Here is a 72,089-nt window from a genome sequence, read left to right on the forward strand (position 1 = left end):
CCCTTAAGATTCTAAAGGGCATTTCTGAAGCTCAGAGTTGGTGTTTCCAGCCTTCGGCGACTTGGCAGTAACTCTAAAGATGGTAAAAGAGGTGGATCGTCATTGGAGCCGAGGTGGCCGGGTGGCTCAGCAGAGCAGACAGCTAGCAGCCTGAGATGACACCTACTTCCCACTCAAAGAGGCCACGCCCCTTAAGTTATGCCTAACTTTAAGCTCAATTAGAATTCAAATAGGTGAGTTTCACAAAAAAATATTAAGCCCCAAACAGTTGTCATGAACGGCTGTATTAGCTATGAAGAAATCCATTTTTGGTACCAGGCTGTAAACATGGTTATTTCTGCTTCACAGTTGTTCATTTTAACATTGAGGTCTATGGGGGTTGACTTGATTGGAGTCTCAAGTGGCCATCTGAGGTACTGCAGTTTGTGACACTTCTATGGTTGCTTCATTTCTCAGCTCCGGAAGTTGCTGGTTGGGGGTGACATATTACAACAAGTGTACACGTTGCCATCGTTACGTTGTCATCGTTACGTTGTCATCGTTACGTTGTCATCGTTACATTGTCATCGTTACATTGTTACTTTACTTTATTGCGGTTATGTTGTTACTGTTACCTTGTTACAGTTAAGTTGTTACGGTTACGTTGTAACATTATGTTGTCATGTTATGTTGTTATCCTACTTTGTTACGTTACATTGTTAGATTAGGTTGTTATCGCACGTTGTTATCTCACGTTGTTATGTTATTTAAAAACAAACCATATTTTTTCTAACCGTAACTTTTCTTGCCTAACCCTAACCAGTTGTTTCAAAATGTTAACCACTGTTAACCATTGGCGTTTCTGAAGCGTTTTACGATGCTGCCATGCAATGTGGTTTTTGGTTCAGAAACGAGATAGACAGGTTGCGGAAACTTACAATGCCGACATCTTTTTTAGCAACTTGTTTGAGAACACACTGTAAAATGTATCAAGAGAACTCTCTCATGGGCATTTCCCAGCAGTTAGCACATCCTGCTACATTCTGCTGTTCATCAGAGACGAGGAGAGGAGAAGAGAGGAGACAGAAGAGTGGTCATGTGGAAAGGAAGCTGGAGTGATATGTCAGCTGTAAAGGTCACCAGGAACTGCTCCAGTATTTCATCAGCCGTCACTCATCCAGTGAAGAGACTATGTACTCTTCACTGACTGATTGTTCACTGACTGTGAAGATACACGACAAAAACCTTAAGCTCTCTGAATCTGAGAAAATACCACAAAGAGGATCGAGAGTTCCTGTTCCTGGAAACAACACACCTGTTGCAGGAGGGTTTGGATTGATATGTGAACTGAAACTGAAATAGTAAGAAAGCAAAACACTACTTAAAGGCTGCATGTGTTATGATGAATGTCATAAACATTTCAAATCTGAGCAAATGAAACTCCAGATTGAATTTTGCTCTACAGGTTTCTCCACCTTTTTTAACAAAACTCCTGCTCATTCTGATCACCTTTTGTTTAAAAAGAAAATACATTTTGGACTAGATGTATTTCGGATTGATAATTACCTGATAATGTGTGTAATTTTTCACCCCAATCCCAGTAATAATTACAGCTGGTCTTTCTTCATATTTTAACGTGTTGTTGCTAGCGGCTCTGCTAAGCTGTTCCACGACACAGCAGATCTTTGAGCTAAGTGCTAATGTCCACAATGACAATGCTAACACATTTATTTAGGTTCAATACTTACCATGTTCACCGTCTTAGTTTAGCACTGTTTGCATGCTAACATTAGCTAATAAGCGCTAAACACAAAGTACAGCTGAGGGCTGATGGGAATGTCATTAGTTTTGGTAAATATTTGGCCATAAAAGTATTAGCCAAACCTGCCTGAGTTTTTAGAATCCTGTCCGAGGGAATTCATTGAATAGTTGTTGAGGTATTTGCCATGTTGCCACGTTGCTAGCGTGTATGAATTGTAACGATATTTAACACGTTTACCTGCCTTTATAAAGGAGCAGTGTGTAGGATTTAGTGCCATCTAATGGTGAGGACGCAGATTGCAGCCAACTGAATTCCCTTCCTGCTCACTCCTCACTTTAATCAACTACGGTGGCCGTCACTGCCCCTTTAACAAGGAATAAACATTATTGTGGCTGTATTTCAATTGAAGAATTCCTCACTCTACTTGTCACTGATATTGTGTTGAAGAGTAATAAACCCATGAGCAGTCTGTATTCTGCCCTCATGATCTCAGAGTGACTCATTCTGTGTCTGGAGCACCTGCAGATCACCGTCCCGGAAACCACATCTGAAAACCAAACCAGGATAACAACTGTTTTTGTACAAATCCGGAGTCGCACGCACGGCTTTACAAAAGCAGCTGTTGTCATAGAGAAGCAAAACCACAACACAAAAGTACATAAGTGTGTGTATTGTACACAGGTGTAAAAGACTTGTTAGCATTATCTCGGTGTGAGACAAGTTGTCATTACTCAGATTATGGGCTTCCTGTTTAAAGACCAGAACGCTGATTTTCTGTTTACCCAAATGGTCTGCAGTAAACCAATCATGTAGGTACACTACATGCTTCTAGGTAATTAAGTTTTTATTGTGTTATAGAAGAAGTCCTGTCAGAAGCTGCTGGTGCACTTTTAAAAGACATTTCAATATTTCATTCCCAAAAATGTGTTTGTTTTAGAGTTACTTGTGCTACTTGTATATGTTAAAAAAACCTCTTTCTCTTTGCCTACTCCACTTCTTAGGAAACTACTGTTTCTCCCCAACTCCCGGAGCAGGTTTGGGCGGTTCTCTTGTTTACCTTTTCCCCCTCTGGCTCCGCCCCTCTGCTCTGCCACTTCCTGATCACCTTGGCCTGTTGGAGGTGAGCCGGTTCTGAGCTCACACAGTCGGCAGTCTTTCCTCACTCCGCTCAGGGTCGTAAAAAAACATTCCCCCAGGACCGGCGGTCGGATACAGTTTCTCCTCGTGAAGACCGGCAGCCAATGGTCAGCCTCCGTGACTGCGGACAAAGTCCTCTCTCCTGAGTCATTTAACTCTCCTCTGCCTCCCCCGCCCTCCCCCACTCCCACCTCCACCCCCCCACCTCCTCTGTGAATGGTTTAACGTTACACCCTCTCTGCGAGGCTTTACCTGTCCAGGTGAACTGCTCAGCTGAAAGGGAACGTCGCTTATGAAGACATGTAAGTAAACTTTCACCTCTTCTCAAAGTTGACTTTTAAATCAGAAGGGTGGTTGTTACCTTTAATGCTCCAGTCGTAAAAACTCCTGTCAGTAGTTACAAAACACTTGCTGGTTTGTGTTGTTTGCATGATATTTCATTGGCGTTGGAGTGTAAAACACAGCCTGTAATGACGTTATACGTGTGGATTTAATCTCACATAGTGTTCGGTACGGTCTGTGCTCGTCCAGTCGGCCATTCTGATATTAGAGACACCTCACGGAGCTTCACATCTGCCTGCAGCTGTTCTCCCAGGCCGAGGTGTCAGGTCTGGCTCAGACCGGAGAACCCAGAGAGGGACCGGCATGCACAAAACAAATGAGGTCCTCATGTAGAGGTCATTGAAAAGGGGGGGGGGGCAGGAACCTCATCCAGTATGTTCATTCAGAAAGAAACGAGAGGTACTAGATTTAAAAAGAAATACACAAACTATTTTTAGATTGTCGTCATTTAATCAATTATCAAAATAGAGAAGTTTGTTATGAGTTATTCCCGATCGATTTACACTGTTTTTTATTTGTGTCGTTATAAAATAGAGATCTGCAGAAAGTGAAAAGAAAAAATTAGCTTCCTGGAATTTTTGGCGACATGTCTGAACACAACAGACTATGCTGACACACACACACACACACACACACACACACACACACACACACACACACACACACACACACACACACACACACTCTCTTTCTGCCTCATGTTTGTTTGTGCTCAGGCTCTGTGTTTATTGAGCTGCTCGGAACAGACGCCACTCTATTTTTATTTTTATTTTAATTATGATGAAGAGAGGCGTTCAAGAGCAACCTCTCCTTCAGATCTCCCCAAATAGTGTGAGCGTGGACCCTGTGGGTTGTTTTTCTTTGTACGACTCTCAGAGCAGTTTGTAGTCCTGACAATGTAAGACCACGCCTGCTGGAACTACAATAACCAGATGTGTGAATTTCAGTTCGTTGCAGAATATGAAAGAAAACCTGCAATGATTACCAAACTAGTTGGTCAGAAGGAGGCTGTTAGCATTTTCTCCAGTGTGCTCACATTTGGCTGACTGGGCCTTTTGCTCCGAGGGCGTGTTTGTTTGATTGATACAGATATGATTTTTGTGTGTGTGTGTGTGTGTGTGTGTGTGTGTGTGTGTGTGTGTGTGTGTGTAAAAGGAGTGTATATGTACACAGCAACACTCCAGTCCAGCTTGGACAGACGAGAGTGCCGACGCAGACACATTCGCCTCCTCGGCGACGGGGTCGTTTTTTAACGCTCTGTCATTAGTAAAAAAAAATAAAAAAGGAGCTGACTCGGCACAGCTTTGTGTCATTATTAACTCGTCCAGTCGTCCCAGATCACAGGAGAGTAAAGTGAGAGTGGATCCACGGCCTTATTTAAATATAGTGTGCGATGTGTGAGGAGGAAGGTGGAGGCCGTCTTACGACAAACTCAAATAATAAAAGGAAACTCTTTTATCTGGATTTACGATCACAGCTTTTTCTTTCACTTTGTGATCAAAGGTGAGACAGAAACTCTGAACCTCACACGTGTCCTGCTCGGTGTAATGCACTGCAGGTGCAGCAGGACTGTCACTTCAGGTTCAGATTAGGACGGATGCTCTGGAGGCGCGGGAGTGTCCTCCGTGTGAAAGTCTCCATGCGTGGGTGTGTGGAGGCCGCATGTCTCCGCATGTAGCTGCATGCTGCTGGATCCAGTCAGGCGTGTCGACCATTTTGTTTCCGTTGTGATCTTTTTACTGTATTTTTTTTTATTAAGTTATTGCCTCGTTATCTTTTTCTCCTTTAAATACCAAAGTTTCCCCCAGAGAGAAAAAGAGAACAACCTTAAAGGAGATGATGTTATCTGTTCAGAACAGGAATTTAGAGGGAGAATATCAAACCGCCTTCATTTTTCATTTTCTTTAACTTTGAATCACTTTATTTTTTATTTTCTGCTCCTGCTGGCAGATATTTTCTCTCTCTCTCTCTCTCTCTCTCTTTTTATTACTCTTCTGTATATCTTCCTGTGCAGCGGTGAAAGATCAGGGCCAGACGCAGCAGCAGGTGCCGCCCCGCCAGTCTGTGATGAATCAGCCGCCGTTGCCGCGAGCTCTCAGTGGGAAAGTTGTAAAGACGGCTCAGCCTCGTCTCAGTCTTCTCCCCCAAACACTCGGGGCTGAGACGGCTGTCACAACTCGCCGCGCGCCGTCCTCGCTCTGCTGAAGAAAGAAAGAAACCAGTGCAGCCTGTTTGTTTTCACAACTCTGCAGGTTACTCGGCAGATTTGTTTGCACTTGTACGTGCACGGTCAAAGGTGTCTGCATTTTCATATTGGGGCGAACATCAAAGTGTGTTGCGTAGTTGTTTTTTGCACATTTTTCTATCTGTAGCCTCGTTTTTCCACTACAATATAAAAGACCTGCGCCTCTATGGAAACAACACAATCATGTCTAGAAATAGAGAGAACTTCATTTTTTTTATTTTGTGCAGAAAAACACTGTTTTTTACAGAATCTGTTTAAAGCAAACGCCTTATTTGGAGCAAGATCTTAAATGAGACATGTATTGTGATAAAATATCCCAATATTTAGCTCTGTTTCGGCTGCTTTTTATGAAGGAAGCGTTTGTCAGGGACCATCGTAAAGATGAAAATCTGAAGATAATGACCGTTTTTACAGCTTTCGGCTAAGATTAACTGTGTCTTTTTGGCAATTGTTTGAAGAAAACATGCTTTTCAATTTCTGTTTTGGTGCTCAGAGGCAACAGAGCTATCACTTGGAGTGCATTCATATTACTCCCTGTTTGTTTTCGTTGTGTTTTTTTTTTGTTTTTTTTAGCAAGATCTAGTGTCTCATTAAGCAGCCAATAACCGACAGCGGGTCCATTGTGGAGCGCCAACGAGACGGCTGTTGCCAAGGTGACGTGTGTCTGACTGAGCCCATCTGCTCGTGTCCATGTGCTCGAGGAGCCTTCCCGTCGTGGACATGACGTGTTCGCTGGCACGCTCGCAGAGTCGATGTAAACCTGCAAAAAAACAACAATAACAACAACAACAACAACAAAAAAAACCCAGTTTGAAATCATGTCACATCCCACAGCCGTGATGTGTGTTTGTGAGGCAGCACAGCGAGCGCTGGGAGACTTATCTGTGTCTATCCGTCGCTACACTCCAGTAATACTGATGTCGCTGCATCTAGAGGAGAAATCTCTGTAGTTCGATATCTCTTCTCTGAGCCTGCAGAGGAAACAAAAAAACATAAAAGTTAGCAGGACTGCTGCTCTCATCATGTGCTGCTGTTTTGTGTGAGTGAAAGAAAGAGAAGCTCTGCTCATGAATATTTTCACACTCTGTTTACTTGACATGAAAAGTGCTGTCTACCTTTACTGTAGTATACCAGAGCATGAAACAAAGGATATAGGAGAACCCTTTTTGGTTCTTTGTAGAATCTGGGTTCTTTTCTTGGGGGGGCTTTTTATTTTCTTTATTATAGTGCAGCTTGGAGATTGACAGGACACTGTCTAGAGAGAGAAGGGGTGACCTCCAGTCTGAAAAATGAAGTCTATGCTAAAGTGCCTTTAAGCTGCATTCTCTCTCCTGTCCATCAGGGGGCGACTCCTCTGGTTGTATAGAAGTCTATGAGAAAATGACTCTACTTCTCTCTTGATTTATTCCCTCAGTAAACATTGTAAACATGAGTTTATGGTCTCAATCTCTAGTTTCAAGTCTTCTTCAATACAGCATGATGTTCATTTAGTAAATGATGCTCCATTTAGAGTCAAACAGACCATAAAGCAGGGGATGCTTTGGGATGGGCTTACTGTGATTGACAGGTCGACACCATAATAGCGATATGGTTCAGTGGTTGTAAAATAACAAGATGGTGACAACCTAGATTCATAGATAGAACTAAATATACTTGGTAAGAATTGGCAGTGTTTTGACACTGTAGTATTAATACTTTTACTCAAGTAAAGGATGCGGTACTTCCTCCTCTGCTGCTTCTCTTACACGACGTTCTTCTTCCTCACTTAGTTCCCCTCAGATCTCTGCTGCTCATGACCTCCTCACTGGATCCAGCCAGCTGCTCCGAGTCCAGATGAGTATCCAGGAGGAGAGTTCACAACCCCAAGGCACCGGGGCGATGGCCGGGGCGTCGGCTCCGCCCTTTTCCCCCTCAGACTACGGACTCATGTCTCCGCCCCCGGACCTGTGCGCCACGTGCGGCCACCTGCACATGCTGGAGGAGAACCACGAGTACATCTACAAGGACGAGGTGGACGACGACCTGGTGTGCCACATCTGCCTGCAGGCGCTCATCAGGCCTCTGGACACGCCCTGCGGACACACCTACTGCCAGGAGTGCCTCACCAGCTTCCTGCTGGAGAGCGACTTCTGCCCCGTGTGCCGCGCACCCCTCATGCTGCAGAGCTGCAGGAAGCCCAGCCTGCTGGTGCACAAGCTGCTGGACAAGCTGACCGTGGCCTGCCCCTTCACCGAGCACTGCGACCAGATGCTGGCCCGAGGAGATCTGGAGGACCACATCAAGAGCAGGTAGGACGGAGGAAGCAGGACACACTCGTAGACACAGTTTGTACCCCTCAGAATATACTGGACCTTAACTAGGGATGGGTATGGTTATCAATACTAGTACTCTTTTTCAAAAGTAGTTTTCAGTTTGGTTCCTTATCGATACTTTTTTGGGTTCTTTTTGATTATATTCTGAGAAAAAAAGACAATTAATTAGAAAAGAATGTAAACAAATTGTCTTTCTTGAGCAGCAATACAAGAAGTTCCAAAATCTTGAGAATACATTTGCGACTAAACAGTTAGCTCAGTGATTATCTTCCTTTGATCGCTAACGTTCCCTGCAGTGTACGAGGATGGACGGCTGATCTCCAAACAGTAGAACACTGATCATTACTGCAGACTGATGTTCTGCTTGTTGTCCAGATGTTGAGATAAACTGCTGCTGTTTCCTCCCTTAACTTGTGAGGGTTTTATTGAGTTTGAGAGAGTTCTCAGAGTCTACTGGAGGAACATGTGGAACCACTTTGGATCTTTGAGTTCTCTCTGCCATGATGTGAGCCATGAACTGATTCCTATTAAGAACCGAGCTTCTGGAGGCATCCCTTCCTATAACTGTATTACCAATAAAGAAAGTCAGATATAATCAGTGCATACTTCCTATTTGATTAGCATTTCTCTCCCATTTACACTTGCTTTCTGGTGAAAACAGCGATGAGCTGCAGTAAACACACTCCAGGTTTCCCGCTCTCCTCAGCCCGTCGTCATTAACCCACAGCTCTGCTCCCAGAGGAGAGGGCTCTTCCTCCAAAGCAGGCTTTCATCTGAAGTAGATGCCCTGCTCCTCTGTTTATATATCATTAAAGACAGAGCTTTGGGTTCTCTGCGTCTGGATCCGTTTTCATTAACGCTCATTAACACTCCCCTAAACCCAAAGGCCTCTGGGATAATTAATCTCCCCAAACATCACACACACACACACACAAGTGTTTCCGATTCATTTGCACTTTATAAAACTCTAAAAGAAGTGGTGCTCTCTTTTTCTGCCCCTTCCACCACCCACATGCACCCACATGTCTCTCCTCCTCTTCTCTTCTACCTCATTCCTTCCATCGTCTTTTCTCCTTCATGTAGTGTGAGTGTCATGATGAGGTGTGGAGCTCTGAGGCCAACTCCCAGAAGGCTTCGGCTGCTCTCAGTAGTTAGAAGGTGTGATGTGTGGAGGTGAGAGGCCGAGTCCAGAGGGACGAGTCTGCTCATTGTGTGGGAGGAAGTGAAGAGAAAGAGATTGGAGCAGCCTTTTGAACATGTCTGTTCTCTTCACTTCTTTTGCTATGGTCCAGTGATTGTGACTGAACTTGTTTGATAGAGCTTGTTATTGTTGTTGTTCTAGGAATTGTAGAGTTTTAACGTGCAGATTTGTTTGACCTGTCAAATACAGAAGCTTGTTCGGTGGCCCTCGGTGTCTGATACCACGTACCGAGGGGCCCTTTAGCTTCTGTATGAGACGCATCGCTTCCATCTGCCTCATTAGTAGACCGTACAAACATCTGACTGTATAAAGAGCAAGAAAGTCCAAAAACACTGGGATGAATGGTTGGCAATTCGAACTAAGACAGGACTTTCACTCAGGAGACCTCTGTTCATGTCCTGTGTGAAACAAGGTCCACGTTCACTTATTTACCATAGTTTTGTTACGTAACTTACAAACCAAACTAACACCAAGGTAACAAACATACATGTTTTTACCCCACAACCTTTTCCAAAGCCTAAGTTTTGTTTCCTAATCCTAACCAAAGTAGTTGTTTTTCCGTCTTAAAACAAAGTAGTTGCTGGCGCTGTGTGTGGGGGTGCCGGCTCAGACATCTCTGTGTTCAGAGACGTGTGCAGGCAAGAAATCCCTGCTGTTTGGGTGTGGCATTAAATCCAAGAACGTTTTTGGCCCAGAAAGGAGCGACTGTCAGTTTCTTTGACTGCAGAGGTTTTGATGTCACTTGGAATTGTGTTATCGCGGTTGATACCTTTTTAAAGATATCAAGTACCGATAGCTAGCCCTACTAACCAAACCACCGCAACATACACATTGTTTTTGGAGCATGTGATTTTAAAAGGCTTTCTGATGTGATACCTTATCTGTGCACACACACGTATACTCACCGATACCCGACCAAGCTGTATCGAAAGCATTTCTGATACTATTATGGAAACAATTCTGTCTACAAAACAGTAGGACGTATCTGGGCTGTACTTCCTGGTAAAAGACATATTTCCATTTTAAATATGATGATAATAAATGACATCATCTCCTCTCTATGTCGACGTACAGCTTTGGTGAAGCTCTGGTCCCTGATTACATCTCTCTCTCTGTGGGTGTCACGCTGCCCATGATGCCTCTGGCTCGGACCCCAGAACCTGGCAGAGAGTCAGGAGTTGTAATGACTGAGACAGCCACGCCATCTGCTCAGAGCTGATTTCATACTCATGTAATCATCCCTGACCTTTATTGGCCTTTGGTTGGAGGCGTTGTCATTCTGGTCACAACCAGCGCAATCAAGAGCTCAAACCTCAACACATCTGATGGGCAGTGGTCCTGGTCTGCTCTGGTCCTCCACAAACCTGTAGCTACATGAGCTGGAGCTTCTGCTCTGAGTGCCTCTCGCTCTCATTTACCCAGAGCTCCATGTGTGTGTTTTACTGAAGTTCTGCCTTTTTTCTGCCTGCTCGTTTTTTGGGGTATGAAAATTTATTATTTTTCAAAGCTTGTGAGAATATCAGGAAAACAAAATGAGAGTTTCTGGCAGTTTCTTGTGTGTGTGTGTGTGTGTGTGTGTGTGTGTGTGTGTGTGTGTGTGTGTGTGTGTGTGTGTGTGTGTGTGTGTGTGTGTGTGTGTGTGTGTGTGTGTGTGTGTGACCTTGCTGCAAACTTCCCAGCTGTGGGATTAATAAAGGAAAATCTTATCTTTCCTTATTTTATCTTCCAAGCCGATCGCGCTTTGTGTTGATTTAAACATGACTCATGAGTACCTGTTGTTCTCTCTCCCTCCCGTCTTGTAATCTAGTTTCGTTGTAGGCTTTTGGCTATTTAGACATTTAAATATGTCTGAAATTACACATTTATGCCTATTTGTTTGCTGTGGTTATGACTTGCGTAGGCTAAGTTTGAAGCCTCTGGTACCACGGTTTCACTGCCGCTCTTATTTGCTTATTAGGACCGTCGTGTATTCGAGGTATCAATTCCAAAGCATCAAACAGTGTCCTCTTCTTTAGTCTCTAGGACATGAATGTACACAACGACTGGTCCCGCGGTCGCTTGATTGTCACCAAAACAACAAGATATCCTGCAGGCTTTGAAAATACCTCTTTGACTTCACATCAGAACAAAGTATCGGCTGAGTGTGTGTGTGTGTGTGTGTGTGTGTGTGTGTGTGTGTGTGTGTGTGTGTGTGTGTGTGTGTGTGTGTGTGTCTGAGACGACGGTGTTTTTCCGTGAGTCGATGTGTGAGTGTATGAAACGACTCCTGTGGGGGGGGTTAGAACCGGTTTCTGTTCACAAACTGCATCCTGTCACAATCCAATTACATTTCCATTTCCTGCGTGCCCTGTGGTCTTGTCGCCGTGTGCTCGCCGTTTAAGTACCGCGGGACAACTTATGCATGCATTAACGCACAACACACACACACACACACACACACACACACACACACACACACACACACACACACATACAGAGCAGATTCAGCCTGAAATATTCAGTCAGGACAGGGTATTTACAGCAGCTTAGTTTCTTTCTGGAGGGTAGCAGACAGCTGAGCGCTATGGAAATGGGATAACGGTGGGAAAAAAGGAAAATCTAGGAAAGGAAAGAGTGGGAGGAGAAGTAGCAGGATATTAAGTAAAATAAATAAAATTGACACGACTCTACTGAGAATAAAACGCCCGACATAAATATAACTGGAAAGGGATGAAAATGAGATTATCTGCAGTATATTCCACATTCAAAGTTCCGCCGTCTCTTTGTGTTTGCTTCAGAAAAGAGACAGACAGAAAGAAAACAGGAAGGGAGAAATCCAGTTCACAACTCAAAAATCCTCTTAAACGCATCCTGCTTTTTGTATTCAGCACCTTCAAGTGAACGGCGGTGACAGTCCGTCGACACACACCTCTCACACACTCACCTCACAGCCGTCAGAGCCTCCATGACCCCCGCCATGAACTATTGGATCAGGTGGTGGTGATGGATGGGGTGACGGTGTGTTCACGTAGATACCAACGTTGTTTTATCAACCGTGACGGAAATGAAAACTAACGTAGCTGCTTTGTTTCGGGTTGTCGAATCCCAGATTTTGTTAACGCCGACATGTCTTGGTTCACTACAGAAGTATGAACCCAAAATATCACAGACTTTGCTTTGATTTAATTGCAATAAACAGATGAAAAGGATGCTGAAATAAGTTCATATAGATGTATATTTGTAAAAAGTCTGAATTTATGCTTTTGTTAGGTCTTTAAGCAAGATAAAAAAAAAGCAAACAACTTTTAAAAATGCTTGTTTTCTGAATGGAGTTTGGTTTAATCAGGGCTATGCTATGCTAACATCATAGCTGCTACATTAACGCTCATAACAACCTCATATAGGTGTAGATACAGTAGTGGCTTTATTGTTCGTACCTTAAACAGTCTGTTGTGTATAGGAGGCTTTACATACATGTATTAAACATGCAGTACAGAGAGCAGATTGACCAGGAATCTCAACGAATTTCTCGCTCAAGCTAAAATATTTCAATTTATATGCAAATGATTAAAGAAAATCCATGTTTTCTCATTGTTTCACTCAGCGTGAATTCCTATTTATTTTGGTATTCGCATTGATTTTGTATTTTGATCACGCTGCTCGTATGCAAGTTCCCTTTGTACCTGGTGTTTGTTATTGATCGTCACCAGTCCTCCTTTATCTCTCCCTCTCTCTTTGTATATATATATTTAGAAATGTAATGATTGTATGAATGAATGAATTACTGAGTGAATGAAATGCTCACTTGGACGGATCTTCTCTAAAGAATTATACCAAATCTTCTTATTTCTCCCCCTCGTCTCTTTCATGTCACTCACAACAACAATCCTCCATCACTGCAGAGAATATTGATTTGTGTGTTTTGGTCACGCTCTTTTTCTTTCCCACACACACATGTAGGCAGATTCTTTTGAGCGATCGGACCAATCTGCTGCACGGGGAGCAGTCCATCGTTAGAGAGGAGGGGTGAGGGCTCGGAGGCAACAACCCCCCCACCCCTTCCTCTCTATCCTCCCCCTCTATGGACCAACATATGTGCAGGAGGGTGGGGGTGAATGCAGAGGTTGTACACGTGTGTGTGTCTGAGTGTGTGTGTGTGTGTGTGTGTCTGAGTGTGTGTGTGTGAGCCAATCAGAGCAGCACCAGGTACCTTCCCACCACCCACCCCCCCCTTTCCAGTCCCTGTTTGGTCTGCTCCATCCCCCCCCTCAGTGGTTTCTGCTGCAGTATAAGTCACAGCCTGCGCCGCTCTCTCTGACACACACACACACACACACACACACACACACACAGCACGCACACACCGACGGAGACGGACATGCACACAAACGAGCGCAAATCCTCTTACAACTAGCCAGTGCCCGGAGCAGATTAAAGGGCTGCACATCTCAAATTGTATTCCAAATGTGCCACCTTTGCACGGGTCCTCCTTCCTCCTCCTCTTCTCCTTCTTCTTGCACTTCCTCCTCTTCCTCCTGTCACAACAGGACTTCTGCTTTGCACCTGCTTCTTCCGCCACCGCCGCTGCTTCTTCTTCCTCCTCCCGCTCCGCTCCGTCTTCAACCTCTGGCAACCGGCCCGTTTGCCTCTGCAGCTGAGATGAGCGGGCAGCCGGCCTGAGGAAGAGGAGGAGGAGGAGGAAACGAGAGGTACAGAGAAGGAGAAAGAAAGAGAGAGAGAGAGAGAGAGAGTGTGGGGAAACAGAGGGAAAGAAAAGAGGTGGCAAGTGAAGGATTGATTCTGAGCTGAGATCTGAAGGAAGGCAGGCGAGGAGAGCAGAAGGGGGTGGGTGGGGGGGGGCGGGGCTGGGGAGGGGGTCAGCACGGCCAGGTTGGGAGGATTGGAGGTGGAGGTGGTGGTGGGGGAGGAGGAGGAGGAGGAGGGGGAACAGAAGAGGAGAGCGGCGGTGCAGAGAGCGGCGGTGACCATGAAGGCTCTGCTGCTGCTGGTGCTGCCCTGGCTCAGCCCGGCCAACTACACCGACAATCTGGGCAACCTGCACATCCTCTACTCTGAGCTGTGAGTACGACACCCACCCTCCACCCTCCACCCTCCACCCACCCTGCATCCCATTCCTGTTTTATCACAAGCATCCCTCCTCCCCCCCTCCTCCCTCCCCCCCTCCGTCACCGGTCCATGCAGCTGTTTACGTGCATGTCCTCTCTCGTCGGCCATCTGTTGTTTGTGCAGCACGGCTAATGTTTACATCTCCATCATCACTTTGAAGCGTCGCCTCTGACCTGTGAGAATCATCCCAGAGTTGCCTCGTAATGCCTTGCTCATTGGTTGTTGTGTCACTGGGATGCTGCCCAGGACAGTTTGGATGCTACAGCACTGCAGCTCTCTCTCTCTCTCTCTCTCTCTCTCTTGAGCTGCATGTGCTGTATTGATCTGAGCCACAGTTTTACTCTTTACACACCGTCTGTGTGTGTGTGTGTGTGTGTGTGTGTGTGTGTGTGTGTGTGTGTGTGTGTGTGTGTGTGTGTGTGTGTGTGTGTGTGTGTGTGTGTGTGTGTGTGTGTGTGTGTGTGAGAGTCCCGTTGTAACCACGCTGTGTTTTGTTTGTGGAGCAGACTTTCACCTCAGCATTAAATATTCATAGCTGGCTGCTCGACGGCTGCCAGTCCCATCTGTTGGATCCTTTCTATGGTCACATACTCTCTGAGACATCACCTCTAACAACACACCCGTCGGTTCCTCCGCCGCTTCCTCTTCATCGGTATTTTGTCAGCGGTTACATCACCGTTAGCGCACAGATGCTCGACACTTTGGGTGGTGTTGTTTGACTTTTGACACCATGGAAACAAACCTCTCATGGTTGTGTGTCAACATTAGAGCTGCAAACTACGGATCATCATCATCATCATCACCTTTCTGTCGACTTTTTTTGCAATTTGAAATCAATTAAAAGATAAACTGTGAAAAGTCATCAATCTGAAATGAACTGAACTCAAGGCAACATCATTGTTTTGCTTGTTTTGCCCGACCAACACTCCAAAATGCTAATATATTCAGTTTATAGTGATTTAAAACAGATTAAAGCGGCAAATTCTCACTTTTTTTTAGAAATAATTTACTGATCAACAAAACGGCACACAAAAGATCATCCATTTACATTTTCTTTTAATTTAATTTACCACATTAAAACACAAATAACAGACATAAGAGAAGATTTAAAACAAACAAAGCACATTGCATCAGCCCAAGCATTTCCAATCTGCGTCACAAAAAAGTGCTCAAACAATCCTCAATCCTGTTGTAAAAACTTTGCGTGATTGTAAAACTATAAGTTGAAAGTGTCTCTGTAGCATCCAAAAACTTTCCTTCTTGGGATGTCGTAAGTTACTTCTCCACGTGATTCAGGAATCAGTAGAGGAAATAGAAAAGGAGACAGTTTGGGTTTTATGGCCTTTATAGAGAAAAATGTACAAATGTTCCGTCCTACAGTTTTAAAAAGAAACTTTCTCATAAGAACAGCTGTGATGTGCAGAAACCCGAATCAGAGTGGAACTGTAACGCAGCGTGATACATCCGATCTCTGTAACTGTACGTCACGTCTTTGTTCTTCCCGCTCCACATCGGCCCTCGGAGCCTCTTTTGTGTGGGAGTTAATGTCGACTGCACCGAGCAGCTCCGTGTGAAGCCGGGGCTCTCTGATCCCCCTCCGAGCTCAGGGTGCCACATCGCCTCTCCTACCAGTCTTGACGGAAACGTCCCATTATGCATGCATGAATACATGGAACAATGGAGCGCCGCGCAAATCCCCCCCCCCCGTTTCATTGTGCGGCTGCCTCCACTGAGCCGGGCTTTAGCTCCGAGAGCCCATGTCAGACAGCAGTGGATACCAGAGAGAGGAGAGGGAGGACATGGAATCCTTAGGTCTGGTGCTATACACTGGGCAGAATGGGAGGAGGGTGGAAGAGTTTGAGCAGTTCAGAGAAGAGGAGATGAGAGGAGATGAGAGGAGATGAGAGGAGATGAGAGGAGACAGGAGGGGAGAAGGTCACTTCCTGCTCCTGCCTCCCATCTGCTCCTACATACGGCGATGCACTCCCAGTTATGTGGGTCATCCCGAGCAGAATCAGTGAGGACGTTTCTGAGCTTGTGACAGTGAGTTTTATTTATTTCTATTTTTTTTTTGCTTTTGCTGATTATGACATGACAGGCGGAGGAAAACCAGGAGGGGACGCGGTGTTTTTCTGCCCGGCTGGAGAGCGGTGGCACGCCATTTGTCTTTATCCACTCTGTTGACAGGAGCAGCCTCCGGCGTTACCACCGCCTCGGCTCCCCCCCCCACCTCCTCCTCCCTCTCCATTGTATTCCTGATTTCTTCCACTTTAATGTGATTACTACAGCGGGTTTACACGGAAAGAAAACGAGAGCGGCTGCAATCCGTCTTGCTTGTGGAGGCTTGTATACGGACGTTATTGGCTGTATGAAGGCTGTACATGGGTGAATGTCTCTCTGTGGTGTAACACCTAATGTGGTTACTGCAGTTCTACTCCTGTCAGCACCGACCGATAAAAAGAGCAGCACACACACACACACAGGAGAGATGGTGATTGTGAGTGTGAACATACACCTACACACACGATGACGCAATGACGTTTGAATATTCGTTATAAAAACGATTGGAATACGTATTTTGGGGGCATTATTTCCACGACACTGTGTCGTAACTGGACGCAAACGATGTTCCTGTTTATTCCTTTCCCTCGCTTAGAAGCGCAGCAATGGACGAGGAAGTTATGGTGAAGTACTCTCTATGATTTGGGGATTGATTTCTCTGGTTTGGTAGAGATCGCCTGAAAGTTTCCTACTTGCTGTTGGGCATGTTTTACGTGTGTTTTCTGTTTTAAAAGTACCAAACGTTGGAAGGTAGCAAGTACTACTCCCCCTTCTTTGAAAGGCCGGGTTGGTAATCTACCTTCAAAACATCAGGTTTTCGTTAGATCTTGACATCAATCAAAGAATCAAATGCTCTGACAAAAAAAAAAGAAGTATTTGCGGCTGTTCTTTCGACCTAGATGTAATGACGGGCTGCCGGAGCGTATCCTGCCCGTGTGCTCACTGCTCAACACTGAGTCTTCCACCAGCTTCTATCCTAACAGAGTGCTTACGGTAGCCATGTTGGTCGTTTACATTCATAGTGATCATTTTGGGGGAGTGGTTTCGGAGGGAGACCTGAAAAAGCGGGATGTCAGTGTTGATGTCTTGGAGACTTTCTGTCCAGATTTAGAGCATATAGGAGCTAGTGCTGCTAACAACTTTCATTGAAAAAGAGTCATCAAGTTTACCAACCATAGCTTTTAAGTGGACACGCATCCATTTTATTGTTTGTTTACATGATGTAACTTAAAGCGGTTTGTACTGTACCAAGATAGGGTATTTATTTTTACATGGTCTTAAAAATCTACATTTGAGTAAATATTATTTCAGCCGAATCAAATGCAAATGTCGTTTCTTTATACTGCATTTAATTCTTGACTTCTTTCTTTGTTCCCTTTACTTATTTTAGTGAGTTTACAGTTAATAACATCCCTCCTTGGTTGTTCTATTAAAACTCATTGACTTCCTGCTTCTTCTCAGTGTACTTAGTTTCTCTGGTGTTTTGGATATTAATGCAACAAACACCAAATAGAGCACAAACGTCTTCCAGCGTGCTCGGAGCTTGCTGTCGGGACACAGCATCTCTCTGTTATTGAATCATTCCTCTTTCACTTTGAATAATGTAATATTTTTATTTGTAGAATATTCCCCTCAGGATAACAGTGCAGCGCTGTTAAGCATCAATGATGAATCCGTGTTCATCTTTGGAGCGGAGATATCTTAAACGCTGTGATTAGCTTAGCTTCCTTCCTTTCAGTCTTCATCTCGGAGGTGTTTGATCAACGAGAGCCGCACTCGCTCCCGGAGCTCCAGACATCTTTTGGGCATGGACGCATTCCAACAGGATTACAACCGTCCAAAAACACGAGTCATCTGTTTACGTCTCAAGAAGGAGGCAGCCCACCACTCCCTGCCCTCTTCAGCCTCGTGGCGGTTTCTAGCGTGAGGGCCGGCTTCGCTAATTAGACTTTTTGTTTGGATTAAATATTAATCCCCGTTCTGTGGCGAGGCCGCTCTCCCTCTCTCATCGTATCTAGCCTGACAGAAATAACGGGAAGGAAGGAAGGAAGGAAGCAGAGATACAGATCAGCCTCCTTCCTACCCTCCTGAACACATCTCTCTAAACGGAGATAACATTAAATCAGCTTAATTATTTCTCTGCATGGGATTTACAATACGGAGCAAACCGCCATGGGAGCATTTCATATGCATGGGAAATCTACAAACCACACATTCAAAGCGAGGAATCGTGGGGCGAGGACGCATGTAGAGGACAAACACCGAGGTCGTCCACAAACGAACGAACAAACAAACAAACTCACAAAATGAAACAAATCTGCGTGAAAACACACTCGACAAAATGCACACTGTGCTATGGTTGAAGAGCACTCACGTGTGAATACACAGTGAATAAATGCAGTGATGAATTATGGATGCGTTCTTTATTCAGGATGAGAAGTGAGTAGCAGGTCGATGTGTTTACTTCTGCAGAGCCGTCGTCTTTGTTCAGGCAGAATCACCAGCGGGGTAAACATGCGTCACGCAGAGAGGCTTTTAAAACAGGGTTGAGTTTTATAAGATTTTTTTTTTTATCTTTTATCTGAATCATTTTACATAAAGTGTCCTTCTTCCTGAGCCACATCACAGAAGTTGCATCAGGGCTCAACAGTAACTTCTAAAAGTGGGCATCAGCTTGTGGTTGCCGAAATTGAAAATATGGTTGCCATTTTAATAATTGCAGCAGATAATGCAGTTAAACATGAAATATGACATGTTTACATGCCATGTTTATGTTGTAGATGCTTTGCAGTATGATTTTCCGTCCAGCTAAAAGATGTCGGGATACTTTTCCTCCCAGGATAAAATAGCGTTTTTAATTTTCCTTCAGGTTCATCTGGTTCTTTGTCAGTTGAATAAATTTGCACACTAGTTTGTAATGTTGATGTGTTAGACAAACCTTTCCACCCAGCAGTCAAACAACTCTAAAAACACTCAAATATATGTCTGTGCACACACGAGAAAACGCACAAAATGCTGAGCTCGAGGCTTCAAAACGTCAGTCCACAAACAAGACGACTGCTTCCACTTCTTCTATACAGTCTTTGGCACTTAGTGTGCAATATTTGAATATATGTGTAATGCAAAAAATATAAAAAAATATATATATATGTTGTCGCTAATGGCAACCAAAGGCCAAGAATTGGTTGCCAATTTCTAAAAATGGTTGCAAACGGCCACCTGGTAACCTTTACTGTTACTGGTGACTATAAACGCCTGCCTCGGGCTGCTGTTTGGGCTTCTTTACATGTTAAACATGGAATATCTCCTCCGGCCTCCTGAATGCAGCAGCTGATCTGTAGGAGGAGGATCCATACGGGCCGCCTGCAGAGTGAAACTGACAGCAGAGACTTAATCTGTCACGTGATCGCTGCCCTCTGCTCTGGGGTTTGTTTTCATACTGACCAGTGCTGGTTGTGTTTCCACAGTCGGTTGTACCGCAGCACGTGGAGGAAGAGAAAAACCAGGACTCCGCCAAGAGCTAGTGAGAAATATATAGACTATCAAGGTGCCAAGAGCAGCGTGGGGCAGCAGCCTGGTGGGGATTCTGTCATCAGATAGTGTGGAGGAGATACAGTTAGGAGATGTCTACTCTGAGAATGAAGTGTTTCACTGCAGGGCTCTTCTTCTGCGTCCACTACACAAGCGAGATCGCCCTCCTTGTTGAAACCAGATCCTGACACATGAATGTCCTTCCAGCCCGATCATGAGGTCAGGGCCCCGCTGATCATCCTACGCATCGATTGGTTGAAATCCATGACTCAGAGGTTTGGGCCGATACTAGACTGGACTTGACACAGCGCTCGTAAAAAAAGAAACACACACACACACACACACACACACACACACACAGATGCATCGAGGGCGACCCAACCGGTCGGACCGGCGCTGGCTGAACGGGAGCATAAAGGAAACAAACACAAAGGCTGATGGGATTTATGAGTCATGGGTTCACTTTTGCTTTCTGCACGCGTTTCCAACGGCTGGTTATGAAGTCACACCCAGCTAAACCTCGCCTCCCACTTCAAATGAGAAAAATGTGTCTTTAGAAACGAGCCTCGGCCAACATGTCGTCCCACAGCGGAGGACCCTCCACCCTCCCCCTCCACCCTCCCTCCACCCTCCACCTTCTCCCCCAGCAGATGGGATTACCCCTCGCAGCAGGCGGATCCAATCAACACACCAGTGCATCCTCTGATTAACACTCCTCTAGTTCATCATTAACTGGATTACTCTGTCTGTCTTTAAGTCTCTCTCTCTCTCTCTCTCTCTCTTTGTATCTATCATTCTGTCCATTCCTTCCAAATCAAACTTTATACTTTATGCGTTTGGCATTTGGCCTAATTATGTGATAAAGGAGTAATTGATATACTAATCTAATCAAGTAAAAATGTTTAATCCAAAGCTTTATTCCCATTAATTAAATTGTGTGTGTGTGTGTGTGTGTGTGTGTGTGTGTGTGTGTGTGTGTGTGTGTGTGTGTGTGTGTGTGTGTGTGTGTGTGTGTGTGTGTGTTTGGGCCTCAGGTGCTTCCCCACAGCGCCGTATGTTTGTTTACTCCACTCAGTCTGGTGGAAGGGGAGCTCGGTGTGAGTGCGTTTGCCAAAAGCGCTTATGGAGCGACTTGTCAGGAGCTTCATCGCCCGAATCAGCCGGATGAGAAGTCGAGTGAAGCCAGAGTCTATAAAACATTTTTGGCTGTTTTCTTAACATTGTTTATCTTTGCTACAGAATGAGCATGATGGGACATTTTGTTAGAGGAGAGGAGAGAGTGAGATCCTGGCTTTTGTATTCATTTTCCTTTTTATTTTATGACCGGAAATGACGGTTGGTGTTTATTCTTTTTCACCGTCTGGTTTCATCTTTCGGACCATTTTCTCCAGGCGACACTAAACCCTGAGTTAGACCTAACTAAAACCAGGTGCGTAAGTACAGTGGTAATACTAATTAACATGACAATCATGCTTATATTAACCAAAAACACAATATATTCCTAAACCTAACCACATGTTTTGTTGCCTAAAAACAAAAACGTGTTGCTCTGCATTTAAAAAAAGAATTCTAAAACCTTTATCATGAGCAGCTGTATGTGTGTCTAATCATTAGTCGTCCAAAAATACACTCACACATGTCACATGCTGTCACTTTGAAGCTTCTCAGTGTCTCTGTCACAAAAGGGAGCCTCCCTTATCTCACATACACACACACACACACACACACACACACACACACACACACACACACACACACACACACACACACGCACACACACACACACACACACATTCCTCCCTGAGTAGAAACCTGCCTCTTGGCTCACATTGTAACCAGGGAATCGTTTTCTCACGGTTTCTTGAATGTCAGGTGTCTCATTAGAGGAGCGTTGAAAAAGTTGGTGTCAGAACTTGTCAGAAGCGGCATATTTATCAGCCTGCTGCTGCTCTCAGACTACTAAAGATGCAGGAAGAAGAGCTCAACTCGGGAAAGTTAGGAAAGCTGTGGGTCACATAAAGGTCAGCCGGCTGAGCAAACAATACTTTATATTTCAAACCCTTTGCGTGAAGTGAAAATAAAGCACCGAGACACATCCTGGTTTTTTTTTTTTTGTGTGTGTGTCGCTCCCTGAACTGGAGTCGTCACCTCGGCGGGGATAATGTGCGCTGTACGTGCGGTGTTGCCCGACACGATTGCCCGTGGCCGTCAGGGAGCGGAGGGAGTATTTGGGTTAGGGAGGATAATCCACTCACCCCTAAAGAGGATTGGAGAATCCCACAGGATTTGATGAGTTGTGAGCTGGTGTTTATTTCACATCACAAGAACAGGGCTGTTTGTGTCACAGCCAGCAGGGCCTCGGCACGACCCATCCTGTCACCTAGAGGATGGAGGAGGAGGAGGTAGAGGAGTATAAGGGGGGAGGGGGGGGAGGATGAGTGCTGAGGATGTTTGTGGCGTCTTCGCTCCTTATCTCGCCACAGATCCCGGGCTTTAGAGAGATGATGATGATGATGTGATAACGGAGGCCGTGAGGACCCGAGACACGGATACTGCAGCGCTAATGAGCGTCCTCTGAGCTCGGTGATCAATCCACCGGAGAAAGAAAAACCCAATGTCGTATGAGAAAGAGAAGTTACGTGACTATACACACAAGGGTGTTTGTTTACAAGAGGAAAAACAAGAAGAAAGTATGGAGAGTGTATATGTGTGAGGACGTCTTTGCGGGGCGAACCTCCCTCGATGCGGCGCTCGTCTCAGGTTTAATTGGCTCTCTTACCTCGGCTGTAGAGCTGCAGGACCACCCTGGTGAGGCAGACAAGGGGGTCTCTGTCACGCTCCCCCTGGTTTTAACCTCAGACAGCACAGACTGAGGCCTCAACATCAAAACTCAAGACATTCAAACCTTTAAGCAGCAGAGACACAGCTTCGTTTTTCGAGGCGACTCTTAACCCCTCTGGGGGAAAGAGATTTAATTAACAGGAGACAAAGCCTTTAATAAACCAGAGGCACTCTAAACAATAGCTGTGTAAAGATGGCCTCTGTGTTTCTGAGGACTTCAACACTGTGACAGCTCTATATATATATTCCTGTCTGAGCTCTGATATCACAGTTTTAGAAACGAACCCCTTAAGATCTTCCTAACTCAAATTCAGTGAGTAGTGTGCATTCATTAATACTTGGACATACATTTTCTGCTCTGATGTGGGTGGTCTGTTAGGTTTAGTTAACTCAATGAACCTGTATTCGGTGGTATTTGCCCATCTCCACTGACAGACCTGTGGTTTTCTACTTTCCACTAGTCGAGCTGAAACAGGGAAACGTTGTCTTCAGTTCCATGTAGTCAGCTTAGACCAGAAGTCCTTCACAAGCACATCAAAGGTGTGTGTGTGTGTGTGTGTGTGTGTGTGTGTGTGTGTGTGTGTGTGTGTGTGTGTGTGTGTGTGTGTGCGTGCGTGTGTGTGTGTGTGTGGAAAGAAAGAGAAAGCAATTGTTCAGTCAAGCGTCTCAGACTTTGGTAGGGAGTGAAATCTATATATAGATGAAGATATTAAGACCAGCTGGAAGAAATTAGAGGAAATGAGGACATTGTTTGTTACACAGGAACAGTCAGAGCTGTGTAACAGTGGGGAGACTTTGAATCTGTAATGTTGTTTTAGTTTGATAAGCTGGAGTGTGGTGATGTATTCACAAGGTTAAGAGTCTACAGTGTGAGGATGTACTTTGGCACAAAGGTGGATAGTTTGCTAACATGAATAGTTGGTCCATCTTAAAAGTCAGCCTGAGCCAAAGTTACTAACGTCGGGGCTAACTCACTTCACTTTAATCAGCAGGTGGCAATTAAGACTCATGAGCTTGGCCTGGCTCTTGAGGATTTGTAGTATTTATTCACCGTCACACTCTCTCTCTCTCTCTCTCTTTCTCTCAACTCTCAACCACTCACTGACACAACATTCGTACTGAGCAACGTATCCTCACACAACGGTTCCTATGATATCGTAGGAAAAAAGTGACTCATTTTTGGTGCGTTTTCCTACGAAAGTCCAGCAAAACTTCCATTTTCCGCTTGTTACATGAATACATTCTTCTCAAAATAAACTTCCGTATTTAGGAAAAGATTGGTGTTTGGGTTTTTATAACTACAGAAGTTACTTCCTAAAGTACCTAAGTTACGTGACAAACAAATCAACATGACTTCTTGTATCACACTGGGTAAGAACAGCGAACAACGTCTCCTGGGGGAAAGATGGATTGTTGGACCCATCCACCTCTCGATTCATACTTCCATGTTCATGATTATGTAATAACATAATATACAAAATTCTTTCGTGGGATTTCTAAAAATTACGACAAATTATTTTTGGGAGGTATAGCTACGAATGCTGGATGAGACCAGCCTGCACTGATCTATTCCTTTTAAAGAGCTCACTACTTGCAAAAGAAAATTTAGTTTAAAAGAACTTTGTTTAAAAACACATAATCCTTCAGCCTGTCGGGGAGTCAGCTAAAGGTCGGCGGCCTTGCATTTAGCAGAAAACCCAGGTTTATTCTGTGATATTTTCACCACTTAATGATGACTAAGAGGAGCTTAAGAAGTGCTCTGTCATCTCTACCGTCTTTAAAACATGAGCAAAGTTGCACCTTGCAAGTGTGTATGAGTCGGCATGCACATTTGTGTGAAGAATGTATTTGGGCCTCTTGAAGACGGGTATGTTCGTAGCTGCAGAGAGCTTTAATTCTTCTAATTGATGGGAGGAAAGCTTCTGCAGCTCTGCCCTCTGCTCCGCTGCAGATTGAAATATCGCTCTGTTCCTCCACTGCACTCAGTTGAGTGCTGCGTGGCTGCACAGACATGCTGGATAGCAATCAGTTTAACTGAATGAAGAGGAATGAGTCAGGGTGGTGCTGCCCACACACAGGTACACGCCGTTATGTCACATAGTGAGATCAGGGGCTCCTTCAGCTCCGTTCCATGCCGTTTCTATCCGAGAGTCTGACCGAGACTTGAAGTGAGATATAGAACCCTCTCCAGGATGAAATGATTTTCCCTGTGAGGTGTGGACAGAGTGCGTGACCCACTGTGACAGCTCTGGTATTGAGACAAAATGCTGCTTCTAGTGATGCCGTGGCCCCGAGGGGAACCAGCAACCCCTCTGGGCTCAAGAGGCTCACCAGCATGTAATCCTGTTTTCTATAGCGAGTCCAACATTTCTACCTTGTTTTTCTCTTTTTTGGCTCCATGTAAAAGTCCAGTGGAACCAAACCTGTCTCACAGCCACAGAGAATGGACGACGCTGCTCTTGGTTTTTTTTGGAGCTACTGTTGGAAGCGGTGCCTGGGTTTGATCCAGCTCATTAAAACCCAGTTAATGTTTGTGCTGATGGCTCCGCAGAGACAGACGGAGAGGCGGGCCGGTGTTATTGCTGCCTCTGATGAAGCGTCAGCTCAAAGCCTCTACGGCTCACAGATGGAGGGAAGAAAGCTCCCAACTATACAATACAACAGGGATATATTTAATTCACACACAAACATTCCCAATTTAACGTTGTCAGTGTGAGAAGCCTTTTATGACGCGCGTGTGTGTGTGTGTGTGTGTGTGTGTGTGTGTGTGTGTGTGTGTGTGTGTGTGTGTGTGTGTGTGTGTTGTGCTGACAGGGAGAAGACATCTGGAACTTAGGAATGTTGTTTTTGAGAAAAACAACATTCAGGCGATCTCTGTTTTATATTCAAATGTTGTGTCAGTTACTCCCCCTCTCCCTCCCCTCCCCCTCCCTCTCCTCCTGTCTACCGGGTGTTTTCTTACATTTGTATTCAATCATCTGTCAGTGATGCTCACACTCACAGCCACAGAGAAAATCCATCCTACATGTGATAACAGATACTGCTGAAAGGAAGCAACAGAAATTCTTTTTTTTGTTGTCTTTATTAGAATAAGTATGACATTCTCAGGGAGGTGCTGCATGAATTCTAAATTTGAGTGCCTTGAAGTATACCACAGCATCATGTTGTTATTGTGCCGGCTGTGTGGTATCGTGGAGGCTCTGCGTTGAGCGTGGAGGTCAGATAAGCGGTCTTTGTGCGAGCAGAAGATGGAGGTCAGCGTGCAGGAAGCCTCCGCCTGGAGGAGACGCTGAAATCGGCTCACATTAATCCTCAGAATGAGACCTTTTCCTTTAGATGTTCACACGACTTTGTTGTTCTGTTTGTTGCTGCATGTATGGAGCTCATTACAGAACATGAGCATCCTGCGTCAGATCGTCAGTGTCATCATTTCATCATCATGTCCCGTATTAGTTGCAGCACACAGGCTGCGTAACACGAGAATGACCTTTTGACCCCCGTGTGTGTGCAGGTGCAAAGGGGCCTCTCACTATGGGCTCTCGGCGGACAGGAAGCGGCGCTCGCAGGAGGGCGAGTGCACCGACAGCACGTCCGAGCTCACCATCGCCACGCTGCCCAGCGACGGCCCCGCCTCCGCCGCCGTGGCGCTCCTGTCGGACGAGCCGGGCCTGGTCAACCCGGCCTTCGACCCCAGCATGGAGGACAACAGCCAGTCGGGCAGCACCACCAGCCTGGCGGCCCGCAGCAGCAGCAAGAAGAGTGAGTGAGAGGATGTATGTGAGCGGTCACGTAGACCGTTAGTTATCCGTCCAGAGGGATGGAGAGCTAGAGGGATGTGTGACAGATTGAAAATCAATAGAGAGTAGAGAGCTTTCTAGTCACAGCTACACAGTCTCCCAGTTAGAACCAGTGACGTACGCTCCAACATACAACCACACCTGCAGACTTCTAACGTTAAAACCCAGCAGCTCGCTCCACCTCAAATACAGCCTTTTGTTCTTTCTAATGGTCTCTGATAGAAATCCTATCGGCCAATTAGCTCTACTGCCTTGTTTTTGGGTTTTTTTTCCACCTCATCAATCCATAAAATCTCACTTTGTGGAAAACAGCGGGGAAGCACGGAGAAAGAAAGTCAGTGAGAGGGCATGAGCATTATGCAGTGAAGGAGAAAAGGAAGGAGAGCTGGGATAAATTTAGCCTGATGAGAGTGTGACGTGAGCAGCCCTCTCCCTCCATTTCTCCCACCTGTGAAACCAGGAAACGATCACGAGTGTTCCCCTCCCTCCACTCCCTCCTAACGTGAGCGTACATGCAGTGGGGACACCAAATGGCGCTGCACCAGCACTTTAGGCCCACAACCACCATAAGCGCCGCTACTGCTGAACAAGCTGACAGCTCCAGAAGCGGCCGGCGCTTTTAAAGAATAATGTGGCTGTCAGGAGCTCTTGCATCTCCCGGAGCCCGCAGAGGGAGGGAGGGGGAGGACGGGGGGAGGGGCGCTGCAGAGGCATGCGGCCCCGGTGCTTCGGTGCAGCCAGGATGGGGCTGCTGCCTCTCCACTGCAGCCTCCTGTAGTCCGTCTGTCCTGTTTCTAAGAAAAGCACCAGAAGTAGCAGACCGCAGACTAAAGGGAGCGTCTCCTTTTGGACGTGGTCACTAGAGTCCGCCGTGTGTTGCATCACTGCTGTCGTTACGCAACCGTGAAACTATGCTCAGCACGGATTGGCTTAATTAAGTCCTTCCTGTAAGTCGCTTTGGATAAAAGCGTCTGCTAAATGACTGTAATGTAATGTATTAATTAAAGAGCCAAAGGTTGAAAGTAGCTTCTTCATTTTCACAAAAAAGGAACTTTTGACTTATAATTGCAGTGTTTTCTTGTAGACAAAGTCATGTTTACATCCAGCCTTTCTCACAAAAATGAGTTCATCCTTATAGTCTAAAAAATAGCAGTATTTCAAATCCTGCATCGTTTACATTCATACTTTCATACTCAGGATGCATCCAATACACTAGATTGGTAACGTCACAGATGCTGACCTTTGAATCGGACTCTGTGGGCCAGGACATGAACAATCCTTATTAAATGCAGTTGAGTCAGAGGGGAGATAATGAGAGCTCTGCTATCATATCCGTGTTTATTATCAGGAGATACTGAATTTAGATATCTGATTGAATCTGGAGAGAACTAGTTGACTTGTGAGTTTGAGCTCATTGTTGAGCCCGGCCCACACCTTGACTGTTTTGGTTCACTCTCCCAGCTCTCATAGCGTCGTCTTCGGCAATTAGCGTACAACTGTTTTAAGTGAAAAAGCGCTAAAACCCCACAGAACACTACCCGCTTTACACCAAACGACAGGCTGAAACAATGAGCAACTAGCTGGTGAACGCAGTTAGAGAACTAGCTGGTTAATGTAGTTAGCGACTAGCTGGGGAACGAATTTAGTGATTAGCTAGTGAGCGTAGTTCGCAACTAGCTGGTGAGCGTAGTGTAGTTCGCAACTAGCTGGTGAGCGTAGTTCGCAACTAGCTGGTGAGCGTAGTTCGCAACTAGCTAGTGAGCATAGTGTAGTTCGCAACTAGATGGTGAGTTTGCAACTAGTTCGCAACTAGCTGGTGAGCGTAGTTTGCAACTAGCTGGTGAGCGTAGTGTAGTTCGCAACTAGCTGGTGAGCGTAGTGTAGTTTGCAACTAGCTGGTGAGCGTAGTTCGCAACTAGCTGGTGAGCGTAGTTCGCAACTAGCTGGTGAGCGTAGTGTAGTTTGCAACTAGCTGGTGAGCGTAGTTCGCAACTAGCTGGTGAGCGTAGTGTAGTTCGCAACTAGCTAGTGAGCGTAGTGTAGTTTGCAACTAGCTAGTGAGCGTAGTTTGCAACTAGCTGCAACTAGCTGGTGAGCGTAGTTCGCAACTAGCTAGTGAGCGTAGTGCAACTAGCTGGTGAGCGCAACTAGCTAGTGAGCGTAGTGTAGTTTGCAACTAGCTGGTGAGCGTAGTGTAGTTCGCAACTAGCTGGTGAGTGTAGTTCGCAACTAGCTGGTGAGCGTAGTTTGCAACTAGCTGGTGAGCGTAGTGTAGTTCGCAACTAGCTAGTGAGCGTAGTGTAGTTCGCAACTAGCTGGTGAGCGTAGTTCGCAACCAGCTGGTGAGTGTAGTTCGCAACTAGCTAATGAGCGTAGTTCGCAACTAGCTGGTGAGCGTAGTTCGCAACTAGCTGGTGAGCGTAGTTTGCAACTAGCTGGCGACTAACTGCTGAACATAGTGGAGCATTTAGCAGCTAAAGAGCCAGATATTATGATAATGTTGCTTCAATGCTGCTGGACTTGTAAACAGGCCTACAAGTTTGCCCAATTCGATTTCAAAGATTACTGTATGTCAATGTTTGGTTTGTTTAATGCAGTTTAAATGTTTTCTTTCGGCAATTTCTCTGCCTCTGTGGGTGCATTGCTTTGGCTTTACGGCCACCAAATGCCAATTAGCAAAGTAGTGTTGAGGTGAAAACTAAACTGCATCTGATAAGCCTTGAATCGCATGGCTGAATTGTTGAAACAGGACCTCCTGGACCACACAGGTTCTTCATCCTCTCTCTAGAAGGCATTTGATTGGCCATGAGGAGGCAGATCCAGACATGCCCGGGCATGTTAAGTGTGCTGTAATATTTAAAGTGCCTCTCTTCCTCCTCTGTGTTCTCTACAGTCAGAAACTTTGACCGGTCCTCAGTGAGGAGCCGCTCCTTCAGGAGGTTGAACCGGGCGTTCAGCGTCCTGAGGAGGACAAAGAGTGGCAACGCGGTGAGCAACGAGACGTCCGAGGAGAGGGACAACACCAGGAACTCCAACGTGCCACAGGAAGGTGATGATCACCTCCTCTCTTGTCTTTGTTTCTCTATAACCTGGATGTTTTGTGTCTTGATGTCACCGATGCATTTGTACTTCACAATTCCCCCAAAGAGAGTCGTCCATGTGCGTGTTTTCGATGTTGGCTCAGCTGCAGGAGGAGGGTGACACTGCTGGGAGCCATCGCAGTAACAGCAGCATATGTTTCTTTAATAATTCAGCTGCAGATTGCATAAGTCCGCTGGTGCATCAATCGGGCCGGATCAGGAGAGAGAGCGGTAGCCTGAGGCGCTTTAGACAGGGACGGGATGCGGGAGGTCGCTGGAGACGAGGCTCCATGACCTCCAATCCTTCTCCTCCTCTATCTCCTTCTTCCTCACCCCCTCCTCCTCCTCCTCTCCTTCTCCCTACAGCACATCCAGGGTCAACAGGTTTGCACCAACTTGATGGAGTACTCTTCGGGGAGCGCCGTGCTCTCGAGATGTTTCGTAGCAGAGAAAATGTGCTCTGGAGATGTTTAATGTAATATCCACATCCAGACCCCTCTTGATGGAAAAGAGGAGGAAATGTAGGGAGCAATGAGAGACCATGATGTTGAAGGAGAGCTGCAGCCTGACGGGAAGAAGAAACGTGATGTTGCGTAAGAATGAAGGATGACGAACGATCAGGGACTAGATTATTCTCTGAGGGCATCGCTGAGGAGGCTGAGAGAATAGATTAAATATTCATCGCCTGCCGCTGGAGAGCCAGAGACAGACGGATAGAGAGGAGGTTGAAGAAGAGATAGATCCACACAGAATGAAAAAGACAATGGGAGATAAGGAAACAACAAATAAAGGCATAGCAAAAAGAAGAGAAATGACGGGATGAAGAATGAGGAGAGGGTTTGTGACGGAGAGGAAGAGGTTACATAACAGGTCTCTGTGTTAATGTGGTCTCCACCCCGAAAGCAATCTGCTGCGATAAAGACAAAATATTGACTTTGGATCGGAGAAAGTGCAGCGTGAGTAGAAGGAAACTGACTGAGAGAGAGAGAGAGAGAGACGTTCTTCATATCCAAAGAAAAAGAAATAAGGTCTCCTCTCTCGTTTATTGGGCCAAGGCTGTCAGCCAGAATAGTCCCGGAAGAATCCCCACCCTCCTCCACATGGTCCAGTTTAGGATGCGTCATTCTGCTGTTAAGTGGAGTTCACCACTGGGCATGAGGGAGGGGTAGTTTGGACAATTATATGAGAAAAAAAACATATATTTTTTTATAAATATGAAGATTTATAACAAGGTTTCACTTTCTTATTCTGTTAAGTAACATCTTGCATTCATTGTTCTGGCAGAATCGTGTATATTGGATGAGTTGATGTGAAAACAAGTGAAGAAAAAATGCAAATTTTACTTCATGTAGTTGTACTTCAAAAGGATAAATGCAAAACATTTTCCCCATGCAGTTGTTTGATTATGATCACAGTTTTGTTCGTGTTATAACTGTACTTGCATCCACCCAAAGTAATAACCTTTGTGGAAATTTGAAATTGAGGGTTTTTCCCATGCGGACTTACAGATGTATGTGACTAATGATACAAACATCGAGCGGGATAACCAGCCAAGTACATTTTCCCTCTTGGCTTGTACAAGTTTGTTTTAGTAACCTGAGGGAGGACAGACAGCTGGTTCCACTGCAGAACCTCTCCGCTCTCCTTTCTCCCACTTCCTCCTCTGTTATATTTGGCTCTCTGATTTTTAAAAACTCACTTAATTCTTTTCTCTTTTCTCTTTCTTAGTGCTTCCTCTTCCTCAGCTGCATCACCTGATCCCTGACGGTGAACTCACCAGTATTAAGATCACTCGGGTGGACCCATCGGAGCCGCTGGCCATCAGCATCGTCGGCGGCAACGAGACGCCTCTGGTTCGCATCCTCATCCAGGACATCTACAGGGAGGGCGTCATAGCTCGGGACGGACGCTTGCTGCCCGGGGACATGATCCTCAAGGTACCACGGTGAAAAATATGTTTCATAAATCAGTAAGAATCGATTAAAGTTTAAAGTTCTAATCTCCATCTCTGTCGTCCTCTCAGGTGAACGGCATAGACATCAGTAACGTCCCCCACTGCTACGCCCTGGTGACCCTCAAACAGCCCTGTCAGCTCCTCCGGCTAACCGTGCTCCGAGAACAGCGCCACCGCTACCGCTCGCACTCGCACGGCCACGGCCACGAGGTCGCCGGGGGTCACCCGTCTCACGGCCTCCCCCACCACCCGCTGAGGGACGACAGCATCCACGCGGTCCTGAACAAATCCATCCCAGACGAGCAGCTGGGCATCAAGCTGGTGAGGAGGCCCGAGGAGCACGGCGTCTTCATCTTCCACCTGCTGGAGGGCGGCCTGGCGGCACGCGACGGGCAGCTGTGCATCGGCGACCGCGTGCTCGCCATCAACGGGCACGATCTGCGTTACGGGGCGCCGGAGCACGCCGCCCTGCTGATCCAGGTCAGTCCGCTGGCCCTCCTCCTCTAAACGAATCGATAGAAGGTTCATAGTGGTGTCAAACCAGTCCACGTTTTGTTACAGACCATAATGCAAGCTGTTCTTACCCAGAGTCCCCGGGGCTTTGCACATAATTGTGGTGATTCAGGGCTAATTGTGCTGTTGTGTCTGCACTCGCTGCAGATAATGGGATTTAATTGTGGTGATTCCCTCATGGACCGGGCCACGTGGCCGCCTCTGGTTCCTGGTCGCTGCCCGTCAATGGTGGTGTGTTTGTGGTTAATCGTTGGTTAATTGCTGTGTGGCGGCGGCCGGCTGTGGCGGGTCTCTGGGCTCCTGGAGTTCCTGTCTGACTGGCCTCTTCTGGGTCTCTGAGGAGCTGGCGTGGCCTCTCAGACCGGGAGCTTTCTGTCGGAGATTAACAACGGCCAGGGAAGAAATTAAATTAGTCCAGTTAAGGCAATAATGGGCTGGACCGGCTGATTCAGGAGGGGGGGGGGGCTAGTCTCACTGTCTGTCTGACTGACTGTCTGTCTGTCTGTCTGACGGACCGCTTGTGTGTGAATGAGTGAAGTTGGTTAATTCTAGGTGGCAGTGAATTTAAAATAAGACTGATGATTAAACTATATTTCTCCTTTTAAAGGGCCAGTTCACCAAACTAAAAAAACACATATTTTAAATGGTATTTTTCAAATGTAATGTTTCAATTCAGTGAGCATCTTGAGTGAAATTTATATTTAAATGTAAAGTAATCAACCTCCTTAACAGCCATTATTTTATGTCCACTTTTAAAGGAATAGTTCAACATTTTTGGAGAGTATGCTTCTTTATTTTCTGGTAGAGTCAGATGAGTCTGTCATGTAATTATTTAATCAGGTTCGTCATGTGATGCCGTTGTTTTTAGGTAAATCAACGTCCCAGTATAAACACCTGAATATCCCTTATTATTAATCATTAGGTCCTAAGAGTTGTAAATGAAGTGAAAGCATAATGAGTTATTTTCCTCTGCATGACTAAATGGCATCAGATCCACTGGACATATCCGTTTCTGCCTGCTCCCTGTTAGCTTTATGTGGCTGTAATAATAAATATAATTGCTGTAATTCATTACTATTATTATCTTATAATACATCCATAGGCTGGAGGCTGTAAAGCCTTTAAAGTGGATGCATCAACGTATCTGTTCCCAAACAACTGGCTGTCAGCTAGCAGCTCTAGAAGCACAACATAAACGGAATTTTACGCAATGTTGTATGAATGCTATTTACAAAGATGCTTGAGAAAGACACAACCTCTTATTATACGTCCATGGTGACAACATGTTTCAGTTCAGCTACGCGGTCGTTCATGTGAGGGAGTCTGATGCAGAGCATTTTGGAAGCGGTGTTAAAGGAAGCGCTAGTGAACCTGCTGTATTGATGTGGAAGAACTGGGTCATTTTTTAACCCAGAAGTCTTTCATAGGAATGAACAAGGTCCCGCCTCCAACGCTGCATCAGTTCTCTTTATACATCATTGGATTTAACATGTCAAATAGAGGCTAGCCCCGTTTCCAGCCTTTGTGCTAAGCTGTCTGTTGTCTGTAGCCATTTTGACTGACATTACATTACATTACATTACATTACAGTCATTTAGCAGACGCTTTTATCCAAAGCGACTTACAGGAAGTGTATTCAACATAGGTATTCAAGAGAACTACTAGTCACCAGAAGTCATAAGTGCATCTCCTTTCTTAAACAAGCATCTTAAAGCATAAACCAGAGCAAAAGTATAGTGCAGAGGCAAATTACTACGAAAACAATAATTGCAACAGACTAATACGAATATAATAAGTGCTGACAGACATGAGAGTGGTATCAATCTTCTCCATCTCTTTGGCCGCTCATGTCTGAACTCTGCTGTGTCTCTCCGTCCTCCAGGCGTCTGAGGAGGGCGTCCACTTCATCGTGTCCCGTCAGATCTGCCTCCCCACGCCCGACATCTTACAAGAAGCTCCTTGGGGCATGGACGGTCCTCCGCCATATTCCCCCGTGGATATCGAGCAAACACTGCTGGTGAGCAGCACACACACACACACACACACATGTACAACAACACACACACACACACACACACACACACACACACACACACACACACACACACACACACACACAGAGCTTTGTTCCTCCGTCTCCACTCCCAGAGATAAACACTGCCTTTCAGGTGCAAATGATCCATGCAGGTATTATTCTCCCATCAAAGCTGAGCGTGTCGTTCACGCAGCGCCGCCAAGCAGAGAATCATGGGATCCATATCAGAACATCTTTTTTTTCCTTTTCAACAGTATCTTCCACCATCCTTCCCTCACAAACTGTTCCCAGAGCTGAGCCCGGTGATATCTCTTGTGCTAATATTGACTTTTAGAATAATTTCTTCAGGCTGAAAATGCATGATTTAAAATTTGGTTTGAAAGTAGACTTCTGTAGATCACCATCCTTAAAAATGCATCATGTCTCCTTTCAAACAACACACACTTTGGGCTTCAAATACCATGTAAAACTGTTTTTTTTAGTTTAGCTACTGGAGACAAAGGGTAAAGAAAGCTTGGCTCCTTCTAAAGCTCACTAAATAACACATCATTTATATCATTTAAAGTCTGAACTCCAGTCCGGCACACTACCCCTAAAAAACACAACCTGTTGTTATTGTACATTATAAAGAAAAGTAGAAAATGTGTTAGTTAATAACATTTTAGAGATGCTGGTTGTTGCCTTTAGACTTAACCAAACTAGCCGTTTCCACCTTCTTCCAGGTTTTATGCTAAGCTAAGCTGACTGGCTGCAGCTTCATATCTACCATACAGTCATGAGTGGTATCAATCTTCTCATCTGACTTCCAGCAAGAAAGAAAATAAGTAGATTTCCCCAAATGTCTTGCTTTTCCTTTAAAAATAGCCTTTATTTCGTTGTTACGATTTTTTTCTTGGTAAGGATGACATGTCAGAAAACAAAACTTTTTTGTATCGTCTTTGCTCCTCATGAGAGTTTACGTATTCCCACACAGCGTTCACCACTCAGTCATGTATTGTGTCAGTTGGCAGCCAGCGTTCACACACGAGGTCGTCCACGTGACCACCAGTGATCTCCTCCTGTGAGCGCAGCACCAGCGTGTGAATGCAGCACCTTAGCGGCGCAGCACGAGCTACATCCCATCAACCCCAATGTGTCCATGTGTTAGTCATTACTGCTCCTCTCTCTGCCGCCTGACACTCACACACACACACACACACACACACACACACACACACACACACACACACACACACACACACACAGCATAACTCACCAAACCCCAAAAAACGATAAATCAGTGGCTCCGTATCGATCATGCAGACTGAATAAGGAGGCTCTTGAGCAGCCTGATGCTCCGTCCTAACACCCACCATACATCACCAGTTATGCTAATGAGGTCATTCATTAATTAGCAGCTATGTCTCTGTCATAGGACTCCTGCTCCCCATCACACATCATGGGTGGTACTCGTACTCGTGCGAGTTCCTCCTTCCATTAAAGAGCTATCTCAAGTCCCAGAGAAAACAGCCCCTTTATTAATATGCAAATGAGCGGCTCCACAATCTAATTAGGTGATGGAGTTTATAGAAGGTGCCCTTGGTGTAACAGTAAGTTCAGATCATGTTTGGTCTTGAGTTAATGTGTTTGTAAGAAAGTGGATACACAAAGAAAGACGCCAGTGTGACGAGATTGACTGAACTGACACCAGTGTGTAAAAAAAAGGAAAATATATCTAATATCTATTTTATATTTCTATAAAAACATGTCCTTCAAAAAACTAGAATCCAAAAAACTAAGTTTACCAAGATTACATTTGAACACATCACGATAACGTTATTATTTACCCTTCGTTCATTCTCATTTTTACCGATTAGGAGCTTGAACGCATCATAATGATAATCATATTGATCTAACCGGGCAGGACTGTGCTGCCCCAACGGATGCTAACAGCTAACGTTAGATAGCTCTCCTGCTGCTGATTTCAACACAGATTTGTCGTTCACAATGTAGCATTATGAGGTGTTAACCCCCAGGTGTGTAGCTCTAGTTTGCACGTGCTCAGTAGAGATCAGGTATGATGATGTGAGATGTTGTTCCTGTGTAGCATAAATGAGCTGATAAATGATATAACATAGTCTCTCTGATACCAGATCCAGATGTTCAGGCTGTGTGGGACACGGAAAGAAAGATCTCCATCATTGATTGACCCTCCATTGCACCTTCTCTCTCTCTGTGAGTAGGACTCCTGCCAGAAGCCTGCATGCTACGAGAAGACCGTCACTCTGACTAAGGAGCCCTACGACTCCCTGGGGATGACGGTGGCGGGCGGCATGTCCAGCCGAGGGTGGGACCTCCCCATCTACGTCACCAACGTGGACTCTGACGGAGTGGTGGGGCAGGAGGGCTCCATCCGCAAAGGTACAAAAAAGAACTTCTAACAAAAACACCCTTTAAGTGTCTCTGTTCATCACTTACCTGCTTGTCAGTCTTATGATCACAGACGAGGATTGTCATCATTTGGGAGATAATTACTCATTTATTGGAGGGAGAATTAGTTGTTTTAATTACGTCTGGCAGACAGTCACGGATCTGTCTTTGATGAGGAACAGTTTTTAGATTACAGAGGAGCTGATTGATGATTCGTGTTTCATTACGAGGTGAACTCATCCAGCAGAAAGACGCGGCGATGCTGCAGCGGTTCAGCGCTCTGCAAATTGGCTCCGACGCACTTAAACGAAAAAAAATAACCTCACAAACAAACATCAGCATAGCAGCGATCAGGACTTCTTGTGTCTCAGTTTGTGGAGCGCTTAATTGTTTCGTTTAGATGGAATCAGTCAGCTCTGGAAAAAAAGAGCGAAACACAAAGAGGCACACACAGAACTGGATGTTTGAGCAGAAGACTTGAGAGAGAGAGAGAGAGAGAGAGTTTAGCTGATTGCAGCACATTGAGAGAGAGAGAGAGACAGAGAGAGACAGAAAGAGACAGAGATAGAAACAGACAGCCAGAGAGAGAGAGAGAGAGAGAGCAGCTGTCTCTGTTTGTGCTCCTAGAACATGTTTGTGTTTTTAAATATTCATTTGCATATCTGCCTGAGGCTCGGTGTGGCTCACTAGCAGGTTGGACCGTCTGTTTTTCTTTTTGCACCACTTTCATCACTGGAGGCTTTTTAAAGCACAGGTGGCGCTCTGTCTCCACCTCTTTGTGTTGGCGCTGTAGAGAGGAAGGCTGTTGAATATTAAACAGGCAGCTGATGAGTCTTTATATAATCATTAATCAGAGCAGAGGATAACCCGCTGTCCTCCTCCTCCTCCTCCTCCTCCACAGGCGACATCCTGCTCAACGTGAACGGCGTGGACCTGACGGGGGTGACGCGGGGCGAGGCCGTGGCCAACCTGAAGAACACCTCCTCCCCCGTCGTGCTCAAGGTCCTGGAGATGCGTCCTCCGGAGGAGAACCTGGCGGAGTGCGCTCTGCCGCCCTGCCTGACGCCGTCGCCCACCGACAGCGCCAAGAGCCCGCTGCCCAACGACGACTACTCGCCGCTGTGGGTGTCGTGGCTGCAGCTGCCCAGGTGAGTCTCCGTTTACACTGCATTTACATATTTCTACTTTAGCCCAGTAGGAGTGACACCTCCACACACACACACACACACACACACACACTGGTCCTTTTGACCTCTGCCAGCTGGTCGCCAACCAAAATCCTGACAGAGCCATCTGGGGAGAGAATACTGATTATACTTTCTAACTTCTCCGTTTAAATATTCAGATGGTATTTTATCAGCAGAACTTCTGAGAATGAAAAACCTTCCTCGGATCCTAACGTATGAATTGATCTAAACAGAATGTTTTGTCAGGTAGACGGCAGTAAACAAACCGCTGCTCCTTCTTAAAGTGAAATAGAAATGTTTCTCCTCAAACAGAGAATTGATGAGGAGTCAGAACAAAGCTTTAAATATGTTATATTCACAAACCTGATACTGAAGTCCAACTATTCAGTTTGTTTCTGATCTGTTTGGAGGAAAAAGTCACGGCGGTCCAGACGGCATAGACATAAAGTTTATAGAGTTTAAAGGCGCGGTGGAGAGATTAGTGTTTTTAATCCCTCTCTCTCTCTCTCTCTCTCTCTCTCGCTCGTCCAGACACCTCTACTGCTGCAAAGACATCGTGCTGCGGCGGAGCACCTCGGGCAGCCTGGGCTTCAGCATCGTCGGGGGTCAGGAGGAGGTCAACTGCAATCAGTCCTTTTTTATCCGCTCCATCGTGGAGGGGACGCCGGCCTACAACGACGGCAGGATCAGGTACGCAGCATCGGAACCGTTAAAGAGCAGCTTCAATATCACATGTATGAAAAAAGACGGCTTTCAATCATTTCATGGTTCCCATTAATTATGTTTGTGTTAATTGTGATTATGTGCATTTCCTTGATTCCATTATCAGTTAATTGGTTAACCACCAAGGATAATTAAGACCGGTTACACATGTCGGTTTATAATTAAATTATTTGTCTTTATTTAAATTTAACTTATTAACCATTTGAGCTGTTCAGACTATTTAGAATGAATTTCAGCTGATCGATCGATCAGAGTGCCTTTAACAATGCTGAATCAAATTGCGTTAATAAACTAAACAAAAAATTAAAGGCAAGACCAAACAGATTGAATAGATATAGCTTTTTGAAATGCGTCTGCAAAGTCAGCAGACCGTCGGAGTAAAAAGGAAAACGCCTCATGTACTTAACATAAATTTGCGTTTTTTTCCATTAAGGGTTAGTGTGTAGCATTTAGGTTGATCTATCGGCAGAAATGGAATATAGTATTATTAAGTATTGGTTTATTGACTTTACAAAAACAAGTCATTATGATTTTGTTACCTTGGAATTAACCATCTTGTCTGTCTGTCTGGAGTCAGCCATGTTTCTACAGTAGCCCAGAAAGGACAAACCAAACACTGGCTCTAAATAGGGACATTCACGTTCTTTGTGTGGGCCACCGTAGTTCTCCTACAGGCCTGTCACACTGGAGGAGTTTAGTTTGGTTACGTGGATCTATATCCTACAGAATGAACCAGTTAGTTACCGGTTAACAGGAGTCAGGCTATCGGAAGCAAAACTAACCTAAAACTAGACCATCCCTCGAGGTTAACCAAACTTTCCTCAATGGCCGCCCGGCTCTGTGTAGGTGTGGGGACATCCTGCTGGAGGTCAACGGGAAGAGCACATGGGGGATGACCCACACGGCGCTGGTCCGCCTCCTCAAGGAGCTCCGGGGCAGAATCACCCTCACCATCGTCTCCTGGCCGGGCAGCCTGCTGTAGCGCCGCCTCGGCCGCACTGACCAAGGAATGTGGGAGGCGGAGCTTTGAGACCGGCTGACCGCCCTGAGCTCGCTGTGTGGGAGGAGCTTAGAGTAGAGCTGTACGGACAGACGGACGGCTGAGACTTTTGCCGGGGATTTTTGGAGAGGGACAAACATGAGACTGGATGTTTCCAGAGGTTAAGTTGCCCCTCCGAGAACGCTGAGCGGGGAGGATCCGGACCGGAGCCGCTTTGGACCAGGATGTTGGTGTTTATCTGTTTTGGAGGTCGTTTCTCTGACTCAGCATCCAGCGAGTGGAGCCGGAGGATCGAGAGGAGACACAACACGTTGCCAATTCCAGTAGTTATATATTAGGGTATGCGTTAAGTTGGACTCACATTTCTTTACTGTAAATGTTGGGTGTCTAAAAAAAGAAAACAACTAAAAAAAAAAAGTACTGATCCAAGCACTTGTAATACGTTTCTCTTTCTGTTTGTTTGTGGTTCGGCCTTTACACGTGGGCTGGTTCTGTTTGTACTGACGGTGGTTGTCATCTCCATCCTGAGGACACGTTGCCAAGTAGTCGTCTGTGTTGAGATTTCTCTTTGATTTCAGAAGCAATGGCTAAATTATCAAACCACTGGCAATAAAAAATATATGAAAAAAAAGAAATAAATGATCAATGTGTTCATAACATGTTAAAAATATATATTTAATTAGGTGACATTGTGGAGGCCTTACTAATTTTCTTACTTTTAAGAAGAAAAACAAACTGACTTGGTGTCTGTGTGTCGGCGGACGGTCTGAGGCCCGTCTGCTGAGGTTCTATCTGTCACGCTTCAGCCTGTGTAGTATATCTGACGGTACATTTGGTTAAATGATCAATAAAGTCATTTGAAAAAGAGAGTTGTGGGAGGAAACGCTTCCTTTAAAACACTAAAACTGATGCAACATAAACACTTTGTCTTCAGCGTGTCTAATAAAACTCACATTTTCCGATGAAACACACAGTAAAAGGCCACAGGGCCGATCTCATTAAACAGTCAGTCAGTCGTATTTTAACTTCCTGTTGTGGTCAGCAGAGAACATCTGGTTGGTCTCCTTGTCCTTCTTATTTCTTTTAGGCTTTCTGTGTTTACTCTGACCGTCTCTGTCCTCAGCACCGTCCCTCCGCCTCCTCCTGCTGCTGCTGCTGTCGAGGACATAGAAGACAATAGCATGATAGTTCTGTCGTTGTTTGTTCTGTTTTTCATGAGGACGATGTGAGTGTGTGGATGGATGGATTACTGGACGGGACAGCTGGGCACAAAGTGTGGCCTTCACCTGCAAAATGTAATTCAAAGAGACGAGTACGAACCAGGAAGAGACACTAAATGACTACAAAGAGATGCAAAATTACCACAAAGAAACATGACGCCACTATAAAGAGACACAAAATAATTACAAGAGACACAAATCAACTAGAAAAGGGACTCAAAATGACCAAACATCTACAAAGAGACACATCTACTACAAAGACTCAAAACATCTACAAAGAGACACAAAACATTTACAAAAAGACACAAAACTACTAAAAAAAAACACAAAAAAACTACAAACACAACACTACTAAAACAAGACATGCAACTATTACAAAGAGACTCAAAACATCTACAAAGGAACCCAAAAGGACTACAAAGAGAGAAAGACACATAACAACAAAAAGTGGGCAGAACAACCCCAGACAAAAATAACTCCAAAAAAACAAAATTATTACAAAGAGACACAAAACAACTATGAAAAGACAAAAAATGACTATAAAGAGACAGAAGATTACTACAAAGACACACACAACTACTATAAAATACAGAAAAACAACCACAAAGAGACAAAATTGATGGACACTGAACCCTGAGGAGCTTCAGAGCAGCTCCTAATGCTTAGGATAGTTAAATACAGAACTCATATTTCATGTTTGTTCCTGTATGTATATGAAGAGTGTAAGAACGTTTAAATGACCACAAAGAGACAAAGCAACAAGAAAAAGAGTCAAATAGAGTCAGTTAGTAGCTCCTCTGTCGTAGCGGAGGAGGAGTGATAAACATGTTTGTGCCCAGCGGACGTCGTCTCATAACCTCTCCATCAGTTTGTGTTTCTCTGTTAAACCTGCTCGATGACTTCTGCCTCTCTTCTCCGTCGTCTCTGTTCCTCCTCTCTCCACAACGTTCTTCTCTTCCTCCACAGAATCTGTCAGAAGCGTAACGTTTGAGTCTTCTCTCCGCGGCGTCTCTGCACCGCGTCCACTCCTCACCACTGAAATATATCAGACATTATTTTTTACATTTGCTGCTGATGAAACTCTGTCCTAGAGTAACAAAGAGCCCTGGTGTCACAGTTTGCCCTTTACTGTACATTAAACTCAAACAGGCGTGCTGCAGTATCCTCTAAGCTCAAATAAATCTATTATTTGGAGGAGCTGCAGTCCTCTGAGACTACAACTCCCATCAGTCATTAGTTTTTCTCTCTCATATGACCTCTGAAAACATATTGCATGGAAAAACATATTCATGCAAAGAAGGAGGGACTGATCTGATATCAGATGTTTGAATGAAATGATCACATTTAAACATGGTTTTAACTAAAGACTATGCTGCAGCACCCTGGGGTGCTTTAAAGACAGTCCAAAGATTAACTACGACCTTTTAATGTCCATTCATTAAAAAATATTCCAGAACATAAGAGAACAAGGCGACGTAAGTAGTAAGCCAGAAAAGTTGAAGTCACTGCTAAATTTGCAGATAAGACTTGTGACATCAGCACGCACTCGGAGGTTGTCATAGCAACCAGCAAACAGGTTTACAAATATTTGTTGCTGTAGATAAAGACTGATACGTCTGCACGAACAGAGCCGACGAAAAGAGCTCAAAGTCTACGAGGAGAACCGGAGTCAAGATACAAAAATAATGTAAGCTGATTTCACTAACAGGACAACAAAGAAAAAAGGTTAATAAATTCCAAAACGGTGATAAAGATAAATTTAGAGGAATTCAGACAAAGAGACATCCTTTAAAATGTTGTAGAGTGAATTCAGTAGAAAGAGAGAAAATGAAAAAATTGTCTATTTCATAAATGGAAAGTTTTCTTGTGTTTTGATCAGGATACTTTCCATTCTTGTTTCTGATGTTAAACGCCCCCCCGCTTTAGGGTAAATGTTAAAACCACCTAAAAACTACTGGACAGTCAATCCCACTCAGAAACTCTTCCGGCACTTGTCTTGTTTATATTTCTCTAAATGTTCATCAGAAATCAAATGAAAGTAAAGACACTGTGAGACCAAATACAAACATGGTAGATCTAGATCAAACTAAATCTTTGTTTTCGTGACCTCTGAACCTGACAGACGAGCCTCTGACAGTTAAAGGGTCGATATATTCTGATGCTTCCAGTGTTTCCTACGGATTGTGTAGACTTTCATAATCGTTGTTGACGGTCTGATTAGCAACTTGAGCTGTGAGAGTTGAGCTGAGAGACGACGTTAACACAAATATACAGTTTACAAGATAATTAAACCAATAAGAAGCTAAATCATCATCAGACGATAGCTGAGTGCTTCCAGACTTTATTTTTTTTCTTCTGCTTCTAAGGACTGTTTACTTGCATTCAACTAAACACGATTGGTCAATATTCCTCAAAATACAAACGCAAAACAGAACGCTTCCAATGCCAAAGTCAGGTTTTATGTAAGAATGCAGTTGTTTAGTAGACAGACGGTGACGGATCGGCTCTCTTTGGGCGGCGACGCCTGTTTGATGAGCTCCAGTTTAATGAGTTTATTGAAGGAACAGTGATTGGGTAAAGACAGCAGCACCAATCAGTTCGCTCCGGACAAAACAAAGATGGATATTATTATTTCCGTAGGGGGGCGAGTGTGAAATCGAAACAAAATTGGGGGCTCGGGTCGATTTAAACCTTCAAAAGAGAAGAAACTGTTTGAGAAACAAACATGTTTTGTAAAAGGTTTCCTCTGAGCAGAGCTTTAACCTGCAGAACAAAGTGAGCAGGCTGTTTGTTTGTCCAGGAGAAACGCTCTCCTCCCTGTTAGTTCTTGTTTCATATCCGAAGCAGGCAGCAGTCCTCCTGCTACATTCACATTCACATACATCTACACTTCCAGCTGGGCGCAGCCTGCAGCTTTAGAATAATCACCCTGACCTTTTTAAAGAGTCTTCACGCTGAAGACATTTCTCTCCGCCGCCATAAAAAAAAGCATCATCTGGCTCCAAAAGACTTCACAGCAAAAGTAAAGAGAGAAACTGCCGAGCGAAGGCGAACGGCTCACACATGGCTGCAGTAATTATTACCATCCACTCGCCCAGCGCAGGAGAGGAGAGAGGGGGGGGGAGAGAGCCTGGAGGGGGAGAGGAGAAGCCAGCACAAAGCTGAATATATTCAATATTTGCATTCTTGTGTTAGCGTTGGGGGGGATGAGAACCCGAGGCCCACATTTGTTCTTGCTCAGAGCCATTAGCTTTAACACAGAGAACACAGAGAACGCTTCCCAAGGAGGAGCATCACAGCACGGGAAGCCTCGGGATGAGTTCTCACTTTTTAGGGTTTTTATTCACAGATTTCATAAAAAACGCCTGTCGTGGTTTAATTCCGTCTCCTCCATTCCTGCTACACAGAAGGAGAGTCAGTGAGCTATTAATGATCGGCACAATTAACATAAAAGGAACCAACAGGAGGGCAGGATGAGGTCCTTGTTTCAGCTTCTCTGTCCAATAAACCGTTTTCTAAGACAAAAACCTAATAATTGAACACAACCTTATTACCGTCCATCTCCTGCTCATACACGGTTCTAATCGGTGATAATCATGCTTTACATTAACATATTAGAGACAATTAATATGTAGATTCTACTAACGTGACCTTGTTTGGTAACTCGGACACGTCCCATGATGCAACGTGTCTAAATGAAACATGTATGTTCAGACACCGAATACAAACAGGGAAGATTTAAAACAAGCAAAATCTTTATTTTAGCGTCATAAAGGGTCCGGAGTTAACGGTTCTGCTATCGACATGGTATGGTTGTGGAAAGGATCACGTTTTAGGTTTCTAATAAGTACGTTTAGTTGTTTGTTTCGTAAAATGGCTAATTATTAAACGTCATCAAACCTTCCAGATTTAGTTTTTCCTTTAAATTTAGTATTCTGCGTCGTATTACTGGCTGCCTTCATCGGTTGGGTTAATTTGGTTCCGGGTATAAATAAGTTAATAAGTTATAAGAAAATAAGTTTTCGTGATAAAGGGCTTTTCGGTCCAATGGGACATTTTCCGAACTATTGGGGTTTCCAAACAATGCATGAACAGTGGTATGGAACCCCATGCAGACGCTCAAGGGTGTAGTGGGTGTGGGTTTGTAAGGATTTGGCAGATTCAGCTAAATGGACCTCCATTTAATCAGGTTGATTGATGGAACCGTGATTGTGTAAAGACACCAGCAGCAATCAGTTCACTCCAGACAGAACAAAGATATATATTTCTTCTGTTGGGTCAATTTAAACCTCCAAAGGAAAAGAAACTGCAGCAGTTTGTGTGAGAAACAAATGCATTTTGTAAAAGATAACCAGTGAGCAGAGAGAATAAACCTACAGAACGGAGCAAGCGAGGGAGCCTTTTAATGTCTGTCAGTGGCAAGAAAGAGAAGAAGCAGATGCAGAGTAGCTGTAATGTATGTCAGCTATAAGTGATGCTGTATGTTTGGTAAATAAAAACAGAACGAAGCGTTGAATGCGAGGACAAGTATTGTTTTAGGAACATCAAAATTGATCCGTTACAGTCTCCAACATCGTCTCTGGAAAGAAATGAGTTTCAAAGTATGTCACATTAATGGATAAGTACATTTGCTAGGGGGGGACCAGATGTTGGTGGAACAATAGAAGCCTGAAGACGGGGTGAAAAGTGGCACCAGGCACGAAAGCAGCCGAGGAGAATGGAGCCAGAGGAAGGTTTAACTGAAGGAAAGAGGACATTTGTATCTGAAACAAAAACCTGGGCTGCTGCTCCAAATCCACAGGACAGACTTATGAAACTGTAACAATCACTCCATTGTGCGTTAATGCAAATTGAACACGACTGTTTGAGGCTGCTAAACGCGTTAGCCGCTGTGAATTAGCGTCGCTCTGATTCGGTTCCGTCGCCGACTGTTCTTCAGTTATCACTTCCTGTTCCACGTCCAGTCAGCTAAACTCTTTGTTAACGCTCAAACTGGCCCCACAGCAAAGAATTCAATGAATCTTTCTTAGGCCACGTTTAAGCAGGAAGACAATTATCATCTTAATTCCCTCCTCCATTATCATCCAGTGAACTCACTAATGTGAGCAGACGGTGATCAAAAGAGCCGACGGGTCTCTAAATTAAATTCACATCTTTTTAAACGTGTGTGTGTGTAAGAAATGTGGATAAATTGTGGTACACTTAAAGAGATGATGGAGTTTATCATCAGAGATGTGATCTATGTGATCTACTGCCAGTTGTTGATCAAACGGACCAATCAGCTCCTCAGGCTGTGCGTCCACTGGGACAGGTCGAAGGTGTCGTTGGGCAGAAACACAGTTTATCTCCCACAGGATGAATACATAGGAGCGTGAAGCTCATGGAATCTATTAGTGGTGGTGGTGACTCTGAGGCGTGTGGTCACAACCACAGCTGATAACCAGTAGCTGAAGCCTGCAGATGATCTGTCTCACTCTCTCTCTCTGTGACTCAGCACAGCTTCTATATCTGCAAATACACGATGTTACCAAAACTCCAGATTTTACCGGGAGACTCGCATTCTTTCTCCGGATTTATGACACGTTTTCACACTTTATTGTCCTTTTTTCGTTTCCAAAAACAGCTTATTCAAAGTGTGTTTAAGCCCTGATGTTTCCTCACAAAGAACAATACAGCTACACCAGATTTCACGGTTTGAGCTGCCGTTCGGCGCTCATCACAACCCCCAAAGTTGGGTTTTCCACGTTAGGTTGAAAGCTATTTGATATAATGTGATTCAGAGGTCAGTGGTGGCGTTGTCACGTTGTTTCTAAAGGGTCTTCAGTGAGAGAGAGAGAAGGAGATACTCAACCAGAGGCAAAACATGACTGCATGAATGAAAGCTGATGAATATTAGTTAACGTCAGAGGGGCAAAATATTCTGTATTCTTTCCTGAGAATTAAAAGTAAAATGAAAGGTATTTAATATTTAAAAAATGCTGTTGCAGTGTACTTTTATATTTTCATTCTTTACAAATCACCAGAATTCTGGAAACAAAGTCTGTAAAGCTCAAAAATGTGTGTTTCAAAGACGCTTTGGCTTCAAAATGGAGCTTCTCCACCCTTGAAGAATAAGGGGGATAACAACAAAGCGGTGGAAGGCTCCATCTGTCACACACACACTAACAATGAACCCCTCCGGATCCAGTCTAAAAATAGCTCCAGAGCAGGGCCATAAATCAATGCAACACACAACACATAACCTGTACATGTGAGCGTGTGTGTGTGTGTGTGTGTGTGTGTGTGTGTGTGTGTGTGTGTGTGTGTGAGACGCCTGATCATGTGACCAGGACGAAGGAGAACACACATCAACAGAAGGTGTGAGCAGCACACGTCGGACCACAGGAATAGAACGGATCTCTCGGTCTGATGAATAACAGAATCTCCTGAGAGTTCGCTCTGCGTCTGTCCCACACATGTGACTCCTTCCTGTCTCCTGCAGCCTCACAGCTGTCCACATGTCCACATGTCCACATGTGCCATTTCACTCATTTGACCCACACGACTTTCATATTCATTGTTGTCAACAGCATCACAGCTTCTGAAACTACGCACAGCTGTACCGTCTTTGCAGTTTTAACTGTTTAGGAGAAAAAAACAGTCGCAGTCCAAACTTCTGATCTGAGGCCAGTGTCTCGGTCAGAGCCAACAGCAGGAATATCCCTGATACCAAACATAACAAGCCAAACAGCAAAACAAATCTTGGAATGGTAAGTTTCTGTAAAATTACACAAGACGTTGGATTGCGACCAAAAATATGTTTCATAAATAAGTTTAATATCAGGCTCATATCACGCTTGCAGACACACAATATGTTTCGTGGTTAAAGTAGTGAAACGACTTGGTTAAGGTTAGCAAAAAAGATCATAAGGCAAAATCAAACGCAAAATTGCAACAAATCAACACAACATTGCAACGTCTCATCGCAACTTAACAACATAATGCTACATAGCAGAAAAACTAAGCAACGTTGCAATGCAACATCGAAATGCAACATAGTTAGGTAAGATTGTAACGCAAGTTCGCAAAGCACTATAGCAATGCAACATAGCATCACAAGATCGCAACTTTACAACATAATGCAACATCGCAGAAAAACTACGCAACATTGCAATGCAACATCAAATACAACATAATAAGGTAACATTGTAACGCAGCTTCGCAACGCATTACAGCAACGCGACATAGCAGTGCAACACTGCAACACAAGATCGTAACGCAACATTGCAGAAAAACAAAACGTTACATCGCAACTTTTATAACGCAACACCGTAACCAAACACTGTAACGTCACAATGTAACATAACAACGTAATAGATAACAATCGCCCTTTGTTGATTTGCTCTTTAAACTCGTTATTCTTTCACTGTGTCACTTTAAATAACTGTTGTTCGCTGCACTGCATCACTCGCTCTGACCAAATCCAAAAGAGTCGACATTGAACGTTGGTGAACATTTCCATGTACATGTTCTAGAGAGGAAGGTCACTCTCATCTATTCATACAGTATCGAGCTTCGGCTCAGCGGAGGAGGATGTGAGGAGGAGGGAAGACGTGTCTGTGTGTATTCTAGTTGTCAGCTGCCTGAGTTGATGATAATTAAATAGACTTCTGGCAAACGGTCAACACTGAGTGTGCAGAGAAAAAGTAGGGCAGGATTTTTGGCTTGTGCATGCATGTGAGTGTTTGAGCACACGCATGCTGTCAGACTGTGGGGTAGTAGGGCACTGTGTGAGCTTTAGACATCAGATCAGCTCTTATCAAGCGTGAGCTGCAGGCAGGAAGGACTGGAGCTCCATGCAGAGGAGCGTACGCTGAATTATTCCCTCATCTGGACCGCACCACAGCAGTCTCACTGCACCAGAACAAAAACAATGAGAATTAAATTATGATTCAGCAAATACTGCCGATAGTTTCTCCTGGCTTTGCAATAGTCCTGATTTCGGTCACAATTGTCATTTTGCAATAGTGTGCGTTTCCTTCACAATAAGTCTGTCAATCCTGAACATAAACACACATATCTACTCTGAAGGCAATATTCTATATTCCAATATCTAATGTAATAGTGGTCAACCAGTGAGTCCCTCCAAACATTCTAAGCCATGCTGCTCTTGGCCGACTACCTCTTACCTTAGAACCGATTTTAGGTAAACAACAGATAAGATATGTTTATCCAAAAGAAGAAGCCAACTGGCAGTTTAGATAAACAACATTTTAATGCCAGTCACACATCGTATAACATTTAGAATGTTATACGATCATTTGCACATGAACCCAACATAAGTTTGGGTCATTTAGCAGGAAGCCTCACTGACTGAACTAAAGAAGTCAAAACAAAGATAAACGGTTTCCAGCACAGTAGCTTTACTCCTCCATTTGTCATCTTCAGTTTGACCTTTAAACTGGATGTAGGGAGTCCTTGTTTGGCGAGGATGAAGTAAATAAAGTATTCTTTGGGACGGATAGTAAAGCTCGGGGTATTCCTGTGCTAAGGTAATTACCTTTACACATCGGGACCTGATAAATAGGCGCTTGGGAACATACGACGGCGATCTACACATTGTCTTTTCGACGTTGACAACAATGGATTTGAGGGCGCAAAAAAACTCCACTTGGGAACTGCTTCCTGCAGAAACTGCCGTCACATACGATTATACATTCGTGCTTAAATATCAGCCAGCATTGATTCCAACAAAAGACTTCGCCCCATCTCCCATCTCCCATCTCACCTGGCAAACAGACCGTTTCCTCATCTTCGCTCTTTAGTCTGTTTTTGTCTTATTCTTTGAAGTTTTCATTACTCTACAGCAAATCTCAGTTTGAATGAGATGAAGAGGTAGAAACTGGCTGTAAATCCACACATATTGAAGGAGCCCAAAGCAGATTGGATGTCTGGACCAGAACCAACATGCTATATGTTGCCCGGTCCAGAAGGCCACAGCTGCTCAGCAGACATTTGCATGTTTCCACTTCAGAGGAACGTGTGTCTGGAGCCTTGATCAACATGATACACTAAAGGGAAACAGACCTGAGAAGGACTTTCATTACCTTGAAGTCTCTGGGACTCACCTGTGTGAAGAGGAACATCTCCCCCGGTCTCTGTTTCTGCCTCTGTTAGCGTCTCTATTACGACGGCCATGCTCTCTGGCTCTGTCTCTGTCACACTTTTCCTTCCATATGTAGCATTCCCAGGCTTTGGCATTGTCAACCCGGCCAGCGTTGGAGGCCATACTCCTTGGGATTAAGGATGATTCACCTAAGAGGAAGAGCAGGGAGCAAGACAGCTGACTGGAGAGGACCAAACACAGCATTTTCATTTCCTGGATTTGTAAACTAAGCGCTCTTAATGTCACTGTGTTCAGAGCAGCACCTGACACAATGTTACCTCTAATGGCAACACTTTAACAGGAACTTTCTTTCATATTTAGGACATAAACTCACTGGAAGTTCAAACTGATTATATACTGTATATAGGGCAGCTACTAAATTAATATATATACAGTATATATTAAAAGCTGTCCTAAAAACAATCAGAGCCAACCTTCAAAAGGCTGTAAATTAACATTGATCCGTCTAAAAGACTTGCAGGTTTCCAGAGCCAAATCATATATTATAGTCCTGACTGATATGTTTCTGTATTGAAACACAGTTCAGAGTCTGAAGTCAGTGGATTCCCAGAGCGACTGACTAAAGGAATCCATCAACAGAGCCAGAAAGCTGAGGAGCAACACTCATCTTGGATCTTGATTGATGGGCTGTATCTAATGTCATAACCCAGTTACGTTTCAGCCAATCACAGCAAACATTAAATGTCAACGTTTCTGAACCAAAAATACGTCTCATGAATCATTTCATATAAACCTTCTATCACGCTAGTAGAAACTCACAATGCCACACTGTTAGCGTTGTAAAATGAATGGTTAGGTTTATGCAACAAAAGTAACGTAACCTTGTAGTGTAGTAGCGTTAGAATGTAGGGTAACAACCTAACAACGTAGCGAAACAACGTAGCCAAACAACGTAGCCAAACAACGTAGCCAAACAACGCAACTTAACAACATAGGGTTACAACTTAACAACGTAGAGTAACAACATAGCGTTACAACATAGCGTTACAACATAGCGTTACAACATAGCGTTACAACATAGCGTTACATCATAGCGTTACATCATAACGTTACAACATAGCGTTACATCATAACGTTACAACATAGCGTTACAACATAGCGTTACATCATAACGTTACATCATAGCGTTACATCATAGCGTTACAACATAGCGTTACATCATAGCGTTACATCATAGCGTTACATCATAGCGTTACATCATAGCGTTACATCATAGCGTTACATCATAATGTTACAACATAGCGTTACATCATAGCGTTACATCATAGCGTTACATCATAACGTTACATCATAGCGTTACATCATAACGTTACAACGTAGCGTTACAACGTAGCGTTACATCGTAGCGTTACATCGTAGCGTTACATCGTAGCGTTACATCGTAGCGTTACATCGTAGCGTTACAACATAAGAGGAATGTATAACACCCGCCCTTAGCGGACTTTCATATACAACATTACGTAAAAAGCGTCTCAATGTTATGTAACACGTGTAAGGTCTATATTGACTTTTCTATATTCACTTGGGACACAAACAGCGGTCTGCTGGGTGAAAGTCCTGGGTTTGTTTGACCTGAATCCGGTCTGCTCACAAAGGACTTCCTCGCTTGTTTCCCTGTGATTTTTACATGTAACTTTACATAACAGTTGCTCGATAAACAACGTCACTCACTGAAAAATCGTCCACATTCAATGTGTCTGTGGTTTGCAGAAACGTGGTCATCATGGCACAGTATGTGCAGAAGCAGTTCATAGACTGATTATTATGAAGCATTTTACATTCTGGACTTGTAGAAGTAGACATGTACCTGATGAACGTCGGTGCAGAGAAGTCGAGGGGTCATTAAAGCCTTTAGGGCGTCCACTGAAGATAAAAACAAAAAGAGAACATACTGGCAAGTCAAACATAAAACCTCTCCATGACCTCACAAACACTTCACAACATTCAGTTTTTATTATAATAATGCCGTTTGTTCTATTTGTGGCGACATGTGAATTCAATCTTCTCTAATATTCCTCAACGTCCTTGTTGAATATAAATTCCTGGCAGACATGTATTGCCAGATTAAAGATTGTGAAAAAGAAACACGAGCAATCAAATCTACAGATGAATCAATGAATGAAAAGAGTGGACTGGTCTTCACGATCAAAGCGTGTTTGAACTGACTGGCTCTCTGTCAGGGCGCCGTGCGCTCGCCAACCCATAAGGAAAGCATGGAGAGCGTACTGCCGCTACTATCTGGATCCTCAAGCCATCCACGTGTCCTGGACCAACACCCGCTTCCAATTGAAAGCTTCCGAGTGCTCAGAAGGTGTGTATGAAGCTCAGCCAATGGGATCGCGTCCTAGCAGGTGTGAGCCATTATTCCCTTAGTGAGCTGGACCGGCCAGTTTTCTCTCTCTCTACTATTTTTGATGTTGTAACAGAGATGTAGAGAGTTTAACGAGTCAGAGAGTAAACCTGTGACTCTCAGGTGATGGACCGTGGTTGCTCGTAGTAACTTAAATGTGGGGTTTGAAATCTTTAACAACATTTTTGGTTTTTTTTGTTGAAATTCTCATTTCATACTGACAGCAATCAATGATTTCATCTAAAGAAATAACTGGTTGGGCTACCTGTCACCAGAGTCTCCACAAGCTCCATTAGTGATTCAACTATTTACCTTCTTTAAAGACTTCTCTTGAGGGTTTTGGTTTTATGTTCCTTGTTATAGTCATGTTTAGTGTTTCCTGTTTTATTTTGATATACTTTCACCTTATGGGTCATGTCACGGTTTTACTTGCTGCTACAATTTTTTCATGATCAGCCTCCTGCTGCCACGACAGTTTGATTTGAGAGCTTGTGTGTGGTCTTTTACAACAGCTCCACACAGAAACGTTCACATTGTGTAAAATCCACCAAATAAGTAATTGATCAATTCTGAATTTTTGAACAACCTTGAATTCTCTCCAATTGGTGCTTTTCAACATTTCGTTTGACAGTTTGTGTCAAAACTAAAGCCAAATACAATTATTTCCCCTGGAAATAGTTTCAATGTAACAGGTACATTATTGGCTTTTGATTAAACATCATGTCAACATCTAGTGTTTTCTCTGGCTGTGCTTTTTTTTCTCATTGATGAATGCATTCAGGTTTTCTTTTCATTCAATAAATACAGATTCAGTCTGATTTTCAGCTGCAGAAGGAGTCCTCTAATCTCCCTTTAAAGGCACATCATTGGGAAATTGGCAGGACTCTCGTTCAAATGCTAAATCTGGATGCTGGGGGCCCTCTGGCTCCTTGGCCCTGAACACAGCACGGAGCGCCAGCGCCCAGATCAGGCCAGGAATACCTGCTGTTCCTAATATCCCCGAGGGAGAGAGGCTGAGCAGGGAGGCAGGCACTATCTGAGCCGACAGTGTGTGTGTGTGTGTGTGTGTGTGTGTGTGTGTGTGTGTGTGTGTGTGTGTGTGTGTGTGTGTGTGTGTGTGTGTGTGTGTGTGTGTGTTGGAGAAAAGTAAAAAAAGGAAATGATTCATAAAGCATTCGGAGAGATGGCTGGCAGAGTTCACAGGAACAGTAAGTCCCTGAAGGATGTGAGGATTTTGGCTGGATGGACTGAGATGTGAGAAAACCCATCCTTTAGGACAGAGCGACTTCAGGCACACGGACACGGCAAATTAGTAGAAAGGGAAAGAGAAGGACGGAGAAAAGAGAATAATGATGAAGAGACGGGAAGCAAGAGAGAGAGGGAGACGGAGGGATGTGGACGAGACAGGAGCAACATCCAAGAGAAACAAGCTCAGAACTGGAGCTGCATTTAGGGCCCATTTTGAAAATGCAGGAGAGCTTTTGGGTCCGACGTGACCCGCTTTTGATGCAAGAGGAGTAAATTACAGCTGAAATGTGGGAGTCTGCAGACAGGTTGTGACACGGGTCGGAACAGGGGAGTGTTGGTGGGACGCCTTAGATACTGGTAAACACGCACAAACAAGGTTGCTGTCTTGCTCTCTACCTTATTTGGCCATCGGTCCGGCTGTAAGAACAGTGATAAAAAATGATCCGGCCCAGAATGAAAAGTGTTAATGTGTTAAAGAAAGAAGGGTCGTCCTCTGGTGTCAAATTAGAGCCAATGGGTGTGCCTCAGAAATTAGCTTCCAACAGCGATTATCCTGCTTTAGATCTTCAGCACTAATACCCCTTTTATTAATGATCACCGCTTCAGTCTATGACTAATGATTTTTGTTCTCACATTTTTGCTGAATTCGTTTGCCTGCACCTGAGTCAGACCTCCCTTAATAGAGATCAGTGTGCTGTTTGCCTGACAGTATCATCTGCAGTACTACAGTACAAACCATGGACTGTATACAGGAAGTGGACGTAGACCATCATTTACTAAATGAACATCCTGCTGTATTGAAGAAGACTTGAAACTAGAGATTGAGACCATAAACTCATGTTTACAATGTTTACTGAGGGAATAAATCAAGAGAGAAGTAGAGTCATTTTCTCATAGACTTCTATACAACCAGAGGAGTCGCCCCCTGGTGGACAGTAGAGAGAATGCAGGTTTTAAGACATTACTCCTGCCTGGACTTAATATATTCCTGGACTCACCTGTCCAGGGGAGAAAGAGGGGACGGAGGACGGAGTTCTGATCGGTAAAGGAAACCTGCGTGGAAAAGAAGAGAAAGCCATGATTAGTGTTGCCAGGTTGCCATTGGCGACCATTTTAAGAAATTGTCAACCAATTCTTGGCTTTACTTTTCAGCGAACAGCAAAACGTACACCCAGAAATAGATAACAGTTGTTGCATTAGTGATAATAAAATGTCGCTTTAACACAATGTTTGAATAATGCTATATTCTTCATAGTTTGCCTTTCACTTAACATTCTAAAAATATCCAAACTAAATGCATTTTAGTCCTACAAAGGCAAATATATTTCAGTTGGATGTCATTGTAAATCTTGGGACGATCGATGTGTCAGCATTAATAGAGTGGAACAACACATTTAAAAACATCCCATAATAATAATTCATGGCGCTACTCCTTTTTAAAGTAGAGACATCAGATCAAAACCAAAATGTCACAGCTACAACAGTCCTACTTTCCTTTTCCTCCATCAATAAAACACAGCGAGTCAAACGCTCGCCTGCACAGTTAATGGACCCTCTTGTAATAATGCTCAGATCTGAATCACACACTTAGTCTGCACGGAGTACACACACACACACACACACACACACACACACACACACACACACACACACACACACACACACACACACACACACACACACACACACACACACATATATAGAAATTCCTTTGAAGAGCCAAGTCAAAAACACACATTCCCATCTGGATACCATCCCCTTCTCTTTTTCCATAAAGACCCCTAACGTGAGATTGCCTCGAGGCATTTTTCTACAGCTTAAAGAACACACAAGAGAAAAGATGTTTGAAACAGGAGGAAGAATAATAAGAGCTGTTGGAAGTTCAAGCTTGAATACAAAACAAGGGAACACAGGGCTCCCCTGCTTTGTAAGTGAAATGTAGAACATCTTCCTTCCCTTTGCAAATACGAGTCCCACAGAGTTGAGAGGGCCTGAACTGCTCACTATGGAGGACTGACCCAGCAGGGCCTTTGAAACCTCAGACGCCTGGACGCCCGAGGGAAGAACCAAACACATAAAGCTCCATCAGTCAGAGAGAAAAAAGGCCTAAAGCGTAGAACCGAGGGCTGGATTCAGGCGACATGTTTCAAGAAAACAAACCAAAAGACAGTGAAGATTCATCAGGAACGGTGTGCTGCATGCAAACAAACCCTTGAGATAAGGAATCCACAACAAATATATTGAAGCTACTTGGAGGAACTAGATCCAACCCAACGTGGAGAAACCAAGATCCGGCTTTGCTTCCGCCTTCGACCTACATTCGGAAGCTCCGGCGGGAAGAGGAAAGCTCTGCTCCCGGCAGCAGCGGCTCCTCCTCCTCCTCCCCAGGAGCAGAGCTTTCCCTTGCAGGTCCCTGGATCAGTCCCATCTTCAGCTGATGGTCCTGGAGCTCAAAGCTCGCTTAGTAGCCAACAACGAGAACATGCTGCTGGAGACCCAGGCCGTACTGCTGGAGACCCAGGCCGTACTGCTGGGCCCGCTGGAGGGAAGGGAGGCACGGGGAGAACCAGAACCAGGATTAAGCTTGGCAGATAGACAGACCCTGCTGCAGTGAAATGAGATGTTTTATAAATGGAGTCTGGCAGCTGCAGTACTTTACGACACGATTTTATCAACAGGGTTCGCCAAAATCAACACAAAATGAAAGTTCCTTGTAGCAGCTTTAAGTCATGAGACAACAACAAGAGTATTGCATTGTGGGAAATACCAGATTTATGAATTTAAAGGTGGTTCTCCTTCGTGCGTCTTGCATACGCAGACAGCCCAGACTGCCAGTAAACACCAGCCCGTCCACACACATGCCATCGATGCTAGCGTGAGTGAGTAATTGTTTCTACCTGTGGTGATCTCTAGTGAGTGTTTGATGGGGGCTGGAGCTCCATGCTTGGCAGCATATGAGAGGGCTAATGGCTGAGGGCTAATTGCTGCAGATTGTGCTTGCGTGGCTTTCTCTCTCTCATGCTAATGTTTCACAGAGCTACAGGCTGGAGGGTTTTAGATGGAGTTGATATTTCACATCGAACCACATGCTGACATTCTGCACTTCAGCAGAGGCCTGAGTTCTGTTCTCTGCTCGGGTAGAAGCTGCTGCCTCCTGCAATCCGCATGGACAGATGTGCACAATTCCTCTTGCAGTGACAGCGTACTGTCGTTGCCTCACCGCCTGTGAAGAGCAGAGACATTAGCTGCTGGTCAAAAGCTTCCTGAAGAGCACGGCTGGCTTTCTTAACTGCAAAACCTCGAAAATCAATACAGGGTGCAGACTTCTGATGAAATTTAATTTGTCTTCTTGGAAGTGATGACAAAGATTAAATCTTATTGTTATTTCACAGTCTGAACTTTCATTTTGTGTTGATTTTGTCAAGTGGTATTTTTTTTTTTTACGAGAACCAGACTCCCTTTAGAAAACCTCTCATTTTACTGCAGCAGGGTTTGACAGTCTGGTCCGCTCAGTCCTGGTTCTGGTTCTCCTGTGCCTCCCTTCCCTCGAGCGGGTGCAGCTATACGGCCTGGGTCTCCAGCAGCGTGGTGTCGGTGTTGACTCCCAGCGGAGAGGAGGATGACTATATAGAAACAGACTCTCTGATGGTCTCGGTAATGATGTGGGTCATATAGAGGATCAGGATTAAACTGATTTCATAACCAGTAAAGTAACTTTAACATATTATGTGCATTTTGGTGTTCCTCGTTTCTAATCATAAGATAAAAGCTACAGAGGTCAGCAGTTCTCTGATCTGATGGCGTCTGGTGCTCCTCTGTGATCTTCACTCGGCGTATCGCTGCCAAACGGAAGGACGTTAGTAGTGACCCACTAACCGGCTGTAGGGAGCGTTAGCTGCAGGCGTGCAGCAGTCGGCCTCACCTTGGCTGTGCTGCACTGATAGATGACATGAGAGCGACCCTGCAATGACACGGCTCAAAACCTGCACCCATCAAACACGTTCTGTCATCTAATGTGACCTGAGTGAAAAACACACAAAAAAGAAAGAGGAGAGAACCCAACCCCCTTCCTTCTCTCTGCCGTATTCCCTATGTGCTCGGTCTGTTCAGCACATTTCTTGTCCCATAATAGTGCTGGCCCAGCACTTTCTTTTTCTTTTGTTTTTTATTGTACTAGGAGCTATTTTTATCCTCTCACACATTTGCATCACAAAAGCAGGCCGGGCCTATAACTTAAAGTAAGGGGGAGTGGCTTAGATAAAAGCTGCGCAAATACACTTCAAAGCCCGAGTGGACGGTTCAAAGCCGCCGTCGGCAGGATGTTTGATATTTTGGTTGTATTAGCAGAGCTGGCACGGGGTTCACCGGGCAGTATGGGGCTCACATGGGGGGTGTGGTGGGGTAAGAAGGGGGCCTAAACCCGGCGCATCTATTTTGGAACCTTTGATGATGAAGATACGGCATGTGGAGCCTTCCTGGATCTCAATCTGAGTCAGTACAAAGACCAAGAGGAAGTCCAAAGACTGACAGCACCTGGATGGCAGCGAGACACCTGCCTGCAGGAAGACATATATCTATTCAAATGATTACACACACACACATGCACACACCCACACACACACACACACGTGCACTGCTCTGTTCACCTCTGTCCTTCAACTCCACAGGATTATTTATTATCTCAAGACTTCACCAGCACACATGGTCAGGTGGCCATTAGTCATTGGTGCAGCTGCGTGATGTGGCCGGCGGCGGGTTCCACCTGAAAACTCCACGTTCTACTTAAATCTACTCCTCCAGCTGCTCACAAGACAACTCATCTGTTCATGATCATGTCCTCAGATGAGGAAAGACAATACTTCAGGATATTTTCTTATTATAGGGTAACTTTGTTATTTTTAAACCTGGTTCCTATTTCTCCATGTTGATGTGATTAATGAGGACAAAATGTTTTAAACTGGTCCAGTACGTCATCTGCTAAACAGGCAGCAGTGTAATCACTCAGGGAAACTCCTCAACGTCACTGAACGTCCACTAACAGAGCTTGTTTTTGTAAACAGAAGTGTCTTACAACATCATGGAAAGAACCCCACAGAGAAATACAACTTTTCTCTTTATCTGTTCTGTTTGTAATCGTGTGTCTCGTTCCATCACATCTGCATTGTGGAAATCATCTGAATATTCATCCATGGCATTTCAAATCTTTTAGATAACACTAGGCTAGACTAAACACCGGCACTCCTCTCTACAACTCGTACTCACGTTTTCCACCGTTGACACAATAAGAGACAGATATCTAAAGAAAAAGGTGTAATTTTCTCAGTAGGGTTCTTTCCATAATGTAGTCAGATACTTATAATAACAATCTGAGCCTGTCAGTGTCAAAAACAAGAACTTTTACTGGACGTTCATTGACGGTGAGGAGTTGTTTATCAGCTACGGTCTGCAGCATCATCACTCAGTACTGGACCAGTTTAGAAATGGTTGTCCCCATTAGTAACGTAGACGCAAAAACATGGCATCCAAAGGTTTAAGATACCATAGTTTCCCTTTTAGTCCAGGGAGCATTGATTTCAGAGACTTACGTGGTGGAGGGATGGACGCAAAGAGAGAGCTGATGTCGGGTGGAGACGGCTGATGATAAAATGTAAATCTGTTCTCCTCCGGGGACACCTCCACCTGCAACGTAAACATAGGTATTAATAGCTTTTCTTCTGTTTCTCTCTCACACACACACACACACACACACACACACACACACACACACACACACACACACACACACACACACACACACACACACACACACACACACACACACACACACACTCACTACCTGAGAATTGTTCCCCTCTTCACTGAGACTTCGGGGCCGTTCCGCTGCTCGTCCTCCAGTCACATCAGTGGAATCAATCGGCTTCCTGTTGATCAGGTCACATGATACAACATTTTTGATTCAGAACCAAATATAGAAAATCTTAAAGCGAAATTGTTGTTTTTTCATATCCACCTTCTAATGTACACTTATATAACATTAAAAATAAAAAACAGGACTTTGTCCTAATCTCACTCCCTTCAACTCACTGCAGGTCCATTAACGCATTAAAGCTCCTTTTCTGGGTCATCTAGCCTTCTTCACAACCCCCCCCACACACACACACACACACATTAACACACACAAACACACAGATTGGGACAATAACCTCTTTCTGTCACTAGGACTTAATCAGCAGCAGAGGGAATCATACAGTAAAAAACGTCATCTAATAGGGAAATGCTCAGAGCTCCTTAACGTCTCTTCTGCTCGCTTCGTCCTTCAAACAGTCACCCAATGAAAAATGAAACAACAGCTTTGTAGGAAGAGAACTCACACACACACACACACACACACACACACACACACACACACACACACACACACACACACACACACACACACACACACACACACACACACACACACACACACACTCTCTGTTTTACAAAAAAAACTGCTGATCAACAAATACAGCAAGAGCATCTTTGAGAAAGAATAATGGCCGCAGAACCAAAGCCTCATTGAACTCATCACATACTACATACAGTAATACAGAGTGTGTATTTGTCACAGTAGGACTTCCTGCCCCCCCTCCGGTCCAGTTACGTCGCTCTGAAACAGGCGTGACGCCACAAAGCGCTCAGATCCACATGACCTCTCCTGAGGGGATGAATCTTTAATTAAGTTCCCAGTCCTTCCAGTAAGCGTCCTCCACAGCCGTTAAAAGAGGGGAGGGAGTGATGGGGGAAACGTGAGTGTATGAGCAAGAGGCACCTGGTCCATAAATAAGCACAAAATGCATGCTGGGACGGGATGCTATTTACTAACATGACAAGCATCTGCAGTTGATGATACGTATACATGAATGATGGGAGGCTGTGACTGGGCCGTAAAGAACCCATGGTTCCCAGTATAGCTGCCGGCTTCAGCCAGTTCTCCTTAAAAAGCTTCACATTCATGGGAAGAGGACAGAAATCATAAACAACAGAATGCTGACCCTTTTAACTATTACTATATAACTCTTAATTTCCTCTCTGTTTTACACAAAGTCGGAATTTAATATGTTATGCCTCCTGAAGTCAGATTTCCACTTCGGAAAAACCAGGAGAACCTCACCAAACCGGACCATAAAAATCCAAATTGACAACATAATATCGTAGTAATACAGTTTATTAGCACTTCTGTCTTATTTGGCTCTCATTAAACCATTTTTATTATATCTTTTTTTTATTGTGAGACAAAAAACTAACAATTGGTATTACTAGTTCTTTGACGTCATGCCCGGCTTCAATTTCCTTTTCTGGTGTAAATGAAAACGCAGCTACAGTACATCGATCAGTACTACATGGAGGTAGTATTTCCATGTAGCAACTGGTAAAGCTGATATTTTAATCTTAGTGAGATATTAACCTGTAGTCGAGCAGAAATATCAAGTAGCATAAAATAAGAATACTCAAGAAAAGTACAAGTATGTCAAAATTGCAGTCATGTACTTGAGTAAATGTACTTTACTTTTCCATCACTGTGAGTGCAAAGTGGTGGCAAGATATTGATGACGGAAAATAAATGCAATTGTTAAAGAAAAATATGTGTATATAATAATTAATAAACAAGGGTATTTAAGTCTGAGAAAAGTGTTAAATATTCTTCATTGTGATGATTTTAGATAATGATTTTGCACAAATCCCTTCATAGTGCTCTGCGTGTGTCCCAACACTTTCTATGAAACTCCTCTTCATCCTCTAACAGATGAACACGAGTCTCTGTTTACCTCGACTCTTTGGGATCCCTCGCCAACACAACCCTAATGTGCTGAGCCCGTCTTAGGATCAGAGTGACAACAGATGGCAGCCGGCTGCTCGTTGTTGTGGCACAAACAAACATAAAACTACCATCTGCCAGCTTCTCATGGCTCTCTGAGCTTAGAGTGACAGCGAGGAGAGAGGACAGAGGACCACGACATGGAGACGAGTTTACAGACCTGGAGGCTGCAGCAGGACGGGGCATCTTCTCTTCTTGTGTAGTCTGCCCCCTCTGGACATGAGTGGAACAACAACAACAACAACAACAACAACAACAACAACATCACACTCCTCCTCTGCCTTCTGATCTCATCCTCATTCATTTATACTTCAAATCAAAAGATGTTTTCAGGCCACATCAGTGATACTTTACCGGGTTTTTACTGTTTAGTTTTCGATTGGCTGCACGGACTTTCCCCTGTTTCTTGCAGTAGGTGTTCCAGCTTTCTTCGTTGAAACCGTAGTTGAAGTAATCTGAGATGTTGGCACCTAAAGGCAAAATAGTGACGAACAATCTGCAATATATTTACACGTAGAAATAATAATCTAGAGGCTCGAAGACAACTTTCTTACCAGCTTTCCTCCACGGCTTCTCCTCCGAACACTTCGCCTTCACTGGGATTTCTTGAATATCGTCCAACACGTCCATGTCCAGTTCCTCTGTGTTATCAATAACTGGAAAACATTTGACAGGATTAAAAGCAGTCTGAAAACAGACAACTCACGAGCGCCAAGGACTTAAATGTCGATGAATATTATTTATTCATTTTTTAATAAATAAAGGAATCCTTAAATTGAGCTGATGCGCAGAAATGAAGCCAGTATCGTCGTGTGATGTCCACTTTTTAAGGTATTTTTTCTGGGTCATCTGTGATGTCAACTTCTGTATTATGAAGTGTTAGAAAATTACCTTTTTTAACAGAAAAAAGCATAAATGTTGCGTTTTTGGAGGCTGAATGCTATTCAGTTATTTGCCTGATGAATTATTGGTGTCTCTCTGTCTTTTGTGTTATGTGAAGTTTTGTCCTCTGAGCCGTCTCTTATCTAGATTTTTATTTCAAGACAAAAGACAAAACACTGTGAATACGTGTTAAGTTAACATATGCATAATAAAAAAAATCTATAATATAGAATAAGAGAAAAAGGTTATGTCTGTTGTGTGTTGTGTTGATTTGATGTTAGTGAGTCAGTCTAGGTTGGAGTCTCTTGGGTGCATGGCTGTGAAAGTTAAAAATAGTATCATAAATAATAAATAAAATAAATAAATAACATGAATAAAAATAATAATTACTTATAAAAATAATAATACATTAAAAAAAAAATAATAATAATAATAATCAGAAATAAATAAATAAAATATATAAATGAAATTAAAAAATGAGCATTCATACTAATCCTACTCCTACCTTTACCGTCATCAAAGCTACTACTAATAACAATAATAACAACAACAATAATACTCATAATAATGAAGTGGGATCGAGGCACCGTCAGGGAGCTCCAGAACGGGTCAGCAGGGTCAACCAGGTTATTGTTTCATTTTGTAATAATCCATATGGAATTGTATTTATTGATATATTTTTTAAAAGGTGATTTATGTGTTGTTTTTTCATTCTTATTGCTTTGGGTCACACACAGACCCTTATAGGAGCAGACTGGTCCCGTTGAGGGCTCGATTCTGTGTTTCATTCTTTGGTATTGGTAGAAAGGTGACCCAGCCTTCCTTCCTCCCGGCACCCGTCCTAAAGAGAACCGTCACATTGCCATCGGGTGGAGCTCCAGCCACCAGGGACTGATCATGAGCACCAACTTACCAACTGCATCCGTCCTTTCAGCCTCGATCTCCACCTGCACAGGTGAGTCCCCAGAGCTGCAAGAACATTGTGAACCGGTCAGCTCCATCATCATGACACCAACTCCAACACTGAGAAACACTGTTTGTCTGGGCCGAGCGCTAATAACCTCATTTTCAAACGGAACCCTCCGCATGCCAGACTATAATACATCACAACAACGAAAATGAAAAAAATGAAACAAAGAAAATATCTCAAAGCTACATTCTGACAGAAGTGGGTTGCTGACAAATGACGCACATTCATATTTATACCCAACAGGCAAACAAACATAATGAGAGGGTGAAAAAATGAATGTTGTTTTGTCAGAAGATGGAAAGTAAACAGTTGAATTCTAGTCGATGAGGCTGCATTGCTATACAAAAAAAAGAGCTTTCACTGTCGCTGGCTTCATCATCTCGGGCAGATTTGGAAATAATGATAATATCCACTTGCATATCAAAACGCTGTTTATTTGACAGGTGCTTTGTGTAGATAATAATGATACTAAAGCTATCTTTACCTGAGTGCTTCTCTCAGACTTTTCTTTTCTAAGTGCCAACAGATTCTTTAGATGCCATTATAAAAAAAAACATCAGTTACTGCACCTTTAAAACAACCTTTTTCTTATTGAGATGACTTATGTTTTGCTGCCAAAAAGCTAATTCATACTTATTATAATAGCTTTATAAAATAAATCATCAACATCTGTTCAGGTTTTTTTGAGGTGGCTCATTCTAATAGTCGGGGCATCTGGGATTGAAGTCATGAATACAAAAAAAACAGACTATCTTGAAAGCTTTGGTGTACAGCAACTGACTGTAATTGTCAGGTTTTTATGCCACATTTACTCTGAAGCTGGAGGATGCAGATCACAGATACCGTCGGCGCTCCGGTTGTGTGTCTGTGTTACACACACACACACACACACACACACACACACACACATTTCCCAGCTCACAAATAAACAACGCCGGCCTCATTAAAAATACTTCTTAATGTCGCACATGACCGGCTGCACATTTACGGAGCCGTCACTGTCAGTGCTCACTGTCATTACTGTTCTGTGAAAAGTGTTTTCTCATGTCTGAATGCTTCATTAAGTCTGTATGGAATGCTGGAAATGAGCGACTGCAGCAGAGTTCACTCTGACTTTGTCCTAATGGTCGGTCTAACTTGAGTGTTTTAAACTTCTAAAATCCTCACAATACAATGAGAAAGGCATTCAAAAAATTTAACGAGCAAGATTATAAAACACAATAGTCTCATATAAACTGGATTATATCGTTATTTTCTCAAGCTTTTGGGAAGAAAAATAGCATTTAAATGCAGCGTAATGCCTATAATATTACTTTTGAATATTAAAAATGAATCACTGGTGAGAGCTCAAATCTTATAACTTAAGTAAAAGTAGCAATACAACAGTGCATAAATACTCTGTAATGAGTAAAAGTCACGTTTTCCAGTCTCAACATCCAAATGTATTATTATTACTTAAAGTACCAAAAGTAAAAGTATGCATTATGCAGAATAATGTATGTCATTTGGCTGTAATTGATATGTACATGAATATGCATAGGATAAGAAATATATAAAGTAGTAGATAATGGAGATACTCAAGTGAAGTACAAGTATCTCCAAAATTGTATAAGCTACTGAAGTATAGTATTTGTGTAAATGTACAATGTTAATTTACAACACTGGTAACAAATACAGCGTGACCATATATCTCAGTATGACACAAACCTGGATGGGATTTGAACCTCCTCCTTTTCCTCCTTGTCATCTACGATGATCATTTCATAAATCACTGAAACACACACACACACACACACACACACCAAATAAACTAAACGTTAATGGCCTGATTTGACACTTTAACTTTAATACGCTTTATCAGCTATAATCTTTCTAATTAATACAAGTAATGGGATGTAATTAAGTTCTATGCTTAAGTACAATTTTGACTTTTATGCAACTATTTCCATCTATCCATCATCCAGTATCACAAACTGGCTCCACATTAATGAACTATAACTTTAAAATACTCCTTCATGTCCTTAATAGTGATAAAAACATAATAAGATATTATTTTCTATGATAATATAAAACTTTAAAGAACTTTCTTGCGTAACATTTTGAATTTTAAACTTTTACTTCTACTTTTACTTTAATTAACTTTATTTAATTAAGGATGAGAGGAAGCCTTCTTCTTATGTTTAATCATAATATTGTTTATTATTAAAAATTGACTAATCAATAAATTAACTTACATTGATATATTTTTCCCTCCTCGTCTTCTTCGCTCACATATTCGGAGTCCGACTCCGAGGAAGACATTTTAATATAACAAATATACAACAGAATTAATTAAATATAATAATAAATTATGTCAGATAATTAGAGTCCCTTGTCCATTGGTGTGTCAGTAGAATTGACAGGTCAAGGCGTTTCTATGGAGACAAGTGATCCGGCCTTGTCATTGGTCAGAAACCGGTGACCAACTGCAATCAACTGCTGATATCAAATAAATATTTTTAAACAGTTTTAAATATATATTTTTTTGTTTTCAAACATAAAAGTGTTTTTAATAGTAATGTTAGTGAAATAAAAACTTTTGTGGATAATAATAAATTCCTAGTAAACTCAAAAACACCTCCTGTGAGTGGTTGTGCTTGTCATCACCATAGCAACTGGTCAGAAAACCGTTGAAAGACATATTTTTAAACAGTTTTAAATATTTTTTTCTTGCTTTTCAGTCATTTAAGTGTTTTTAATAGTAACGTCAGTGAAATAAAGAGACTTGTTGATAATAATAAATTATGTCGGATAATTAGCGAGTCCCTTGTCCATTGGTGTCAGTAGAATTGACAGGTCAAGGCGTTTCTATGGAGACAAGTCATCCGTGATCAGAAACAGCCTTGTCATTGGTCAGAAACCGTTGACCAACTGCTGATAACAAAGAAATATCTTTAAAGTTTTAAATATTTATTTTTTGTTTTCAGTCATTTAAGTGTTTTTAATAGTAATGTCAATGAAATAAAGAGACTTGTTGATAATAATAAATTATGTCAGATAATTAACTCAAAAATTGTCCATTGGTGTCAGTAGAATTGACAGGTCAAGGCGTTTCTATGGAGACAAGTGACCCGGCCTTGTCATTGGTCAGAAACCGGTGACCAACTGCTGATAACAAAGAAATATTTTAAAGTTTTAAATATTTATTTTTTGTTTTCAGTCATTTAAGTGTTTTTAATAGTAACGTCAGTGAAATAAAAACTTTTGTTGCTAATAATAAATTCCTAGTAAACTCAAAAACACCTCCTGTGAGTGGTTGTCATCACCATAGCAACTGGTCAGAAAACCGTCGAAAGAAATATTTTTAAACAGTTTTAAATATTTATTTTTTGTTTTCAGTCATTTAAGTGTTTTTAATAGTAATGTCAGTGAAATAAAGAGACTTGTTGATAATAATAAATTATGTCAATAAATTAGCCGGTAAACTCAAAAACCATTGGTGAGTGGAATTGACAGGTCAAGGCGTTTCTATGGAGACAACCGGCCTTGTCATTGGTCAGAAACCGGTGACCAACTGCTGATAACAAAGAAATATCTTTAAAGTTTTAAATATTTATTTTTTGTTTTTCAGTCATTTAAGTGTTTTTAATAGTAACGTCAGTGAAATAAAAAGACTCGTTGATAATAATAAATTATGTCAGATAATTAGCCGGTGGGCTAGTAGAATTGACAGGTCAAGGCGTTTCTATGGAGACAAGTGATCCAGCCTTGTCATTGGTCAGAAACCGGTGACCAACTGCTGATAACAAATAAATATTTTTAAACAGTTTTAAATATATATTTTTTTGTTTTCAAACATAAAAGTGTTGTTAATAGTAACATCAGTGAAATAAAGAGACTCATTAATAATAATAAATTATGTCGGATAATTAGCGAGTCCCTTGTCCATTGGTGTCAGTAGAATTGACAGGTCAAGGCGTTTCTATGGAGACAAGTGATCCAGCCTTGTCATTGGTCAGAAACCGGTGACCAACTACTGATAACAAAGAAATATCTTTAAAGTTTGAAATATTTATTTTTTGTGTGTTTTTAATAGTAACATCAGTGAAATAAAAACTTTTGTTGCTAATAATAAATTCCTAGCAAAAACTCAAAAACACCTCCTGTGAGTGGTCCTGCTCGCCATCACCATAGCAACGAGTCGGAGCTTTAAACGACGTCATCACGCCGCGACGCGCGTTTGCCACGTCACCTCCAGGAGACTGTGTTTTTGTTTTGATGAATCCCAGCAGCTGTCAGGCGCGATTCTGTTGCGTTTAACTGCAAATAAACGCAACATGTCGACGGCGGAGGACTTTGTGCGGTATCCGGTCACCGTGTGGGAGAAAGTAGTGTTCAGTAAAGTGAATAAAGCGGTTGTTTTCATGGATGATACGTGCGCGGAGTCGCTGCACTGGTGCGGCGGAGCGGCCCGGCTAATGGCGGCCGGAGCCCGCAACGTCAGAGAGCTCAACAGCTTCGAGTCCTGCGGGGAGCACGAACCCAAAGCCGTGTTCGTGGTGAACACCTTGCTCAGGGGCACGGCGGTAGACGTCATCAGAGACGTCATCACCCTCAGCCGCTTCCAGTACTGCGTGGTCTTCACCGCAGACCACGTGGTTTCGGAGCAGGACGGCGGCCATGTGGTCCAGCAGCTGGAGGAGAAGCTGTGTGAGTGGATGGGCAGCATGGACTACACGGCAGAGGTCGCGCATGCGCAGTTGGGGTTCGCTCCCGTGTCCCAGCAGCTCCTGCTCACCCCCAGTTTCTCTCACCTGTTCCCGCTGCTGTCACCTGACCTGCAGGTGATCAACGCCACACGACCGGAGAAGAAGAAGAAGTACGGAAGCCTGGTGGACGTGGACGTGCAGGCTCTCCCCGCGGAGCTGCAGCTGGACATCAGGGCCTTGACCTCTGCGTTGAACTCTGTGTTTGAGGCCACGGGGACCCGGGAGGAGAGCTTCGCTGTGGGGCCCATGAGCCGCATCATAGCGGGAGAACTGGCCGCTCACCCTCAGGCCAGAGCCCGGAGGAAGACCGCCCCCAACAGAGCCTCCATCATATTCATGGACCGCACGATGGATCTCACAGGTGGAAAGAGAAACCTCCTTTTTAAGACCACAATGCATCAAATCATAAGTAAAAAGATCACAGTGTAAGAAAAGGAGATTTTGATATATATATATATATATATATATATATATATATATATATATATATAGATAATATAAACAATATGACAAACCAAAACCTATATATAAGACCACAATATATCAAATCATAAATAAAAAGATCACAGTGTAAGAAAAGGAGATATTGATATATATATATATATATATGTATATATATATATATATATATATATATATATATAAAGAAACAATATGACAAACCAAAACCTCCTTTTTAAGACCATAATGCATCAAATCATAAATAAAAAGATCACAGTGTAAGAAAAGGAGATTTTGATATATATATATATATATATATACACACATATAAATATATATATATACGTATATATATATACATATATATATATATATATATATATATATATCTATATGTATAGTATATATATATGTGTATATAGATATATATATATATATAGATAAAGAAACAATATGACAAACCAAAACCTCCTTTTTAAGACCATAATGCATCAAATCATAAATAAAAAGATCACAGTGTAAGAAAAGGAGATTTCAATCAAATAAAAATAGATTAAATTAAGGTAAATAAATAAAATAGATAAACATTGATTGATTTGTATATATATATATATATATAGATCTCAAATAAAGATCTCAGTATAAATAACATTGACCTACAGTACCAGTCAAAAGTTTGTTCACACCTTCTCATTCAACTACTTTGAAGAATGTAAAATATAAAACATATTCTGGTTTGTTGAGCATTTGTTTGTTTACCACATAATTCCATATGTGTTCCTTCATAGTTTGGATGTCTTCAATATTAATCTACAATGTAGAAAAAAATAAAAATAAAGAAAAACCATTGAATGAGAAGGTGTGTCCAAACTTTTGACTGGTACTGGAGATATAAACAATAAACTTTAATCATGGGCTACAGAGAAAAAATCTTAAAAATATAACAATATGTTCATTTTTTTATATATATATATATATATATATATATATAGAAATATAGAAATATAGAAGAGTATTAGGGACAAGCATAAGGACATTTATTTTATTATTTTTAATTAATTATTATTTTATTTGTATTATTTTATAATTTTTTAAATTTTATTTATTATTATTTTATTTGTATTATTTTATACATTTTTTTTAATTTATTATTTAATTTGTATTATTTTATATATTTTTTCATTTAATAAATGTATATTTATTTATTCCCAACCTTCCAACGTTGTTCTCAAAATACTATTTCAAATTTTTATTCTTTACATTTCAGCTTCATACACATCATGCAAGAAAAAATTAAAATGTTCCTCCTCTAATTAATTTAGTCTTACGCCTGGCACTAACTCTGAAAACTCAACCTTATTCTCGACATATCGTCTTTATTCTTTTTCCTCATTTTCTTTTCTTTTGCTTGGCCCTAATGCTCTTCAGTAATCTATGTACAAAAAGAAGAATTCAACTAGAAAAATATTAAAGTTTGGGAAGAACTTAGAGGAATCATGGGAACCGACTACAACAATTACATTTATTATTTATTATTATATTGATAATGTCTTTAATTGTTATAGCATGCCCAGCCTTGTTCTAAACAACCTTCTCTACTTGTACGTCACTGACAACTCTTACCACATCCTGAATACATGTTTTTGGTTCTCAGGAGCTGTTGGTCACCATGGCGACAACCTGGTGGAGAAGATTCTGACTGTGCTCAAACCTTTACCCGGTCACGTGACAGACGTACAGGTGGACATGCTGGAGCTCACCAGTCTGCAGAGGACCCCCCACTCCCAGAACACCGTGGCCCCCGGCTGCCTCGCTCAGACCCAGTGAGTCTCTCTGATGACGGTTTATAGAACAGGAGCTCATATTTGGTTTATAATCAGAGTATAACTTATAAATGTACCGTAAAACAAAGTGTGACAGTGATAATTACAGCCACAATTATGTTCTGTTTCTCAGCATAATCATTAATCCGTCCATAATTCCCTCTAGAGATATCGCTAGCATTTTAAAGTGCTTGTTTTACTCTCATTTTAAGCACACAAAATATGCTTATGATAATTATAATAATAATAACAACAATTATAATAGTGATTAACAATAATATTTAATGACATTATTTTTCATTAATAGGGCGCTTTTTAAGCCATGAGCACAAAGTGCTTTCCGAGGTGAGGAAATTCAAAACATAAGCTATATTAGGGAACGTTTCTGGAAGTTAATGAAACGTATGCATACAGTATACATAAGCATTAAAAAAGCAACATACATATACCGATGCACATAAATACATATAAACTGTACATACACACCAAGCGATAACCTCCGGTGCTGTGAGATGAAGCCAAAGAGGAATTGCCAAAAAGCAGCAGTTCCCTTAAACGGCCACTTGAGGCTCCAAAAACATGTTTACAGCCTGGTCCAAAAAATGCATTCTGTCTCTATAGCTAATACCTCTGTACATTGTGAGTTACACAACTCACCTGTTAAATAATTTAATATTACATAATTGTGTTTAAAAAGAAAGAATAACAAGTTGGTCCAGGGTTTCTAACCTGCCGGCTGCCTGGTGTCGCCTCTCTTTGTGAGGTTTTCATCCTCTGGCTGCTCCAGTTTTCTCCCAAATCCCAGAGACATGCAGTTTAGGTTAATTGGAGTTCTAAATGGCCTCTAATTGTAAATGTGACAGTGGATGTCTGTCTGTATGTGTTACCACAGTGTTAACAACCAAGCAACAACTACGCCCTGAATAGGCACAGCACACGCTCGAACCCGACACACACACCTCGGCTCGGCTTCTTTTGGTTGCCGTCCTCGTATCCAAGAAGAGGAGAGACGATGTCCTGCTTTAATCCAATTTTCCATGAAAGGTGTCGTTTACTGCAGAAATCGTCTCTTGCACTCACTATTCATATTTGCTCGTAAATGTTTTGCAATTTGAATGATAAAAGCTGCTGGGCATTAGTAAGCTTTTAGAATACATTTTAGTGGTAATTGCAATTAAGAAATAATTGTCTAATGATCACCCAAATTTTCTAATTGAGGCTTTTAGGGGTATTTTGCACAAGGTTAAAATGTCTCCAGAATTATGAGTTTAGTTACAGAGGAGCAAATATCTTGACTCCCACCTCCCCATTGAATATGTATCCTATCTGACTGGGGTTCATTCTTGTCCACTGACTGGACTGTACTGGTCTGAATCCAGTTCAGAATCTCTAATCAAATCTTCTTAAGGTAGTTTGTTTGGAGGAGAATGAATTCAAAATGGAACTGGCCCATTGGATCCCATCCCTCCCACTGACACAACCACAATATACATGTTAACATACTTTTCCCACCTGGCCAAACACACTCTCACGAGCCAGCCCCCCCCCGCTGAGTGAGATGAGTGGCACATGACCAGCATTAGTTGCCAGTGGGCTCAGTGAAGCTTGCCTCTGGTCTTGGCTGTGCAGACGCACGTGTCGGGCGCCTGCGGTGGGGCTGTTGAACATGGCAGGGATTAGTCCGACATCATGTGTTCCACTCCTTCATGTGGCTGCAGGAGGAAAAGCCTCTGACTGAAGAAGAGTTTTGTGGCGGAGGCTGTCATGCAGTGTGTCTGGCCCCGTTGAGTTCATGAATGAACTACAAATCCAGGGTTCTGAGCGAGGTGGGAGGTTCTGTTGTCATGGAACCAGTCTTGGGTCTTTCTAGTCAGTGATATTTACACAGTGTGTACTGTAGCAGATAATGCGAGCACAGCAGGGGCAGGTTGCACCGACCCCCTCTGGATGCAGGACTTAAGTCTGGGGCACGTCAACCAGATCCACGTCAACCAGTCACCGTAGCTGTTCTGAATGCAAACCACAGCTGAGTTGTCTCTGTAGACAGATGAAATGTTTCATATGGCATGTTTAATGCTGCAGAACAAGCTTTCCCTCTCACATTGTCGGCCCGTAAGAAAGGATTAAGTGTGTGATGATGGATCAGAGGTTTGTATTGGTGGCTGTGC

General features: G+C 43.3%; 2 protein-coding genes across 2 annotated transcripts in view; both read left to right on the plus strand.

Annotated features, from left to right (window-relative positions):
• Positions 1-3,135: 3,135 nt before the first annotated feature.
• Positions 3,136-40,361, plus strand: lnx1 (ligand of numb-protein X 1). The gene is made up of 11 exons (XM_054602809.1): positions 3,136-3,180; positions 7,235-7,753; positions 26,029-26,276; positions 29,208-29,363; positions 31,123-31,331; positions 31,418-31,828; positions 33,744-33,878; positions 36,119-36,296; positions 37,207-37,453; positions 38,024-38,182; positions 39,062-40,361. The coding sequence occupies exons 2-11, from the start codon at positions 7,299-7,301 to the stop codon at positions 39,195-39,197; spliced, it is 2,334 nt and encodes a 777-aa protein (XP_054458784.1). The 5' UTR covers positions 3,136-3,180; positions 7,235-7,298; the 3' UTR covers positions 39,198-40,361.
• Positions 40,362-67,037: 26,676 nt separating this feature from the next.
• Positions 67,038-72,089, plus strand: part of scfd2 (sec1 family domain containing 2) — a 109,503-nt gene continuing 104,451 nt past the window's right edge. The window contains exons 1-2 of the mRNA XM_054602676.1: positions 67,038-68,018; positions 69,753-69,921. Coding sequence (XP_054458651.1) covers positions 67,226-68,018; positions 69,753-69,921 — 962 coding nt within the window. The 5' untranslated portion in view covers positions 67,038-67,225. The remainder of the gene's footprint in view (positions 68,019-69,752; positions 69,922-72,089) is intronic.

The sequence above is a fragment of the Anoplopoma fimbria genome, chromosome 8 (assembly GCF_027596085.1).
Source record: "Anoplopoma fimbria isolate UVic2021 breed Golden Eagle Sablefish chromosome 8, Afim_UVic_2022, whole genome shotgun sequence".
NCBI classification, from domain to species: domain Eukaryota; kingdom Metazoa; phylum Chordata; class Actinopteri; order Perciformes; family Anoplopomatidae; genus Anoplopoma; species Anoplopoma fimbria.

Bases quoted from the DNA above. Each gene is read 5' to 3' on its own strand.
- lnx1 (XM_054602809.1), top strand. From the start codon at position 7,299: ATGAGTATCCAGGAGGAGAGTTCACAACCCCAAGGCACCGGGGCGATG. The intron at 31,332-31,417 runs GTACCACGGTGA...TCGTCCTCTCAG, and splicing joins CCGGGGACATGATCCTCAAG to GTGAACGGCATAGACATCAG. The intron at 38,183-39,061 runs GTACGCAGCATC...GGCTCTGTGTAG, and splicing joins TACAACGACGGCAGGATCAG to GTGTGGGGACATCCTGCTGG.